We start from the raw sequence: 72,089 nt of genomic DNA, 5'->3' as shown, positions 1-72,089 counted from the left end.
AAGTTCAATTACTTAGTACAGGAATTTTTGGTCCTTTACCAGCCAATTCTGTAGGATTACTTTTAGGCCATAGTAGCTGGACTCTAAAAGGATTAATAGTAAGACCTGGTGTTACTGATCAAGATTATATGGTGAGATTAAAATAATGGTGTCATCTGATAAGGAATTATATATACCTCAAGGAGAAAGAATTGCTCAATTACTTTTACTTCCCTATCTCCCACCTTCAACAACACCTTATGAGAGAGGACAAGGTGGATTTGGAAGTACAGATAAACAAATATGGCTTAATACAAAAATTACATCTGATAGACCTCAATGCAAGATCAGTATTCAAGGCAAGTCTTTTACAGGATTGTTAGATACAGGAGCTGATGTATCTGTAATTGCTCTTAAATATTGGCCAAAAAATTGGCCCAAACAAGAGAAGCATATTCAAGTATCAGGTATTGGTACAGCTTCTCAAGTATGGCAAAGTTCAGCTACCTTGCATTGTCTCGGTCCTGAAAAACAATTAGCTTTGTTAAAACCTTTAATTGTTGATGTAGCAATTAATCTGTGGGGACAAGATTTAATGCAACAATGGCATACTACATTGCCTTTTAATGAGCCTTCATCAGTTCAGTCTTTTTCTTAGGGGTCATTGATAAACGGCTGCCTGCTCCTATACCATTACAGTGAACCACTCAGATGCCTGTTTGGGTGGATCAATGGCCCCTCAATAAAGAAAAATTAGCAGCCCTACACACATTAGTTCAAGAACTTCAGTTAGATAGGTTAGAACTTTCCACAAGTCCATGGAATTCTCCTGTATTTGTTATAAAAAAGAAATCAGGAAATTGGAGACTTTTACAAGATTTAAGACAAATTAACGCAGTTCTTAAACCTATGGAACCTTTGCAACAAGGCCTCGCTTCTCCAACTATGGTTCCAAAAGACTGGAACATGGCTATAATTGATCTTAAAGATTGTTTTTTTAAAATTCCTTTAGCTATAATGGACAGGGAAAAGTTTGCTTTTACTGTCCCTTCTTTAAATTTGCAGGCACCTTCAGAAAGATTCCAATGGAAAGTACTTCCTCAAGGAATGTTAAATAGCCCTACAATTTGTCAAAATTATGTGCATAGAGCTCTTCAGCCTATACATAAAAAATGGCCTTCAGCTTATATCATTCATTATATGGATGATATTCTCATAGCCCTACCTAGGCATTTATCTCTTACCAATATTCTCAATGAGACTGAAACTGAATTAAAACAATGGGGATTGCAAATAGCGCCAGATAAAATACAAATACAATACCCAATGAATTATTTGGAAAATAAAATTCAAGAAAATTCAATAATTCCTCAGAAAATTCAAATTAGGAGAGATCATCTTAAAACTTTAAATGATTTTCAAAAGCTCTTAGGAGATATTAATTGGATCTGACCATTATTAGGAATTCCTACTTGTAAACTACAACATCTTTTTAATATTTTTAAAGGACCCTCAGATCTTAATAGTCCTAGCAACTTAACCTCAAAAGCTGAGGAAGAACTCAAGTGGATAGAACAACACATTCAAAAAGCTCAATTATCAAAAATTGACTTACACAAACCCTTACTTTTATTAATCTACTTTACTCCTCATTCTCCTACAGGATTGCTCTGTCAATGTGATGGTTGGTTAGAATGGATATTTCTGCAGTATCAAACTAAACCCTCCTTACAACCTTACATTGACAAAGTAGCCTCCATTATCCTTAAAGGATGACAGAGACTAAGACAGATGATTGGTCAAGACCCTCACTCTATTATTCTTCCGTTATTTAAACAAAATATTATGCAAGTATTTCAAGAAAATACTCATTGGCAAATTGCACTTTCAGATTATTTAGGAAATATTGACTGCCATTACCCTAAGAATAAGTTATTTTCATTTTTTCAGCGCCATCAATGGGTCCTTCCTCAAAAAACTTCTCCTAATCCATTATTAAATACTGTTACCTGTTTTACAGATGGTACAAAATCTTTTAAAGCAGCCTATATAACTTGTTCTGGTTTATCAAAAACTTTTCAAACATCTTTTACTTCTGGCCAACAAAATGAGTTATATGCTGTATTGCAAGCTTTGCAAGATTTTCCAGGTCCTGTCAATATTGTTACTGACTCTGCTTATGCTGCCTTTTCTGTTCCTCTATTAGAAACTGCAACACTGGGCACCGTACAATCTCCTATTAACACTTTATTTTCTCAATTACAGGTGTGTATCCATCAACGTCTACATCCCTTCTTTATTACTCATATACGATCACATTCTAATTTACCAGGTCCTTTATCATATTATAACAATAAAGTAGACAAGCTTGTTTCTTTAGTTAATTACTCACCAGCTCAACGATATCACTACCTGATTCATGCTCCTTCTTTCACCTTACAGAAGCGTTTTTCTCTTTCTGCATCTGAAGCTCACAATATCTTGAATTCTTGTCCAACCTGTTCTCAAATTAATTATCCTCGTTTGCAAGCAGGAACTGTTCCCAGGGGAGCATCCTAACGCCCTGTGGCAAATGGATGTTACTATTGTTCCTGAATTTGGAACTCAAGCATGTTCATGTTTCCATTGATACTTATTCTTCCACTTCATGGGCAACAGCTTTACCAGGAGAACGATCTCATCATGTTATCACTCATCTTTTACAAGCATTTGCAGTACTAGGCATTCCTGCCAACATAAAAACTGACAACGCTCCAGTTTACCTCTCTTCTACGCTAAAGAGATTTTTTCAGCTGTATAATATTACTCATAAAACAGGCATTCCTTACAATTCTACAGGTCAAGCTCTAATTGAACGTCGTCATCTTACTCTTAACAATTATTTGTTAAAACAAAAAGGGGGATTACTCCCGGATATGATAAAATTAACAGCAAATCAATGCTTAATGCATGCTTTACATGTTTTTAATTTTGATCTTTTCAAAGGTGATGGACGATCAGCTATGGAAATACATTTTTCTGACAATATTTCTTTTCCTGAAATAGCACTTCCTATATGGTGGTCTCCAATAGGTTCTTCACAGTGATATAAAGGTCACATCAAAGTGTGGGGCAAAGGGTTTGTTTGTGTCATTACAGAGGATCAACGCTTGATTTGGCTACCCAGAATTAAGATACGATATGAAGAACTCCCAATATCAACATCCTCAGAAAAAGCTGCTTCAGAGGATGGCCACCAATAAACTTCATTGCTGGAATGAAGCTTCCTGGATAGTGAAGTTTCTACTTTTATTTTTGGTTATCCCTCTCTCCCCACCCACCCTCCCCCAGCCTCCCCCCGCTTTGGTAACTGCTAGTCCCTTTTGGAGTTTGTGACTCAGCTGCTGTTTTCTTCTTTCAGTCTTACTTCATTGTTATACTCCACAAATGAGGGAAATCATTTGTTACTTGTCTTTCTCTGCCTAGCTTATTTCACTGAGCATAATACCCTCTAGCTCCATCCATGTTGTTGCAAATGGAAGGATTTCTTTCTTTCTTATGGCTGAATAGTATTCCATTGTGTATATGTACCACCTCTTCTTTACCTATTCATCTACTAATGGGCACTTAGATTGCTTCCATATCTTGGCTATTGTAAGTGCTGCAATAAACATTGGGGTGCATATGTCTTTTTGAATCTGAGAAGTTGTTTTCTCTGGGTAAATTCCTAGGAGTGGCATTCCTGGGTTAAATGGTATTTTTATTTTTAGTTTTTTGAGGAACCTCCACACTGCTTTCCACAATGGTTGATCTAATTTACATTCCCACCAGCAATGTAGGAGGGTTCCCCTTCCTCTGAATCCTCACCAACATTTGTTGTTCCTTGTCTTATGGATGTTGGCTATCCTGACTGGTGTGAGGTGATATCTCATTGTGGTTTTAATTTGCATTTCTCTGATGATTAGCGTTGTGGAGCATCTTCTCATGTGCCTGTTAGCCATCTGAATTTCTTCTTTGGAGAAGTGTCTGTTCAGATCCTCTGCCCATTTTTTAATCAAGTTATTCACTTTTTGGGTGTTGTGGAGTGTGATTTCTTTATATATTTTGGATGTTAAACTTGTCGGATATGTCATTTACAAATGTTTTCTCCTATACTGTAGGATGCCTTTTGGTTCTGCTGATGGTGTCCTTTGCTGTCCTTTTTTGTTTGATGTACTCCCATTTGTTCATTTTTTTATTTTGTTTCCTTCCCTAAGGAGATGTGTTTAGGAAAAAGTTGCTCATGTTTATATTCAGGAGATTTTTGCCTATGTTTTCTTCTAAGGGTTTCATGGTTTCATGGGTTACATTCAGGTCTTTGATCCATTTCAAGTTTACTTTTGTGTATGGGGTTAGACAATAATCTAGTTTCATTCTCTTTTATGTAGCTGTCCAGTTTTGCCAACACCAGCTGTTGAAGAGGTTGTCATTTCCCCATTGTATATCCATATATCCATTGTATATCATATATAATTGACCATACATTCTTGGGTTTATATCTGGGCTCTCCTGTCTACTGCATTGGTCTATGGGTCTGTTCCTATGCCAGTACCAAATTGTCTTGATTACTGTGGCTGTTCTGTTCCTTCAGTTTTGCTTCAAGTAGAGCTTGAGCTTGAAGTTGGGGAGCATAACCACCCCCATCCACCCCCACTTTATTCTTCCTTCTCAGAATTGCTTTGGCTATTCGGGGTCTTTTGTGGTTCTGTATGAATTTTAGAACTACTTGTTCCAGTTCGTTGAGGAATATTGTTGGTACTTTGATAGGGATTGCATTGAATCTGTAGATTGCTTCAGGCAGGATGGCCATTTTGATAATATTAATTCTTCCTATCCATGAGCATGGGATGTGTTTCCATTTATTGGTTTCTTCTTTAATTTCTCTTGACTGTCTTGTAGTTTTCAGAATATAGGTCTTTCACTTCATTAGGTTTATTCCTAGGTATTTTATTCTTTTTGATGCAATTGTCAATGGAATTGTTTTCCTGATTTCTCTTCCAGCTAGTTCATCATTACTGTATAGAAATGCAACAGATATCTATGTATCGATTTTGTATCCTGCAACTTTGCTGAATTCAGTTATTCTAGTAGTTTTGGGTGGATTCTTTAGGGTTTTTCCTATTTTATTTTTTATTTTGGTATCGTTAATGTACAATTACTTGAACAACATTATGGTTACTAGACTCCCCCTATTATCACGTCCCCCACCACATGCCCCATTACAGTCACTGTCCATCAGCGTAGAAAGATGCTATAGAATCATTACTTGTCTTATCTGTATATACTGCCTTTCCCATGTCCCCTCGCTACATTATATGTGCTAATCATAATGCCCCTTTTTCCTCCTTATCCCTCCCTTCCCACCCATCCACCCCAGTCCCTTTCCCTTTGGTAACTGTTAGTCCATTCTCGGGTTCTGTGAGTCTGCTTCTGTTTTGTTCCTTCAGTTTTGGCTTTGTTCTTATACTCCACAGATGAGTGAAATCATGTGATACTTGTCATTCTCCACCTGGCTTATTTCACTGAGCATAATACCCTCTAGCTCCATCCATGTTGTTGCAAGTGGTAAGATTTGTTTTCTTCTTATGGCTGAATAATATTCCATTGTGTATATGTACCACATCTTCTTTATCCATTCATCTACTGATGGACACTTAGGTTGCTTCCATTTCTTGGCTATTTTAAAGAGTGCTGCAATAAACAGAGGGGTGCATATGTCTTTTCAAACTGGGCTCCTGCATTCTTGGGGTAAATTCCTAGGAGTGGAATTACTGGGTCAAATGGTATTTCTATTTTTAGTTTTTAGAGGAACCTCCACACTGCTTTCCACAATGGTTGAACCAGTTTACATTCCCACCAGCAGTGTAGGAGGGTTCCCCTTTCTCCACATCCTCGCCAGCATTTGTTGTTGTTTATCTTTTGGATGTTGGCCATCCTAACTTGTGTGTGGTGATATCTCATTGTGGTTTTAATTTGCATTTCTCTGATTATTAGCGATGTGGAGCATCTTTTAATGTGCCTGTTTGTCATCTGAATTTCTTCTTTGGAGAAGTGTCTTTTCAGCCCATTTTTTAATTGCCTTATTTGATTTTTGCTTGTTGAGGTGCATGAGCTCTTTATATATTTTGGTGGTCAACCCATTATTGGATGTGTCATTTATGAATTTATACTCCCATACTGTAGGATGTCTTTTTGTTCTACTGATGGTTCCTTTGCTATACAGAAGCTCTTTAGTTTGATATACTCCTACTTGTTCATTTTTCCTTTTGTTTTCCTTGCTCAGAGAAATATGTTCATGAAGAAGTTGCTCATGTTTATGTCCAAGAGATTTTTGCCTATTATTTTTTCTAAGAGTTTTATGGTTTCATGACTTACATTCAGGTCTTTGATCCATTTTGAGTTTACTTTCATGTATGGGGTTAGACAATAATCCAGTTTCATTCTCTTACATGTAGCTGTCCAGTTTTGCCAACACCAGCTGTTGAAAAGGCTCTCATTTCCCCATTGTATATCCATGGCTCCTTCATTGTGTATTAATTGACCATATGTACTTGGGTTTATATCTAGGCTGTCTATTCTGTTCCACTTGTCTATGGGTCTGTTCTTGTGCCAGTACCAAATTGTCTTGATTACTGTGGCTTTGTAGTAGAGTTTGATGTTTATGATTTTTATTTTGAAATCTCTTTCAGAAAGATTGCTGAGTTCAGTTTCACTTGATGTTTCATATTTGTATGTGGTGACCTCTAGTGCCCAGAAGCTCTTCTCTCTGGAGCTGCTCAGCCCCTAGAGCAATGTCAGGGTCACAGGGAGCAGTGCTGGTGCCTGGGTGGAGGAAAGAGCTGTTTCCTGCTTCCCAGCTGCAGTGCCTTTCTCCACTGCCAGAACCAGTGGGTCAAGCACACAGGTTTAAGCCTCTATACTTTGCATTTGTAGCTGCCATATTAGGGACCTCCCTCTGGCTGGCCTGATATCAGGGCAGGAGCTGCCAGTTTGTGAGCCGGGGAAGCCTGGCAGGGAGAGAGGTGCAGCAGTCTGTGTATCATGGTAGGGGTCCTTGCAGCTGTGTAGTCAGCCAGTGGGATGGAGTGCATGAATCTCCTGAAAGTTCCCAACCTGCTAGGCAGAGTGCATCTGGACAATTTTGTCCACCTATCCTTTCCCCTGAGCAGTAAGCTCTGTGCAATTCTTTCCCTTTAGCAGCCCTCTCACTGTTAGGAAGTCTCTGATGCTGCCCACCTTTCTTTTGTCCCAGAGCAGCCAGATGTGGATCCCTGTTTTCCGCAAGTGGCTAGAATCTCAGTCTCTCCAGGTATTCCACCTGTTTTTGCTTTCCAACCCCACTAATCTCCAGAACACCATGCAATGTAGGTTGGTGTTCCCAGAGCAGATCTCCAGGGCTGGGTGTTTGGCAGCCCTAGGCCTCCACTTCCTCCATGCTCCATTTCTCTTCCTCCCACCATTGAGCTGAGGGGGGGAAGGGCTTGGGTCCTGCCAGATCACAGTTTTGGTATGTTACCCTGTTCCATGAGGTCTGTTCTTTCCTCCAAGTGTATGCCATCTGGTGCAGCCTTCTCTCCTGTTGCTCTTTCAGGATCAGTTGTATTAATTATATTTTTGTATATGTGGTTTTGGTAGGAGGCCTCTGTCTCACCTCTCACACTGCCATCTTTAATCTTCTCTCCTATAATCTTATATTGATTTCAAATAGACAGTACAGTGGTTCAGCAGTTACCCATATTATTAAATTATGATCCCTCACTAGTACAGTTACTATCTGTCAACATGAGAAGGTGTTACAGAATCATTGGCTATATTCTCCATGATGTATGACTATCCCTGTGACCAGCTTATACTATGATTAAGAATTTTTGTGCCCCTTTATCCACTGCATGCTCCCTACTCCCCCACCTTAACCCCTCCCACATGATAACCACCAGTCACTTCTCTGTGTCTATGAGTCTACTGCTGTTTTGTTCATTTCATTTTGTTTTGTTTTTAGATTCCACAAATAAGTGAAATCATATGGTATTTGTCTTTCTCCACCTGGCTTATTTCACTGAGCATAATGCCCTCTAGATCCACCCATGTTGTTGCAAAAGCAGGATTTCCTTTTTTATGGGTGAATAGTATTCCATTGTGTACACATACCACTTCTTTTTTATTCATCTATTTGTTGATGGATACTTATGTTGCTTCCATATCTTGGCTATTGTAAATAATGCTGTGATAAAGACAGGGGTGCATATATCTTTTTGAATCAGAGATTTTGTTTTCTTTGGGAAAATTGATATAAGTGGAATTACTGGATCCAGTGGTAGTTCTCTTTTTAGTTTTCTGATGAACCCCCATACTGCTTTTCACAGTGGTTGTACCAATTTACACTCCCACCATCAAAAGTGTAGGAGGGTTCCTATCACTCCACATCCTCGCCAACACCTGTTATTTCTTGTCTTTTGGATAGTGGCCATTCTAATTGATGTGAGGTGACCTCACATTGTAGTTTCAACTTGTATTTCCCTGATGGTTAGTGATGTGGAGCATCTTCTCATGTGCCTGTTGGCCATCTGTATTTCTTCTTTGGACAAATGTCTGTTCAGCTCCGTCACCCATTTTAAATCAGGTTACTTTGTTTCTTTGGTGTTGAGTGTATGAGTTCTTTATATACTTTGGATGTTAACCCCTTATTATGAATCATTTATGAATATATTCTCCCATACTGCAGGTTGCCTTTTTTTCCTGCTGATGGTGTCCTTTGCTGTACAGAAGCTTTTTAGTTTGATGTAGCCCCATTCCCTTTCCTTTATGAATTGCATTTTTGCCTTCATTGGACACACACAATATAATGACAGGCCTCCCTCCTGTAGGAGGCTGTATTAGCATGCTGACAGCTGTCTCTAAATGACTCCTTGACAGTGTTTGGCTATTTCTGTAAACATTATCTCATTTAGGACAAACCAATGGATCCAACAGAATGCATCTTGTGAAGTCCTGGACCCTTAGAGCTACTGGCTTACCTTCCCTTCTGTTTAATCTCAAGAGCAAAAATGAGCTCTGTGGCTTTGACACACTCAGTAAGATCCTTAGACATTCTCTCTCTCTCTCTCTCTGCCTCTCATGTTCCACCCCAAGTGTAGCTCTGTGTCTGTCTGTCTGCCTGTCTCTGACACTCATGCTCTAGGCCATTCCCAATCTTACCCACTTTCTTCTCTTCTTCAGCTGTCCAGGACCTCGAATGAGAATGCATTTCAATCACTGAGCATTCATTAGGTGCTTAGTGGTGCCAGGCCTGCTCTGGAAGGGATGCTGCCTTGTGAACAAACCCAAGCTGCCCATCCCCTAGAGCCCACTTGTTGGAGCATCAAAAAGGAGCCGTGTGGCAGGAGCAGAGTGAGTTGGTGTCCTTCCCAGGTGCATCTGCACACACACACACACACACACATGCCCTAAGGTGAGCATGACAAGAGAAGCACAGCAGAGACTGGGGAAGTGGATAATTTCAGATCTAGAAGGCAGGTAACCAAGAACCAGGAATTAAATGATTTCTTTCTTCCTTCCTTCCTTCCCTCCCTCCCTCCTGCCTTCCTGCCTTCATTCCTTCCTTTCAGAATCTAGCACCTCAAGAAAACAACAGATCTCCAAGGACAGCTCCTCACTTCCTGAAGCAGACACTGTATGTGTTTTATACTTCTTAAAGTAACAATGATGACCCCGTGCTCACTGACATCCCCTAAGGTACTCACACCTGTTAACATATGGCCACTCTATAATCTATAAAAATATGCAGCAGCATTATATGAAATGATGTTTTGTTTCATCAAAAATTCTTAATCAAAAATTCTCCCGGCAAGTACTTTACATTAATTAACTCAATTTGAGTATCACTCAGACAACTTAAAGATAACGATAGATCTTAAAATCACAAACTGAGTTGACACATAATAAGGAAATGCATGTTGGGATCATATATTAGATCTTACCTAAAAACGTTCACCCACAAATTGCAAGTGGACTAATTAAGTCACTATGATCTCTATAATTATACAACTTAATCTCTATTTAAATGGCATCATATGGTCTACTTAACTTAACAGAACATGTAATTTTAAATTTCATAAACTTAAATAGTTACTGGAATTAAAATTTGCTTATTGGACCAGTAAAACCAGTATAAGAAACTTAGGCAGTTCAGTGCCATTAGAATGTGAAGAGGAATTACTTATATGGAGACTTGTATAAACAAGATGATAAAACGAATAGTTTCCATATTATTAGAAAACCTGGGAAGACAACATAAAGTACCTTTCAGATGAAAATTATTAAACCGGTCTGATGAGTACAAGGAGTCATCTTTAGAAGTATATGACATAAACATTTTCCATGCCACCATATGTCGATTATTAAAATTCTTTAGTGTTTAAAAGTATCCAAGATTCACCCTTATTACCAACTTGAATTGTTTTTCTGGTACCTAGCACTGAGACTAGTAATTTGCCTACTGCTAAACCTTTACTTCTCCTCCCCTCCAACCTTGAGTTACAGATTCAGCAAGAAAGGAAGTGCAAAGAAAAACCCCCATCAGTAGCATCCTGGAGATAGAAGCTCTGTGACATCCAAACTTTGGGGAAAGGCACAACCGAATGCACACCACACATCAGGATGCCTGTGACTGCTGGAACTCAGACTGAAGCTGGGACAAGGTCAACATCAGGACAAGACAAGAGTCAGCCACCTACCTGCCAGCGCTGAGGCGGACAAGTCTGTAAAAGTCTGTAAAAAACTTCCCTTCAGTGCATTTCTCACCGACTCAACTCATCCTATCACCACAGGAAAGGATTCTTCACGCTTTTGTCAGGTCAGGACCCTTTCCACCCCTGCAGGGCACAGTGAGCCAGTCAGGAGACAAGGGGGTGGCTGCACTTCCCGAAAAGGTCTCTCCCGAGGTAGGTGTTTCCGGAGCTCAGGCTGACTTGACCCAAGATGACAACTGTCCCTCAAAGCAACCAGAAGGAGTGGGGAGGGCAGCTGGTGCTGGGGCAGGACAGCCTGATCGCGCTCCTGCAAGCACGGGACACGGCTGGACTGCGCTATGGGGCAGAGACAAGAAAAACTGCCCCCAAGCTTCTCTACAGCCTGAGGGGACGGGTGGGTTCCTGAAGGGGCTCAAGAAGGGCCTCCTCCATGGTACAGGAGGCGCTCCCATGGCCTTCAAGGAAAGGCCCCTCGGAGGCTGGTTTTGAGGGACATTGCCAAAGCAAAGGAGCAACAGTGGCCTAAACAACGATCTTGTGATGTCTGCATGTTCCCCTCAAATGGCGACCAATTCATATATTTGAAGAGATGGTGAGAAACAAATGTGGGAACACTGTAACTGGTGCGCTTCGGTTAATAATGGGTTGTGCATCATCTTCCAACTTTTGCCTTCGTTTCAAAGTTTGCTTGTTTGTTTGTAAGGAGTGGCTGGAACTCAAGTTCCTGGTTCTTAGTAGATGAAAACTCTGACAGGGAGACGTTAGGTTTCTGGGCAGAACGGAGAAGGCTTAGAGACCAATGGCTTCACCAGCCGCACTTCACCTGTCACCTCTCCCAGCCTTGGGAGGCTCTGGGCTTGAGGCCAGGACACCAGGTGACTGGCCTGTGTGCCATTCTAGTCCGGCTCTAGCGCTGTGTGCCACGGAGGCACGGACACGCTCTTTCTCTGAACCTGGGTTTCCTCAGGAGTTAGATGAGGACGGGTTTCGTGTCCTTCCTGACCTCCTAGCTGGCTCAAGGGGCTCCCCGGAGAAGGGCACGCGTCTGGGCGCCTTTACAGACCCCGCCGGCTCAGAGTGGAGCCCGAAAGTCTTCCTGCGTGTGTCTTTGGCTGTAGCCCCAGGTGCTGCCTTGGGTCTGTCTTCTTTGGTTCTGTTCTCGCAAACCCAACTGTTCGGCAAGTGTGCTGGGGTGGGGGAAAGCCAAGTGTGATTCAGAGGGAAGAACTTGTTGTTTTTCAGAGCCATAATACTGGGGGCCTGTGGAGAAGATTTGCACGCTGCATGAAAGACGGGGAGATTTCTGGATCTGAAGGTCACCTGTAGCCGACTCGGTGGCGGTGGACCGGTCAGCAGTGTGAGCGAGAGCGAACAAAGGGGGCCAGGCCTGGAGGGCTCAGTGAGCTGTCAGGTAGCAATGGAAGTCCAACCGCTGCTCCTTGTGGATAGAAAACACAGCTCCGCTCCGCAGGGCTCTTGTCGCAGACCCGCTTTCTGTGCTTTAAAGATGAACGTCAGCGTCGGGAAAAGGAGACTGTTTCCACCCGGTTTCGAACTGGGGACCTTTCGCATGTGAGGCGAACGTCATAACCACTACACTACGGAAACAGGACAGGCCTTCTTGCCTAACTGTCGGTCCTGGAAGTCTTAGGTAGTGCCTCAAGGGTTCTGGCCACTTCCGTGTTTAACTGTAAAAGACACTGCAGGCTAAGAATACAGCAGTCCAGTTTGAAAAAGACAGATGCACCCCTATGTTTATCGCAGCACTATTTACAATAGCCAAGAAATGGAAGCAACCTAAGTGTCCATCAGTAGATAAATGGACAAAGGAGATGTGGTACACATACACAATGGAATATTATTTAGCCATAAGAAGAAAACAAATCCTACCATTTGCAAAAGCATGGATGGAGATAGAGGATATTACACTCAGTGAAATAAGCCAGGTGGAGAAAGACAAGTATCAAATGATTTCACTCATCTGTGGAGTGTAAGAACAAAGCAAAAACTGAAGGAACAAAACAGCAGCAGAATCACAGAACCCAAGAATGGACTAACAGTTACCAATGGGAAGGGGACTGGGGAGGTTGGGTGGGAAGGGAGGGATAAGGGGCGGGTGGGGGAAGAAAGAGGCATTAAGATTAGCATGTATAATGTGGGGGAAGGCACGGGGAGAGCTGTACAACACAGAGAAGACAAGTAGTGATTCTACAGCATCTTACTATGCTGATGGACAGTGACTGTAATGGGGTTTGTGGGGGGACTTGGTGAAGGGGGGAGTCTAGTAAACATAATGGTCCTCATGTAATTGTAGGTTAATGATACCAAAAATAATAATAATAATATTGGTAGGCACTGGAGGCACCAGCGATCTCTCGGGAGAAGAGACCGCAACTCCCGAGAAGTCCCTGCTCGCGGAGCCTGCAGGAGCCAGCGGGTTGGGTGCGTCTGAGCCGCAGCGACCCCCTTTGGGGGTGCCGCGGGGGCCCCTTTCCCAGCGGCGGTGGCTGCCGGAGCGCTGCGCCCTCGGCAAATGAAATCCACCTAGGAGCAGTCGAACCCGCGCTACCCGCCCTCCGCTCTGCTTCGATGAGCCTGCCCTGCGCCCTCTCCCCTCGCAGCACCATCTGAGAGTCCATTAAAATCCTGGCCATTTAACGGAGGGGTGGAGAGCAAGCACAATAAACCCACTTTTAGTGGCCCAGAGCTGAAGTGTGGCACAACCATGACTGGGGTGGGAACGGGTCACCTGACCCTCATTTCACGGGCATCTATTCCTACCAGCCTTTATGAATCTGAGACTTGGGTGGGCTGCCTTGGAGTACCTGTCTAGGTCTTTGCTGCCAGATCTGAGCAGGATGGTGGTCACGCCTTGGGTGTGACTGGTTGGGAAAGATTTACGAGGGCTAGAGGGTGGCTCCCCTCTGTCTCGACCCCTCCTCAACACACACACACACAAAAAAAAATCACTCCCTTGGTTTTCTGCTCCGCCGAGCACCGGTTCCCATGGTTCTCTCCCTAATCTTCCTCCCCCTTGCCTGCTGGCTTGCTGTGCATGTAGGAATGTTAACAGATACGGAAGAAGAAAGATATAGATTGCTTTGCCTTTCTTCAGAGCTCAGACTTTTTGGGAGATTAATCCCCTCTGAGCCCTCTGGTGTGAAATAAAGCCTCAACACTCCAAGCCCACCAAGTGCTGCCTGGTTTTTCCATCAGTGATCCAATCCAGGGTTTTTCCAGTATTTTCCATAACATTTGGTTTCCTGACCGGGAAACCCAACCGCGCTGGCCCTTTGTTGCCACCGTTTTGGGGCAATGGCGGGGCGGTGATGGAACCGGAGATCACAATGGAGAAGGCGCTCCCTGCCTGACCATTCCACATTCTCCCACCCGGTCTCCCTGGGCCAGCCCTGTTCCGCTGTTCCTGCCGGACTCAAGGAGACTTGACATGTGAGGACCTGGTTCCCACGTCGAATCCGGTAAGGCCCCGGAGGACCTGACCCAGTCAGTCACACCCGTTGGGGTGGAAGGGGAGCCTGATCACCTCTCCGAGACTTCTTAGAAGTCTCACAGGTCACATTTCAGCGGGAGGGGGGAATGTTTAAACTCTGGTCTGAGTGTGTGAGTGATTGTGCAGGGCGGCTTAAGTCATTCAGTCTGCACTGAATCTGTGATACCACAGCCAGCACTATGGAATCTGCGTGGGCCCTCATCTGCTTTCGCAGTCAGCCTTATACGGGGGCCTTTGTCCAGGCTAGCCAAAGTCTCTGCAAGGAGCATGAACAGACGGATATCTGACTGGTCTCTCTAGAGGAGGCACCCCTCCCTTGTCTGTTGTCGCAGCACCGTCCACAAACACATCATGGGGTCAGGGCACAGTAAACCCACTGTCCTTGACACTATGATCAAGAATTTCAGGAAGGGATTTTCAGAAAACAGAGTAAAATTAACTCCTGGCAGGTTGAAAAACCTGTGTAAATCTGTATTGCCCACCTTTAGTGTAGGGTGGCCTCCAGAAGGAACCCTAGATGTCCCAACAATCCGCTGAGCCTGGTGGGTCATCCCTAGAGATCCAGATCATCCTAATCAGTCCCCATACTTTAATTCTTGGTTAGAAATTGCAAAGACTCTTCCCCCTTGGGTGCAATTCACTTGCAGCAGGCAAGGACAGGGTAGGGTCTTAGTTGCCTCAACAAAGAAACCTGCAAAGAATCAACAGAAGCCTGAGCCTCTGCAAATTTTTACTGGTGACCCAGAGGAAGAGCTAATATTGCTCCCACCTTATGTGCCTCCAAGGCCATCAGCACCCAGCACCCAGTCCCTGGTGCCCTGCCACCCTCAGCCTCCCTGACAACTCCAGAACCAGTGAAGCCACTATCCCCCAAACCAGCAGCCAGACTGCACCCTCAGCCGGGAGCAGATGTCCTTCAGATGCCAGTGCAAGAGATGAAGGGCCTGAAAGACATAATAAGTATGAGACCATCCAGCCCAGCCAGTCCATGTTCTACTATCAACCCTTCTCCACAACTGACATCCCATCAGAAAAGCCAGAAGCCCTGGTTGATCTTATGTAATCCCTCTTCCAAATCCATCAGCCAACCTAAAAAACTGTCAACAGCTTCTCCACATCCTGTTCACAATGGAAGAGAAGAGGCAGCAGGGGTCCTTGGTCAGGGTGCATAGGCTGAAATTGCTGTCCCCGAGGAGCACCCCAAGAGAGACTTCACCACTCCTGAGGCACAGCACCAGATCCACCAATATCAGGAAGCCCTCCTCCAGGGGATCAAAGCTGGGTCCAAAAAGCCTATGAACATGACTAAAGTTTCTTCAGTCACTCAACAACCAGGAGAGTTTCCTGGGGACTATTATGAAAGACTGTGTGAAACTTATCACATCTACACACCTTTCGACCCTGAGTCACCAGGGAGGCAGCAGATGGTAAACACCTCATTTGTAGCCCAAGCTGCCCCAGACATCAGATGAAAGCTCCAAAAGCTTGAGGGCTTCACTGAGATGACTGAAATTGCCAACAAAATATATCTAAATGGAGAAGGTTAGGCTGACAGACAGGCTGAAAGAAAAATAAAGAAAAAAGCAAGTCTCCTGGCAGCTGCTCTGAAAGAGAGAGATGGGCAGAAGGCAGAGAGAAGCCAGCCACCTAGAGGGGGGAAGCCCAGGAACCCCCTAGTCAGGGATCACTGTGTTTACCATAAAAAAGGGGGGGCATTGGAAGAATGAATGCTCCAAATGAGGCAAAGCCCCGAGGCCCAATCACTGCCGGGAGGAGCCCCACAGGGAAAGGCTCACTGGCCTGGCAGGAGCAGACTCAGATTGACCAGGACTGGGCTCTCTTGTACTCGGCCCCCATGAGCCCACACTCAAATTGAAAGTGGGGGGCCAAAACATGATTTTTATAGTTGACACAAGGGCGGAACACTCTGTGGTTACTCTCCCTGTAGCCCCCTTTGGAGAAAAAGACTACAACCATTCTCGGAGCCACAAAGACAGCGGCAGTACCCCTCTCACAAGAGGCGAGGGCAGGCATCCAGGAACACCTGATCAGACTCAGAGAGGCAGGCATTCTAAATGAGTGTCAGTCGCCCTGGAACACCCCGCTTCTACCAGTCAAAAAGCCAGGAGGAGAGTACCTGTCTGTTCCAAGACCTGTGAGCCATTAATAGAGTGACTGTTCCTTTACTGTAGGGGCCGGCCTACATCCGAGGCTGAGTCCCACTATGGCTGAACACCGCCCTTCCACTCTAGTTGACCAATGCCCTAAGATGGCGCACGCTTCCTGGGCGCCACCCTGCCTGGTTTGGTGGCATTAGCATAAGGAAGTTGCTCCTATAGGCTTGCATGATCTTGATCACCATAGGCCAGCTTCCTTTATATAAGGCATAAGCAGGAAAGAGAAGCACTCACTCTCACTCTCCCTCTCACTCACTCTCTCACTCACTCACTCACTCACTCTCCCTCTCTCAATCTCTGTCTCTCTCTCCTCTCATTCTTCCTCTCATTCGCTCCCCCCGGCTGTTGCTTCTTCTCACTCACCTTCTCCCGGCCTTCCGAGCAACAATAAACAACTGAAGTGAACCAGGTCTGTGTACGTATCGCTGTCGTCACCGCCACAAGGGGCGAACGCGGTACTTTACACCCAGTGGTTCCAAACCCATACACCCTCCTCAACCAGATCCCCGAGTCTGCCAAATAGTTCACTTGCCCAGACTTAAAGATGTCTTTCTCCTCCTCTGGCTGGCCCCCCAAAGCCAGCTCTTATTTGCCTTTGAATGGACTGAACTGGATATGGGGCGGCAGATGCAGTTAACATGGACGTGGCTTTCACAAGAGTTCAAGAATTCACACACTCTCTTTGGAGAGGCATTGGTTGCAGACATTGCCAGCTTTTTGAGAGATGCCACATGCTGCGCCCTCCTGCGGTACATAGATGACCTCATCTTTGCCAGTGACACCCAGGAAAATTGTGCAAAAGACACAAAGGCCCTCCTGCAACTCCTGTCAGACTCAGGATACCAAGCCTCATAAAAAAAAGGCACAAATCTGCCAACAGCAAGTCCAGTACTTAGGCTTCCTCCTCACCCAAGGAGAAAGGGCACTGAGGCCAGAGAAGGAAAAGGTCATTAACTCCTTGCCCCAGCCCAGGACGAGGGGGGCATGTGAGAATTCCTTGGAGCCACTGGGTTCTGTAAAAATCTGGATTGCCAGATTCTCAGCAATGACTCAATCCTGGCTCTCATCGGAGTGGTGTCTTTTATTCTAGGCATTAGACTCTCTGCTGTTGCACCCCTGGACTGGACTATTCTTCAAAAAGTTGCCCTTTCTATTGTCTATTGGGTAATCATTAAGTTGTTTTACTATGCTTACCTTTCTCTGCTAGCTGGACTCAAGTCTCAACGTGCCTTTCCAAAGTACCTCTCTGTAATGTTTAATTGCACAAAAGTTACAAAGTGCATGGTGGGCCTGAAGGGAGCTACCTCCTTTCCCCTGTTGAGATCTCCTAGGCAGAACAGGCTGCCCCTTTGCTGATCCCTGCTCTAGTCGGGCTCAGTGTAGCTGAATCAGCTGCAGTAGGCACAGCAGCTCTAATAAACAGAGGAACTTAATCAAGATTTAGAGCAGCTTGAAACCACCATGATTCAGCTGCAAAATCAAATTGATTCCCTGGATGAAGTAGTGTTACAAAATCGTAGAAGACTGGACCTCCTGTTCATGTCACAGGGAGGCTTATGTGTAGCCCTTGGAGAAAATTGTTTTTTTTATGCAAATAAGTCTGGCATAGTTGGAGCTCTCTAGCCAAAGTAAAAGAAAACATCCAGTGTAGGAATAACATGTTAGAAAATAAAAAGTCTTAGTTCCAGGCATGGTTTGAATAGAATCCATGGATAACAACTCTTCTAACTGGCCTTGCTGGGCCAGAGATTCTGCTGTTCCATAGACTATTAGTGGGACCCTGCATATTTAACTGGCTCATTAACTTTATCAGGGAACATGTTTCCTCCATAGAGCTCATGTATATGCAGAACCACTATGACCCTGTCATAAACCACGGAGATGATGCCCCCCAAAACAAAGTGTTTAAAGGGGCATCAGAGGGGGAAGTGATAGGGAAAGATTTATAAGAACAGCAATTTACTAGGGCTAGCAGGTGGCTCCCCTGTTTCGACCCCTCCTCAACACAAACAACAAAAAAACACTCCCTTGGTTTCCTGCTCTGCCGAGCACCGGTTCCCACCGTTCTCTCCCTAAACTCCCTCCCCCCTTGCCTGCTCGCTTACTGTGCACGTAGGAATGTTACAGATACGGAAGCAGAAAGATACATATTGCTCCCTTTGCCTTTGTTCAGAGCTCAGACTTTTTGGAAGATTACTCCGCTCTGAGCCCGCCGGTATGAAATAAAGCCTCAACACCCCAAGACCTCTGAGTGCTGCTTGGTTTTTCCATCAGTGATCCAGTCCAGGATTTTTAGTATTTTCCATAACATGACCACAGCCACCTCCAATACCTAATATATGCAATTAGGTATTTGGAACGAAGTGATGACGGAATACCTAGAAAAATAGATGTTTTAAGTCGTTTTCTCTCACCCTTCCCTGTGAGAGTGTGTAGGGCATCGCTGTGTGACAGGAGCTGGAATGTAATTTAGCACATCCACTTCCCTAATATTTGGCAGTTCCATATAAAGTTAAAATATACCTACACTGTTACCTAATAATATTCTACTTACTTCCCAAGAAAAACGAATGCATACATCCAAAGAGGCTTCTATAAAAAAGTTCATAGCAAACCATGTATACTTGGCAAAAACTGGATAAAACCCAAATGCCCCTCAACAGAAGTGATGTGCAAATCTTTGTGTATTTGCATATCAACAGTCCGCAGTAAAATCAACTAGACTAAGGATGAGGCAATCACATGGATAATGCCCCCAAACAGTATGTTCTGCAAAGACGTCTTTCAAAAACTAATTTTGAACACTGAAAGCATATCTATGTTAATGAACTCGTCTGATACTTCAGTGTGGTTCCATTTGCACTAAGTATCAGAAGAGAAGGGCAACTTCCTACATGGGTGGAAATATTCTATACATTCGTCTGGCTGATAGTTACAAGGGCTTATACATTTATCACATTTCACTGTCTACTGTTTACATTTACATTTTTAAGTACAAAAATAAAGTTAATTCTCTTTCAAAATAGAGAATCTTCAAAAAGAAAAATTGTTTTAACTCTTGATTTTACTGTGGGGGGTATATGCACATCTCTATGCCCCAGTAAAATATTCTGTATTCTATAAAATCTGTGCAAAAGATTCTGATAAATTAGACCTTTTCATATTTCCTAGACAATGCTAGAACTTTGGAACATCTTAAGTCTATTCACTCTCATCCTGATTTTTGAGTTATTGGCCTTAGTTTTACTTCAGCCTGTATCTTAAATCAGAGGCATTATCATTGCTTGGACAATAACGTTTACTTGATTTAACCACACATTTCATCTATCCACTGCTCCTCATTCCTTCCGTCATTTTCCACATTCCTTTGGGATCGTTTAAGCTCCGCCTAAAGAGTTACCTGGCGGGTCTCCTTTAGTTCGGCTCTGCTGCTTATCTCCGAAGGTCTTTACTCACTTTTCCTTGCAAGTTATTGGATCAGAGATTAGTGGTGCGTGGTGGGTGGGAAATTATATTGCTCTAGCCTGTAATAGTGTCCTCTTTTTCAGTGTTTTTGCTGAGAATTCAGCTCCCAGTCCTTGGACTTTCCCCACCTGTGTGCTGCTCTGGGTTTTTTCACTTGCCTTTGGTGTTGGGCAGCTTTGAGCTTGTCCTCACCTGGCTTGAAGCTCCTAGATCTCCTTGCACATGTGGTTTGACAGGTCATCATGTTTTATCCTTAATGGTCCCATGTTGGCCTCCTCCCTGTCTCCGACCCACAGATTAAGGAGGCAACGCGATGAGATATCGAAGACCTTAATGGACAAGCCAGGGGACTCAAGGCGTAACAGTTCAAGAGTGATGCCAAGAAGGCACTCCTCATATTTATTGAGTAAATGAACATCTGAAGAAATCTGAGTAGGGAGTTCAGCACATGATCATTATCTTTCCTTGAGTCCAGCCCAAAGGCGGGACACTCCTTAAGGACTTCGAAACCATGTGAGGGTGGTCACGAGCTGTAGGAGCGTTTTATGGCTTTAATCACTCTGTCCTTGACCAAACATCAGAGGTTGTAGGAGAGACAATCAAGTCACATATCTTCATACATTTGATTTCTATATTACTTGATTAAGCCCATTAATCCCATATTTCCCCCTCATTTTTAAATTAAAGAACACCAAAACAGTAGGTGCAATATAAGCAAGAAGTCCGTTTTTAGATCTTGGCATCAACTTATCTAGGTGAAAGCAGTAGAGAATGCCTCACATAAATGGGGGGACAAGGTTCCAAGCCTCGCCTCAGTTGGCCCCCTTGCCTTCACCTGTTGGCCCCCTGTGACTGTGCCTGTCTTAGGTTGTTCCTCCCATGAGGAATCTTACCCATCTCTGGCTAATCAGCCATCCTCTGGGGCCATACAGGGAGATAGTATATGGGAAAAAGAGGCGTTTGAGGTAGATTGACGCTCTTCTCATATTCCTGCATCTAGCTACAATCATAAAAATCATAAAGTACAAAAGTTCATTGAACAGACTCTCATGAACAATCACTCTTTAGGCATTATTTCTTGAAAAATAGCATAAACATGAATAGGCTTCAATAGACTGGTAATGAAATGACATGCCCACATTATAAGAACAGGAAGACAAATGCATAATAGAAGTAAACCTATTAAGTATTGGCCATATCCAATGAAACCAAGAAAACCAGTGTGATAATCCAGGCATTTGTGAAAACTTATCAATAATATGGTGAATATCAGCCAACTGGCTTTGAATTGTATGTGAAAAACCAGATATATTAAAACAACACATTCCAGGAAATTGTTCACCGCCCAAATGTTCTTTTAGCAACAAATAGTCTATGGTAGCATGATTTTGGAGCATTGCCACTTGAACTTTTCCAAGTTCCTGATTAAGATCTGAGAGTATGGAAGCAATGAGATTCGTAGTTTTGCTGTAGGCGCAAGCCAGTTTAGATATTTCCTTCTGCATCCTTACGAGTCCTGGTACAGGCAATACAAACGCAGCTGTGACTGCAATGGCAATGGAGTCCAACAATTTCAAGTTGTCATTACAATCTGGAGGCAGGGCTTGGGTCACTCTTCGGTGTTTAAATCTAGGTTGATCTATAAGGATGGGAGAATACGTCCTATACCACAAACACCTTGATAATGTGAGGAAAAGGCTTGATAGGTTTTGTTATCACACAAAAACACCCAGCCATTTCAGAGTCTATATCCATATGGCCATTTTACATGGATAGTAGAATTACAGTAAGAAGGTATATTAGTACAATTAATACATATACAACTAGGAACTATAGTGGTGCTAACTGGTAAATTCAATTGAATTTCTTGAATAAGAATCTTGGAGGCTAAAGTAATATTTATTCCAGAAATATTAGTAAACACTGAAAAAGGGAGTCCTATGCCTATCAAATTCTTCTTTAAGATTCCACTAATAGAGGAATCACCTGCTATACAAAAAGATGTCTTGTTAAGCCCTTGATTAGCCAATTGCAACCATATATTGGGTGAAGAATACTCATTCTCTGGGGTTAGTGAAATATCCAAATAAACATAATTACTTTTATATATTTGATCAGGGCTTCCCTTCTGGAATTTTTCACAAGAATAATTGCCAATATCATTCCGGGTTAAAATTGTTTTATAAATATCATAACGGACATTGTCTCTTTTATACTGATCAGTAGCATTATCCCAATCAAGTTTTCCTCTATCTTTCTGTCTATATATTTCATTACCATCCTTTTTCCAAATCACCAAGCCTACAGGAGTTGAACAAGTGGAGATACAATGAAGTACTACTCCCCGGCTGATGTACAGAGGATTGCTAATACTAGCAGTAATAGTACAGGCCTGGGTGTATAGAGATTAGAATCAAAAACTTCATTATCATGTAGGGATCCTCACTCCAGTGACAGAACCAGCTGAGGGACATCACCTGGGACAGCCGTCTCAGATGGCGATGTTGCTGGGGGTTCCTCTTTATAGCATATCTTGATCTGCTTTCAAGGCAGCCAGATCAAGCATTGATCCTCTGTAATGACACAAACAAACCCTTTGCCCCACAACCTAATATGACCTTTATACCATTGTGAAGAACCTATTGGAGACCACCATACAGGAAGTGCTGTTGTTTTAGAAAAAGAAATATTGTCAGAAAAATGCACTTCCATAGCTGATTGTCACCCTTTAAAAGACCAAAATTAAGGACATGTAAAGCATGTATTAATAGTTGATTTGCAGTTAATTTTATCATATCAGGCAGTACTCCCCCTTTTTGTTTTAATAAATAATGCTTAAGAATAAGATGGCGATGTTCAATTAGAGCTTGGCCTGTAGAATTATATGAAATGCCTGCTTTATGAGTGACATTATACAGCTGAAAAAAATTATTTAGCGTAGAGGAGAGGTAAACTGGAGCACTGTCAGTCAGCTTAAGAGAAAAAGCTTAAAACATTTTGTCAGCAACATTTAAAACAAAAAGCTACAAAATCATCTTCTTTGGTTTACTGAGTCCTATGTAACTAATACTTGTTCTGCTGAAAACTAGTTCTTTACTAGCTTAGGAGTAATAAAACAGTGACTTTAAATGACAAAAAACTTACAAATGACAATGGTTAAAGACTTGATGAGATCTTACATAAGATAGTTGACAAAAGAAAATTTGGATTTTCTGTAACAAAACATTCAGTAACAAAGTTTAGCATCATTCCTTTTGACAGTGCTTTCTAGGTAAATATATATCAGATAAATAAGCCAAATTAGCCAAATATTTTTCCCGATAAGGAGAAAAAAATCTTCTGACATATTCCAGGGGCCCTATGGAAAATACCAGAGTTAACTAGAGGTAAAAGCACCTTTTTGAATTTGATTTTGGAGAGTTCTCAAAAGAAAGTTTCTTTGGCATTTGCTTAAATAAGATTATAGGTTGCCATGAAGCGATACTTATCCATTTAACTAGAAAGACAAAATTCTTCAAAGGCAGATACAGAAGTTTACACAGTTGTTAGCAAAGTATCACTTTTAGTCTTTTGATATTAAAATCTCATTTTCTTAAATCCTCAGACAATTCATTGAGACTTAAAGCATGAGAGACTATTTTGATAAAACAATTAGAAAATCTTTTGCAATCTTTCAAAATTAAGAGCAGACTAACAGTTTAAGAAAACTGTCTTTTTAGCTGAAAACAAAATTCTAATTTTGCTGTGTACTTGATATCAAGACTCACTTGCTTTCATTTCACATAGCATGACTATACCACAAGCTTTCTACAACTTTCCTTTTACATTCAGTGTTCTCTCCCTTTAAATAAATAGCTGTACTTTAGAACAATTACCTTCTTTGACCCTCAACAAAACGAATTTCCATTCTTTTTACTTTCTCTTATTAAAACACACATCTTTAGCATACAGAAATATTTTCCTTATTATATTAAGTTGTTTTCATTAGAACTTAAAACCATTTGATACTTTAACTTTCCGTGAACACTGAAAAATAGGCCACTGTAAACTGTTACACTGGCATTCTTCAGATTGATACATCTATGAACATATATTATCATTTTTGGAAATGTGCTTTACAGCACAATTTCTCATTAGGCACAAAATATGTCTATACAACTTAGCAAACTTTAAGAATTTTGGTTACCACAAAAATTCTCAGGCTGTTTGCATATATATACACTGTTATACTGTTGGATTTTTCCCAAAGGAGAGCGCTACCCTAAATCACTCACAGAAGGCGTCTCTTGATGCAATAAGCAAGAGAAATTTATTCAGGAACCAGCTAGCTGGGGTCCAAGTGTCAGCCCGACGCAGCGGGTCTCAACAAGGACCCCGAGCACTCAAAACCAAGGGTTTATATGGCATTTTCAAAACACTTAACTCTTAGTAATTTTCTACAGCTGCACATTATCTTTGCAAGACATACATCCTGGGGTTAAGCGAGAGCAAGATAAGACCACTCCTCAATTGTTAGGGAGGTTCTGCACGACAAGCTTGGTATGTAGGATTTACTGACCAAGGTTAGCTGACTGAAGGCCACAGCTGCCCCCATCCCGGTGTTCATGATTAACTTGTTTTCCAAGGCCTTACTCAGTTCCAGTTTTTTTTCTTTAAGTCACAACTTCAGAAAACTGCTTCTAGGCCTTTAAGATGGCTACTCTTATGCTAACTTATTCTCATTCTTACAATTCCCCACTTCTCTTTTTGGAGCATTCCAATCATGGAATGTTTGTTTCTTCTTGATGTGTGAGCGAGTGATACTGTTGTCTTAGCATTAGTACTTGAACAGCACTTACTCTCTCTCTAACAAAAGATATTAGCCGGTTCAAAACACAGGGACTAAAAGTAAGAAGCAGAACAAGAATGAGCAAGGGTCCGGCTAAAGTGGATATCAGAGTTGTGAGCCATGGGGACTTAGTGAACCAGGACTCAAATAGACCCTGGCCAGCCTCTCGCTCTCTCTTTCTCTGGTCTAGCCTTTCCCTAAGCTTTGACATTGAATCTCTTACTATTCCGGAGTGGTCTGCATAAAAGCAGCATTCTTCTCTTAAAGCTGCACACAGTCCTCCTTCTTTTAGGAACAGCAGATCCAGCCCCCGTCTATTCTGCAAGACGACTTCAGAAAGGGAAGTCAGAGATTCTTCAAGTTTGGTAATGGATTGTTCTATGGTTCTTAAATCGTCATCAATAGCTGCCCTCAGTCCTTCATAGTGTTGGTTCCCCTGGATGATGGCAGCTGTCCCTGTTCCCACTCCTGCTGCAACTCCTATTCCTAATAACATGGCTAGAGTCAACGAGACTAATTCTCTTTTATACCTATGTCTAGGGTCGAACTCGGTTACAAATGAGAGATCATCATGATACATTAGTCTAGGCACTAGTTGGACCATAATACAGAAATCATGGGAGGAATCAAAAGCAGAGGTGGAAACACACGGGGTTAGTCCAGTGTTACAAGCCCACCATCCCTGACGGGGAGGGACTAGATATCTGTTTTCACCTGAGGAAACTATGGGTATGGTTTCATTACACAAACTCTTATGGGTTGAGGGAACTGTTCTTAAACATTTACCTTTCCCAGTTACTTCAGTTAGGGTTAACTTCTTGTGGCTTCCCCAACTACAGACCTCATGGCTAGTTGTATTATTGAAACTGCCTGACAGTCCCAACCCTTCATAATAAGGAGGTCCAGAAGAAAAACATAACCAACAGGATTCGGTAACTTTAGGGTTGGAGACATTCAGAACTAAGAACGCCCCCTCGACGAGGTTGAGGAGGCGCTGTCCGGTACCAATAAAAGGAACCACCTGGTTAGGAGGGGATACGGAGGGCTGGGGGTGAGTAGTCATAATGATGGGATACTGCTTTGGAGTAGGGGTTGGAAGACGCAGCTGATCTCGTAGGACAGTATTAGGTCCTATTGGAGCGGCTGCGAGGGCCTGGACGCTGAGTTGCACTCGTAGAAGGATTCCACTCGGGGGTGTCTGGTGGAGATACAGTCCCCAAGTCAACCCTCCTGTTTCCCATCGGGGGTCTTTCTTTCCCTGTTCTGTAAATTTGAGTCTAAGTAAGTTACAATTGGGGCTGTACTTCACTCGAGTGCATGGTCTAACAAAGGAAAGGTGGATAAGCTGCGGGCTCACATCCCATTTTTTTTCTCCGTCATTGGAAGTGACACAGCTCCATTGTGCACAGTAGAGGGACTCAATTCCTCCACACTTCTGTCTTTCTGCTCCCGTTCGAAACCCTGGGCATGCATAAAATCCATTCCTACTTACAGAGACTCGGCGTTGCTTTTTCCGCCAGTCTCCTCCTCCCATCCCGTCTATGTCAGCTACTTTATCTAAATTAAAATATAAGTCCGGGAACCAAGTGCCCAAAGGGGCAATATGGGTGGTGTGATTATACTCTTCTTGGGTCTGCCCATTTCCTACTTTCCAGGTAAGCAGATAAGGGACATGAGGATTAAGGCTCTGGGGGGTTGGAAACAGCAGGAGCATTAGAATTACTAACAACATAGTTCCTTTTACACAAGCGAAGCTTAAGAGGATTATCAGTCCGAGTTACTCGCCAGTCCGAGTCCGACGGGGGTGCCTTCTTTAGATGTGAAGCGTGTATCCAGGAAGAGACGCCGTCCACTTTCACAGCTGTGGGAGTAGTCAGGAGGACGATGAAAGGTCCCTTCCACCGTGGCTCGAGGTTTCCTGTCCGGTGCCTTCTCACGTAGACGGGGTCTCCCACCTGGAACTGGTGAGGCACTGAGAGGTCCTCTGGCCGATAGGCTTCCTTGATGGAGGCCCACACCTCTTTCTGCACAGCCTCCAAGGCTCGTAACCTTTCAAGCAAAAACTTATTAGTTGCACACTCAGGGAATGTATGAAGATGTGCTGACTGAAGTGGGGCCGGGGCCCCAAACATTATTTCAAAAGGCGTTAGTCCAAAGCAGCCGGGAGTGTTCCTGACTCTAAACAGGGCAAAGGGAAGGAGGACCAACCAATCACATAAGCCAGTCTCTATGGACAATTTAGTCAAGGTCTCTTTTAGAGTTCTGTTCATCCTTTCTACCTGTCCTGAGCTCTGGGGCCTGTATGCACAATGCAATTTCTAATCCGTCCCCAGGATCTTGGCCAATCCCTGACTTACCTGGGCAACAAAGGCAGGGCCGTTGTCGGAGCCGATTACCTTTGGGATCCCAAATCTGGGAAATATCTCTTCAAGGATCTTTTTAGACACCGTCTGGGCTGTCTCAGTTTTTGTGGGGAACGCCTCTGTCCATCCTGAAAATGTGTCTAGGAAAACTAGAAGGTACTTATATCCATACTTAGCAGGCTTAATTTCAGTGAAGTCAACTTCCCAATAAGCTCCTGGGCGATCTCTTCGAAGTCTTTTTCCAGATATTGCTTGATTTTTGCTCACGTTTACTAATTGACAGGGTACACAATTTTTTACAACCTCGTCAGCCAATTTTCCTAATCTAATAACATGATAAGGGGAGTCTCGAACCAAGGTTTTTAGGTTTTTTGCTCCCAGATGTGTCAATTGATGTAATTGCCTTAAGTATTCCTCTGCCTCTCTCTGGGGCAGGACAACTTTCCCTTCTTCAGACTTGTATATCTCTTGGGGCGAGAAATTTTTGAACCCTAATTTGTTTATACAAACGAGATCTTCAGATGTATACTGGAAGCTCTTAATGTGGGTGGCTTCCGGACACACTTGGAGGGGCAAAATGTTCATTCCCTGAGCCGCTTGCTTTGCGGCTTGGTCTGCCCTCCGGTTTCCTCGAGCTATTGGAGAGTCATCTTTCTGATGTCCAGGGCAATGTATTATTGCTACTTCCTTAGGCCTATGGATGGCTTCTAGCAAATCTAAAATCTCTTGTTTGTTTTTAACATCTTTCCCGGCAGAAGTTAACAGCCCTCTCTGTCTATAAATAGCCCCGTGTATATGAGCAGTGGCAAAGGCGTATCTGCTGTCAGTGTAGGCCTTAAGTCTCTTACCTTCTGCCATCCTTAGGGCCTGAGTCAGGGCGATGAGTTCTGCTCGCTGTGCAGAGGTGCCCGTTGGGAGTCCACTGGCCCATATAATCCGGTCATCATCTACTACTGCAGCTCCAGCCATTCTCTTACCATCTATGATGTAACTGCTTCCATCCGTATACCAAGTCAGGAGTCCCGGTCCTCCTAAGGGCTGATCTTGCAAGTCCTGGCGGGTGCCTGTCTCCTCAGCCAGGATTTCCTGGCAGGTATGAAGCACTTCCTTCCCCGAATCAGGAAGCAGAGTGGCCGGGTTTAGAATGGCAGGGGGGGCAAACTCCACACGATCACGATTCAGGAGTAAGGTTTGGTAGTGAGTCATTCTGGCATTCGACATCCATCTCTCGGGTGGCTGCCGAATTACACTCTCCAACGCATGCGGAGCAACCACAGTAAGTTTCTGTCCCAGTGTCAGTTTGTCAGAATCTTTAACTAGGAGGGCCACGGCCGCCACTACTCTCAAACAGGCAGGCCATCCGCTACTTACTGGGTCTAATTTTTTTGACAAATAGGCGACAGGTCTCTTCCAAGGTCCCCATTGCTGGGTCAGCACTCCCCGAGCCACTCCACCCCGTTCATCCACAAAAAGGACGAACGGCTTAGTCACGTCTGGCAAGGCCAGAGCGGGTGCCGACAGGAGGGCCTTCTTGATCTCATCAAAGGCCTGTTGCTGTTCAGGTCCCCAAACAAACGGGGCTGCCCCTTTGGTTAGGGGGTACAGGGGGGCGGCTAAGGTGGCATATCTGGGTATCCATAATCTACAGAACCCTGCTGTTCCCAGAAATTCGCGGACTTGGCGCGGAGTAGTAGGAACCGGGATCTGCGTCACAGTCTGCTTCCGGGCTTCAGTAAGCCACCTTTTCCCTTCTCTCAGGGAATACCCTAAATAAGTCACTTGTTGTTGGCAGATCTGTGCCTTTTTGGCAGATGCTCTATACCCCAGCTTAGCAAGTTCAGTCAAAAGGGCTTCAGTGGCCTCTTGGCAGACTTCTTGTGTAGGGGCGGCTATCAGCAAGTCATCAACATATTGTAACAAGGTTACCTGTGGGTTGGAGGCTCGGTAAAAGGCCAAGTCCTGGTGTAAAGCCTCGTCGAAGAGGGTAGGTGAATTCTTGAATCCTTGTGGCAAGCGAGTCCAGGTCAATTGTCCAGTAGTTCCTGTGGAGGGGTCCTTCCACTCAAAAGCAAACAGCGGTTGGCTACTCTGGTGCAGGCGCAAACAAAAGAAGGCGTCTTTTAAATCTAAGACTGTATACCAAGTGTTTTCTGGGGCCAGGGAGCTTAGCAGGTTATAAGGATTCGGCACAGTGGGATGAATGTCCTGTGTTCTCTTATTAACTTCTCTTAAATCTTGCACTGGTCGATAATCTCCTGTTCCCGCTTTCTTTACAGGCAGCAAGGGAGTGTTCCATGGGGATTTACATTTTACTAATATCCCCTGCTCTATGAGCCTCTGGATATGGGGCCTAATTCCATCTCTGGCTTCTTTACTCATTGGATATTGTCTCACAGTTACTGGTGAGGCTGAGGCTTTCAATTCTATGACCACCGGGGGCTGATTTACAGCAAGCCCCATACCTGCCATCTCTGCCCAGGCCCCTGAAAATTGGTTGAGCCACCTTTGATTAACTCGGGAGGGTTCTGGTTCCTTAAAAAGGCGGTACTCGTCTTCTAATCTTATGGACAGAATACTTAGGCCCAAAGGTTTCTTCTATCAGTCACTCGGGTATCTTCAGCCTGAAAGGATATTTGGGCCCCGACTTTGGTCAAGATGTCTCTTCCTAACAAGGGTGTAGGGCATTCCGGTATAACAAGGAATGAGTGGTTTACTTGTCCCACTCCTAAGTCTACTGTTCTTTGGGTAGTCCATGCATATTGTCTCTGACCCGTGGCCCCGAACACCCAAGACTTTTTACTAGAAAGGGGGCCTCTAGCTTGGGTCAGTACTGAATGTTGAGCACCGGTATCTACCAGAAACTCAACGGGTTGCCCCTCCACCTTCAGAGTTACCCTAGGCTCGGGGAGGGGCTCCGAGCCCCGTCTTCCCTAATCCTCATCTTCCAGCAGAGACAACACCTTCTTCGGAGGTCCCTGCGGTGGTTTCTTAGGGCATTCTTTCACCCAATGCCCCTTCTCCTTGCAGTACGCACACTGATCTTTATCCAAAGGAGGCCGGTTGCCCAGGGACCCTGCCTTACTAGTTCTACCACTAGAGGGCGGGCGTCCCTTACTTTCTACTACTGCGGCCAAGATCTTTGTTAAATTTCTCTCATACTTCCTATCTCTCTTTTCTTCTTTACTTTCCCTTTCCTTTTCTTTCCTTAACTCCTTCTCTTCCTCAGTCTCTCTCTTATGATAAACTTTCTCTGCTTCTTTCACCAAATCCCTCAGCGACAAATCCTGTAAGCCTTCTAGTCTCTGAAGCTTTTTTCTAATGTCGGGTGCCGACTGTCCGATAAAAGCAAGGGCCACTGAAGCACTATGCCCCTCAGAAGTGGGATCAAAGGGAGTATACCGCCTGAAGGCTTCTATCAGGCGCTCTAAGAATACTGCGGGTGCTTCAGTGGCTCCCTGGCTGACCTCTCTTACCTTGGCCAAATTGGTGGGGCGTCTTGCGGCCCCACGGAGACCTGCCACCAGAGCCTGGCGATAGATGGTTAGTCGCTCTCTACCTTCTGGAGAATTAAAGTCCCAGTTGGGTCTAGTCAACGGGAACCCCCTCTCTATGTCATGAGGGAGTTGCGAAGGTCGCCCGTCGGTTCCAGGCACATTCCTTCGTGCCTCCAGGAGAATCCTCTCTCTCTCTTCCATGGTGAAGAGCACCTGCAAAAGCTGCTGACAGTCATCCCAGGTGGGCTGGTGGGAAAACATCAGGGACTCTACCAGACTAGTTAGTTTCTGCGGTTCCTCTGAAAAGGGCGGTGGTTAGCTTTCCAATTATACAAATCAGCAGAGGAGAAGGGCCAGTATTGCAGAGGTTGGAAAGGCGGGTCCCCTTCTTCCCCAAGGATGGGAACTCCATAAGACCGGAGAGGAAAAATACCCGGTGGGTCCAAGGTGGCCCCTCGGCGGCGCCGAGTTCCCTGGGCAGGTCCTGGAGCCGGCCCCACTGCCTCAGCATCAGGGACTGAGGGTGCTGGGGCTGGGGCCACCGGGAGTGCCGGGGCTGGGGGCGCCAGGAGTGCCGGGGCTGGCGGCGCCGGGAGTGCTGGGGCTGGCGGGTAAGGAGGGGGAGGGGGATCATCAACCATAAGCAAATCTTGAGTATCGGGGTAAACTTTGGTAGTTTCTTTTTCCTTTTTCTGAGGTTGAGTCTGGGCAGTTAAAATTCGAGGGCCCATTTTCTTTTGTACCCAGGGCTTTACCCAGGGTGGGGGGTTCTCCACCAACTCTTGCCAGACTACAATGTAGGGTTGCTGATCCGGGTGTCCTCGAGACGAATCCTGGAAGACAACAGCTTTTACTGCTAATAAAGTGGGGAGATCAAAAGTCCCCTCCGAGGGCCACCCAACATTGAAGGTGGGCCTTTCGGAGGTACAGAAAGTCTGCCAAGGTCCCTTTTTCACTTCTACTGACAAGTTATGTGCCCTCGCTCTGACTTCCGTCCAATGATCTAACGTCAGGCTAAGGGGGGTCGTCACTGCCTGTCCCATTGTCAGTATAACAATAATTAGACACGTAAAAGACACAAAAAACAAAGACACACACAAATTAGACACACAGCGGCCGCGTTTAGTTCTCCTCAGAGTCTCAAACAGAAACCGAAAGGAATCAGAGGGTTGATACTCTCGGCGCCCAAAAACCAACCCTATCTCATCAGGTTCACTTTGCCGGAAAAACAGACGGGAGGCTACTAGGCGTCCCTGGCCCCCCAACCTCCCCGAGGCGTCCCCCAGGGTTGCAGCCTGCGGTTCTCCTAGTACGTCTACCGACCGCAGTGCGACCCCTTACGGGACCGGGACGGCTGCCAGACAACGGGTACCCTTTCAGAATTCTGACCGGTCTCACTGAAAAACAGAAAACAGAATACAGACAACCCAAGGCGCCACTAATCTTACCTCTTCCTCCAAGAGCGACTTCGGGAGTGAAGCGGGGTGAGCGCAGATCCCGGACGAGCCCCCAAATGTTGGATTTTTCCCAAAGGAGAGCGCTACCCTAAATCACTCACAGAGGGCATCTCTTGATGCAATAAGCAAGAGGAATTTATTCAGGAACCAGCTAGCTGGGGTCCAAGTGTCAGCCCGACGCAGCGGGTCTCAACAAGGACCCCGAGCACTCAAAACCAAGGGTTTATATGGCATTTTCAAAACACTTAACTCTTAGTAATTTTCTACAGCTGCACATTATCTTTGCAAGACATACATCCTGGGGTTAAGCGAGAGCAAGATAAGACCACTCCTCAATTGTTAGGGAGGTTCTGCACGACAAGCTTTGTATGTAGGATTTACTGACCAAGGTTAGCTGACTGAAGGCCACAGCTGCCCCCATCCTGGTGTTCATGATTAACTTGTTTTCCAAGGCCTTACTCAGTTCCAGTTTTTTTTCTTTAAGTCACAACTTCAGAAAACTGCTTCTAGGCCTTTAAGATGGCTACTCTTATGCTAACTTATTCTCATTCTTACATTACATTCATACAGTATTATTTTTTTATTAAGATGTTTATTTGCTATACTTGTTTACTTGTTTTTAGCAACCATGCTAGATTACTTACAAAACTTTTACCAAACATTAGACAAAGTCAAGCTTTTCTTTAAGCATCTTCTTGAAGTGTTTAACAGGTAACATCAACTTAAATGACTTTAAGTAAACTTTGGCAGCTGATAACTATAAGGACATTTCCGTTTCAGTTAAACTTAAATTAGCACGAAGGCTTAATATTTTTTATTAGATATTCTGGGAGTTTTAGAATGCCCAATTTTCACAAGTGCTTGTCTTTAGATCAATTTTTATTAGTGTAAGAATATAGTAATTTATCCTTCATTTGCCCCATGGTCCCAAGCACATAAGCCGGTGAGAATTATGCCTGGGCTTGCCTGGGGCTTGACTGGGCTTACCCCGCCTTATCTCTAAACATCCTGACACTCCCCCAAGGCAACAGGCCGAGCAGATCCACCACAATAAAAGGCACCATGCTGCTGCTCTCTCTCTCTGTCTGTCTCTCTGTCGCTCTCTTTATCTCTCTGTCCCCCTGCTCTCTCTCTCTCTCTCTCTCTCTCTCTCTCTCTCTCTCTCTCTCTCTCTCTCTCTCTCTCTCTCTCTCTCTTCCTCTCCCCCCTCCCTCTGGGGCAGGCACCTTCTCCTTCAGATAATAAAATCTCTTACGTGGACCCATGTCTCCTGAGTCATTCTGGGTAAGGAGGGTCATGGCGAGATACCCTTTCATTGGTGCCGTGACTTCGTATGAAGTTCTCCCATTGAATTTGCTCTTCCTCCGGGAACCTGAGCTGCTTTGGGAACCCTCACTGCCCGATCCTCCTCCACAGGCTCACCGTCCACTTCCCCACTCACTCATCTTCTCGCCCAACACCGGCCTTCGATTTGGTGAGTTTCCCCTTCATGGTCAACGTAAATGTCCCTTTGGAACCTGGGAAGTGACTGTTGAGTGTCTGGCGCAAGATAAATTTTAGCCGAAATAAGCAGGTGAAGAGAGGCAACAAAGAGTTTATTTGAATGCCACTCTCAGGTGATGTTTCACAGCCTGAAACACAGGGAGGTGGTCAGGGAGGTGGGGGCTTATATGGGATTAGGAAGGGGAGGAGTGGGCCAGCTATCCTAGAGGGTGTGGAGAGGTATGATTGGCTAAAGGTGACATAATAGACAACTAGAAACTTTTTTTCCTTCCAAGAGTGAGGAGACTGACATCCGGGTCTTAGTTGGCACATCAGAAGGATGGAATTCAGGAAGAGCTGTCCCCTTTCCATATAAGGCACAGACCTTGGGGTCTGGTCTGCTCTCCCCCTATGGCATCTCTGTTCTGTTTGCATGTATTTGTTTTTCCTTCCTCCAACCTAACATTCCAGCCTTTTGGTCATAATGGGTGATGACTCGATCTGGCTACTTCTGGCTGACAAGGGGCTTCATGGGGGTTTGAGGCTGGAATTAGGCTGAAGGAGGGGGCTCAGTGGGAAAAGGTGCATAACGGTGAAGTAACATGTGGTTGGTGGTGGCCCGGGTCATCTGGGTTAGCTGCTGTTGGAGGAACCTGGGGACACAAGGGGCAACTAAGAGTAAACTACAAACTGTTATTAAGGGGCCCAGTAGGGGCATTAGCCAGGCCATTATGGGGAACTGGAATTCTGGATCGAGTTTACATCTCAATGACTAGTATTAGGATATAGTACAGATAAGACTGCATTATTCAAACAATACTTTTCTCTAAAATCACCTTTATTTTTACAAGAAGTAGCCAGATTAAGAAAATAATTAATACTTGGCTCTTAGTTGCATAAGTGCAGCAAGAAGAGCAATTGATTACATAGGCTCTTTTAAATGTGCTTTGCTGGAACATTGTAAGTAATTTCAGATTGAACTTTTAAAGGCCTCTCGAGGCCAGAAAGCCAAGTAAGACTTGCCATCAGGTTTGGCCTGCAGTACCTGTAGATTTGTGTGAATTCCTTTCTTCTCTAGGTCTCCAAGACATCTTGAGGTTCCTGCACCTGCCAGGAAGTGACTTTCCTTACTCACCTGGTAAGGCTGCTGGGAACCCTGTAAGCAAGGTACCAGGCCATGTCTTCCAAGGGGCTTTGTTGGCTATATAAAGTCAACCTTAGTTCCTTAAAGCTGCTCATATCTGAGCTTTATGCACGTGTCTCTCAGGTATGACATTCCAGTCAAAGCCGTGGTAGTATTATCTGTGTCTTTAATTGGTCCTCTTACAAGGAAAGCAGGTTCTTATTGAACTTATGCAAATACTGCCGTGAAATATAAAAATACTCATTGAGAGTTTTTAAATTCTAGAGTGATCAGGTAGAGAGAAAGATAAATGTTTCAATTCTGCTTATAAAGGTATGGTCATTTACTAAACTGTTGTCAGCTTAAGAGAAAAAGCTTAAAACACTTTATCAACAACATTTGAAACAAAAAGCCACAAAATTATCTTCCTTAGTTTACTTGTTACTATGTAACTAATACCTGCTCTGTTGAAATCTAGTTTTTTACTAGCTTAAGAGTAATAAAACAGTGACTATGAATAATAAAAGACTTACAAATGACAATGGTTAAAGATCTGATGAGAGCTTACTATAAGACAGTTGACATAAGGAAACTCTGATATTTCTGTAACAAAACATTCAGTAACAAAGTTTAGCATTATTCTTTTTGACAGTGCTTTTTAGGTAATTAAGCAGGTAATTATATATCAGATAAATAAGTTAAATTAGCCAAATACTTTCTCCAATAAGAAAAAGTTCTTCTGACATGTTCCAGAGGCCCTCTGGAAAATATCAGAGTTAACTGGAGGTAAAAGTACCTTTTTGAATTTGATTTTGGAAAGTTGTCAGAAGAAAGTTTCTTTGGCACTTGCTTAAATAGGATTATAGTTTGCCATGAAGCAATACTTATCCAATTAACTAGAATGACATTAAAGTACTTCAAAGGCAAATAAAGAAGGTTACGCAGTTGTTAGCAAAGTTTAACTTTTAGTCCTTTTAATATTAAGATCTCCTTTTCTTAAAGACTCCGACAACTCACTGAGACTTTAAACATAAAAAACTGCTTTGATGAAACAATTAGAAGAACTCTCTGCAATCTTTCAATATTAAGAGCAGACTAACAGTTAAGAAAACTTTGTCTTTTTAACTGAAAACAAAATTCTAATTTTGCTGTGTACTTGATACTGAGACTCATTTGCTTTAATTTTATATAGCATGACCATATTAAATTCTTCTACAAACTTTTTACAACTTTCTTTTATCAAAAGACATATTTTTCTAGCATGCAGAAATATTTTCCTTACTACTTTAAGTAGTTTTGATTAGAACTTAAAATTATTACTTTAACCTTCAGTGAACACTGAAAAATAGGTACTGTAAACTGTTACACTAACATTCTTCAGATTGATACATCTATGAATGTATATTATTATTTTTGGAAATGTGCTTTATAGCACAATTTCTTATTAGGCACAAAATATGTCTATATAATTTAGCAAACTTTAAGAATTTTAGTTACTACAAAAATTCTCAGGCTGTTTGCATATATATATATACAGTTATACATTAATACAATATTATTAAGATATTTATTTGCTAGGCTTGTTTACTTATTTTTAGCAACTATGCTAGATTACTTACAAAACCTTTACTGAATATTAGACAAAGCCAAGCCTTTAACCATTTTATTCTTAAAAGATTTAGAGATAACATTGACTTAAATGACCTTAGGTAAACTTAGGCAGTTGATAACTACAAGCACATGCCCGCCTCAGCCAAAATCAAATTAGCATTAATGCTTAACATTTTAATCAGATTTTCTGGAAGTTTTAGAATGCCCAATTTTCACAAGCGCTTGTTTTTAAATAAAATATTTTTCATCTATGCACTTAGACACACAAATGCATAAACTGAGATACGACTACAGTCAGCAACACACCACACACAAAAACACATACACAGACAGACAAACTGATATAAAGATGAGTCACTGATATCTAATTGCCTTCCCTCTCTTCAGCTTCTAGTCCGTGGCTTCTGGAACCAGATGGCAGGAGGAGCATGTTCTGGTGGGGGAAGAGGGCAGTGAAGGTGGAAGGAGAGGGGGAGGGGTGGTGCAGCCACTGAAAGAGGAGAGCAGGACAACGGCATTGTTGAGAATGTAGGACTTTAAGATGGCAGCAACACGTGTGAAGACAAAGGACTTAAAGATGGTGGTGGAGAGAGGGGGAGGGGATTGCAAGCTGAGGGAGGCGGGCAACTGAGGTTTTCTGGCGGATCTGAAAAGGAAGGACTGAGCATAGTAAGAGGCTGACAATCTTTACCTGCAGATAGGGCCAGGAGAACCTGAGTCTTTGAACACAACATAAAGGTGTGGACGGGAGTGCAAAGTCCAAAAAGCCTGCACATATGGGATTTCACTCTACTCTGCTCCAGTGGCAATAATTAATCAAGGTGGTAAGGAGGCTAAAATTGAAAGTTCCCTCAGGGAGCCATCGAGATTCATTGTTCAAGAGATACTGAGGCCCGGCCTCAGAGCAAAGAAAGACTAGCTTCTATTTGCAAACTTTACAGGACAAATATAGAGTAGCCAAATGAGGAATGAGACACCACAGCAGGGTCTGAGCCTATGCTTTTGAGGGCTGGTTCCCCATGTCTGCACCACTCCCCAACTAATCCCACTGAGAGGAGTGCCCAGTGTCCCAAGCACGCCAAGTCAGGGGAGACGTCCTGGGAGCCTGGGTGAGGGACGTCTACCCCACCACAGGGCCAGGGGCAGTCCAGATGCCTGCAGAGGGTGGGCCACCTGGACGTATGTGCGATTTCTAACATACCAGGTGAAACAGAGTTAGGGAATGAAACAGACCAGGGGAAACTGAGGGACTTACCATAAAATAGTCCATGTAGTGGAGAGCAGGCTGAGGTCCCAGGTCGGGGAAGTAGGGGGCAGAGCCACCAGTGGCCGGTTGGGGCTCCACACTCACACTCCTTCCTGGGTTTTTCAGCACCAAATGTAAGATAAATTTTAGCCTAAATAAGCAGGCGAAGAGAGGCAACAAAGGGCCAGGTAGTTTATTTGAATGCCACTGCCAGGTGATGTTCTGTGGCCTGAAACACAGGCCAAGGAAGTCACACCCAGTCAGGGAGGTGGGGGCTTATAAGGGATTAGGAGTGGGAGGAGTGGGCAAGCTATCCTAGGGGGTGTAGAGAGGTATGATTGGCCAAAGGTGACATAATAGACAACTAGAAACTTTTTTTCCTTCCAAGAGGGAGGAGGCTGACATCCCAGTCTTAGTGGGCACATCAGAAGGATGGGATTCAGGAAGAGCTGTCCCCTTTCCATATAAGGCATGGACCTTGGGGTCTGGTCTGTTCTCCCCCTATGGCATCTCTGTTCTGTTTGCATGTCCTTGTTTTTCCTTCCTCCAACCTAATATCCGGCACCCCCAAGGGCTCCTCTGGGACAGGGGCTGCCCAAACCACGACTTTCAGGGTCATGGTTGATCCCCATAGTTGACCCTTCTCTGCCTCCCCATGGTGATAATCCTCATTCACTGAGGTCCGGTCTCCCTTTATCTAAGTATCTACTTGACTCAAAAACTCCTGGTACCAGGTATCAAGCCTCCCCTGCATTTCTGCCTCGACCCCACAGTTAGAGGTGGTGATGACCCCCTAACTGTGCCTGGTCTTCTCCGCAACCTTCTTAATCACTCAGGGACGCCTCAGCGACTTCTGAATGGTCTCATTCCCACCATGGGCTCTGGCCCCTCTGTTCCCACAGATTCACCGCTAGGGTGCTTACGCAATAATCTTAAAGCCCCTCCACCTCACTCCAGACCTCAAACATGTTCACTACTGTAATGAGAGCTGGCCACAATATCCCTTGGACAATCAGTCTAAATGGACCCCGAATGGCTCTTTGGATCCTAAAATTCTCCATGACTTATACAACTTCTGTGAGCGTATGGGCAAATGGAAAAAAATCCCATATATCCAGGCTTTCTCCTACCTCCAAACCAAGCTCTCTCTGTCTCCCCTGCAACCCTAAACACCTACCACTTGCCTTAAAGTACACAGCCCTAAGCTTTTTTCACATTCCCAAATATCCTCAATTGCCTATAAAACTCCTAGACAATGCACCACCACAGGCTCTCTTGTCCCCTCCTGGCTCATGCCAAGAGCTCTGTCTGTCCTCTCACTGTATTATTACATCTCAATCTGTATATTTGTGTGTCTAAGTTTGTAAAAGAAAAAATATTTTCCTACGTCTGGATGGTATTAATAAAAATTGATTTAAAGACAAGCGCTTGTAAAAATTGGGCATTCTAAAACTTCCAGAAAATTCTAATAGAAGATATTAAGCATTAATGCTAATTTAAGTTAAACTGAATAGACATTCCTTATGGTTATCAGCTGCCTAGGTTTTCCTTCTAGTTAACTCTGATATTTTCCAGAGGAACTCCTGGAACATGTCAGAGGAATTTTTTCTGATTAAAGAAAATATTTGGCTAATTTGGCTTATTTACCTGCTTAATTACCTAGAAGGCACTGTCACAGGGAATGATGCTAAACTTTGTTACTGAATATTTTGTGTTACAGAAATATCCAAATTTCCTTATGACAACTGTCTTACAGTAAGCTCTCATCAGATCTTTAACCATTCTCATTTGTCTTTTGTCATCTATTCTCACTGTTTTATTACTCCTAAACTAGTAAAAAACTAGATTTCAGCAGAACAGGTATTAGTTACATAGGATTAAGTAAACTAAGGAAGATGATTTTGTGGCTTTTTGTTTCAAATGCTCTTGATAAAGTGTTTTAAGCTTTTTCTCTTAAGCTGACAACAGTTTAGTAAATAACTGCCTTTATAAGCAGAATTGAAGCTTTATCTTTCTCTCTACCTGATCCCTCCAGAATTTAAAAACTCTTAGTGACTATTTTTATATTTCATGGCAGTATGTTTATTTGCATAAGTTCAATAACAATCTGCTTTCCTTGTAAGAGGACCAATTAAAAACACTGGTTATATTACCATGGCTTTGACTGGAACGTCATACCTGAGAGACACGTGTATAAACTCAGATATGAATGGACAGCTTTAAGAAACTAAGATTGACTTTATAAAGCCAACAGAGCCCCTTAGAAGAGCTGGCCTGGTACCTTGCTTACAGAGTTCCCAGCAGCCTTACCAGGTGGGTAAGGAAGGTCACTTCCTGGCAGGTGCAGGAACCTCAGGAATGTCTTGGGAACCTCAAGAACGGAGGAATTCACCCAAATCTACAGGTACTGCAGGCACAACCTGATGACAAGTCTGGCTTAGCTGTCTGGCCTCGAGAGGCCTTTAAAAGTTCAATCTGAAATTCCTTACAAAAAGTTCCAGCAAAGCACATTTAAAAGATCCCATGTAATCAATTACTCTTCTTGCTGCACTTATGCAAATAATCAAGCCAACTGTTAATTATTTTATTAATCTGGCTACTCATAATAAAAATGAGAGTGATTTTAGAGAAAAGTATTGTATCAATAATGCAGTCTTATCTATACTAAATCCTAATACTAGTCATTGAGATGTAAACTCGATCCAGAATTCTAGTTTCCCCATGATACCTGACTATGATACTCAATTAGACTCTTCATATTTCTAGTTCTTGTATTCAGCCATGCATTCTTAATCTCATCAAGTCTGTCGTTCCAGAATGGAAAATCCAACTGCAGTTGCTACTTAACCTAATAACAATTTGTTCTATTTGGCTAGAAGCCACAAAACTGCAAATAGCAATAGAAATGAAATCCAGAATAGAAGTGTCAACCTTCCGAGGCCCTCTCAACTGACCAGTGATGGAGACCTAGCTGCACCCTTTACTGCACCCCCTCTCAGCATGAAGAAGCCAGAGTGGTCATCGTCCCCTTTCCCTAGCAGCAGCTAGGTTCTCCATCTGTAGAGGGGGGAATGACATAGGGACCATAGGCTTAGAATAAGGTGAGAGCCTCTGAAGAAAGCAAGGCAGGATATTTGCAGTTAGAACAATGTAAAACCTTTAAAAAGCTAGGAGACCCCCCCTACTAAAACTTTGTTGAACATTAAGCTCTAGAATCATTCTTCAGTGAGATCAGTTAATGTTCCCCAGATAAATAAGAGTAGCACATGTTTTATTATGCTAATCATTTGTAATCGTGTATAAGATTCACTTTAGCATACTAAAAGGCCCATGCCTATGTGCTGTCTTTCCTCCTTCATATCTGATGAGGTAATTTTGCAAACTGAGCAACTTAGCATGCAGACCCAGCTGTAAATGGCATAGTAAAAGGCAGGATTCTTTAGCAAATAGACATACCTCAGCCTACCTTGGGAGCTGAGCAGGCAGCCTTTTGATATGCTCCCAGACCAAGATGCCGGTATCCCAGAGAAAAATCAAGGCAGGAAATTCCTTATGTTAAGTTAATTTTTAATATTCAGAGAACACTTAACAAGTCCTTCCCCAAGGCTTTAGAGATAGTCCCCACCTTTTTGGACAGGCTCTAGCACAAGACCTCAAATCCCTTACTCTCTCGAGCTCCACCCTCCTTCAATATGTAGATGATCTCCTCCTGTGCAATCCCTTCCTATAAACCTCTCAACAGTATACTATTCTCCTTTTAAACTTTCTCTCAGAACACAGCTATCGGGTTTCACCCTCCAAAGTTCAGCTGTCTGCACTCAGGTCACATACATGAGAGTTCAGCTCTCCCTGGCTACAAGGCCATTATCATAGACAGGAAAAAACTTCTCCAAACCATGCCCATTCCAAACAACAAAGACAACATCCCTAACTCCCAAATGACAAGGACCATACACAGTAAACCTTTCCACACCAACTGCAGTTAAACTCCAGGGTCTTCCCCACTTGATACACAACTCCGACCTTAAGCCGTTTGTCTTAGCTTATTCCCCTCCCACCAAATCTCCCACAGGTTCCTACTCCTCCACCCTGATGGGACCTCTTACTCTCCACATTTCACGCTGTTCATCTCCTCTTCCACTCATCACTGAAGAAGTTTCGGCCAGCACAGAGTCCTAAGACCTCCCTTACAACTGCTGTAGAACTGAAGAATCAAAAGTTAGCATAAGCACAGCCATCTTAAAGGCTCAAACACCATTTTCTAACCTAGAAGGAGAAAAATTACTAGAACTTTGAAAAACAAGTTAGTCAGCCAGTGTTAATTGTAGTGACCTTTAGTTAGCCAACCTCAATCAGTTAAGCTTATCTTGCTAGAACCACCCTAAACATTCCGAAAGTGATTTTATCTAATCAGACCCCCAGGATGAGGCGTCAGCCGAAAATTTATGTGTCTATGAAAAAAAAATAACTGTATTGTGACTGTAGAAAATACTGCCCCTTTGAAAATGCTACAAAAACTTCTGGCTTTGTGAGTTCGGGGTCCTCGCTGAGACCCGCTGTGTCGGGCTAATGCATGGACCCCAGCTAGCTGGCCTCTGAATAAATTCCTCTTGCTTGTTGCATCAAGAGACACCTTCCGTGAGTGATTTGGGGCGGCGTCCTCCTCTGGGAGAATCCAACATTTGGGGGCTCGTCCGGGATCGTGCGCTCACCCCGCTTCACTCCCGAAGCCGTTCTTGGAGGAAGAGGTAAGATTAGTGGCGCCTTGAGTTGTCTGTGTTCTGTGTTCTGCTTTTCAGTGAGACCGGTCGGAGTTCTGAAAAGGGTATCCTCTGTCTGGCAGCCGTCCCGGTCCCATAAGGGGTCGCGACTGCGGTTGGTTGACGTACTTGGAGCACCGCAGGCTGCAACCCTGGGGGACGCCCCGGGGAGTTTGGAGGGCCAGGGACGCCTGGTGGCCTCTAACCTGTTTTTCCGCAAAAGTGAACCAGATGAGATAGGGTTGGTTTTTGGGCACCGAGAGTATCAGCCCACTGATTCCTTCCGGTTCTTGGTCAGAAATCTGAGGAAGACAAAAAGCGGCCGCTGTGTGTTTAATCTCTGTGTGTCTCTGTTTTATGTGTCCTTTACGTGTCTAATAATTGTTATACTGGCAATGGGACAGACCGTGACGACCCCCCTTAGCCTGACGTTAGGTCATTGGACAGAAGTGAGAGCAAGGGCGCATGACTTGTCGATAGAAGTTAAAAAAGGGCTGTGGCAGACTTTCTGTACCTCCGAGTGGCCCACTTTTAATGTTGGATGGCCCCCGGAGGGGACTTTTGACCTCTCCACTCTGCTTGCAGTAAAAGCTGTTGTTTTCCAGAATTCAACTCAGGGACATCCGGATCAGCAGCCCTACATTGTGGTCTGGCAAGAATTGGTGGAAAATCCACCGCCCTGGGTAAAGCCCTGGGTGCGAAAGAAAGCGAACTCTCGAGTCTTATCGGCTCAGGCTCAACCTCGGGGAAAAGGGAAAGAGACCACCAAAAATACACCCTGACACTCAAGACTTGCTCATGGTTGATGATCCCCCTCCTTACCCTCCTGCCTCTGCCCCGGCGCCCGAGGCCCCAGCGGCCGAGGCCCCAGTGCCTCTGGCCCCGGCACCTCCGATGCCTCTAGCCTCTGGTACCGAGGCATCGGGGCCAGCGCCGGGACCGGCCCAGGGAACTTGGCGGCGCCGAGGGGCCGCATTGGACCCATCAGGTATTTTTCCCATCAGGTCTTATGGGGCCCCCATTCTCTGGGAGGAAGGAGACCCGCCTTTCCAACCTCTGCAATACTGGCCATTCTCCTCTGCCGATTTATATAATTGGAAAGCTAACCACCCTCCTTTTTCAGAGGAACCACAGAGACTAATGGGACTGATAGAGTCCCTGATGTTCTCTAACTATCCCACTTGGGATGATTGTCAGCAGCTCTTACAGGTACTCTTCACCACAGAAGAAAGAGAAAGGATCCTCCTGGAAGCGCGAAAGAACGTGCCTGGAGCTGACGGATGACCGTCGCAACTCCCTCATGATATAGAAAGGGGGTTCCCACTGACCAGACCCAACTGGGACTTTAATTCTCCAGAAGGTAGGGAGCGACTAACCATCTATCGCCAGGCTCTGGTGGCAGGTCTTCGCGGGGCTGCAAGGCGCCCCACTAATTTGGCCAAGGTAAGAGAGGTTAGTCAGGGAGCCGCTGAGGCACCCGCAGTGTTCTTAGAACGCCTGATGGAAGCCTTCCGGCGGTATACTCCTTTTGACCCCACTTCTGAGGAACACAGTGCTTCAGTGGCTCTTGCCTTTATTGGGCAATCAGCGCCTGATATTAGAAAGAAGCTTCAGAGACTAGAAGGCTTACAGGATTTGTTGTTGAGAGATTTGGTGAAAGAAGCTGAGAAAGTTTATCATAAGAGAGAGACTGAGGAAGAGAAGGAATTAAGGAAGGAAAAGGAAAAAGAAAGTAAAGAGGAAAAGAGGGATAGGAAGCATGAGAGAAATTTAACAAAAATCTTGGCCGCAGTAGTAGAAGGTAAGGGACGCCCGCCCTCTAGTGGTAGAACTAGTAAGGCAGGGCACCTGGACAACAGGCCTCCTTTGGATAAAGATCAATGTGCATACTGCAAAGAGAAAGGACATTGGGTGAAAGAATGCCCTAAAAAGCCACTGCAGAAGCCTCCAGAAAAGGTGTTGTCTCTGCTGGAAGACGAAGATTAGGGAGCACGGGGCTCGGAACCCCTCCCCGAGCCCAGGGTAACTCTGAAAGTGGAGGGGCAACCCGTTGAGTTCCTAGTAGACACCGGTGCTCAACATTCTGTATTAACTAAAGACAAGGGCCCTCTCTCTGGCAAAAAGTCTTGGGTGATTGGAGCTACAGGCCAGAAACAATATGCATGGACCACCCGAAGGGCAGTAGACTTAGGAGTAGGACGAGTAAGTCACTCGTTCCTCATTATACCGGAATGCCCTATGCCCCTGTTAGGAAGGGACATCTTGACCAAAGTAGGAGCCCAAATATCTTTTCAAGCTGAGAAACCTCTGGTGACTAATCAGGAAAATAAGCCTTTGAACTTGAGTATTCTGACCATAAGATTGGAAGACGAATACTGTCTTTTTATGGAACCAGAGCCCTCCCGAATTAGTCAGGAGTGGCTCGACTGATTCCCAGGAGCCTGGGCGGAGACGGCGGGCATGGGACTCGCCAAGAACCAGCCCCCTGTAATCATAGAACTAAAAGCTTCAGCCTTGCCAGTGACTGTGAGGCAATATCCAATAAATAAAGAAGCCAGGGATGGAATTAGGCCACATATCCAGAAGCTTATGGAACAGGGAATATTAGTAAAATGTCAATCCCCATGGAACACCACCTTGCTGCCTGTAAAAAAGGCAGGAACGGGAGATTACCGACCAGTACAAGATTTAAGAGAAGTTAACAAAAGGACACAGGACATTCACCCCACCGTGCCAAATCCCTATAACCTACTAAGCTCCCTGGCCCCAAAAAACATGTGGTATTCAGTTTTAGATCTAAAGGATGCTTTCTTTTGTCTGCGCTTACACCAGAACAGCCAACCGCTGTTTGCCTTTGAGTAGAAAGATCCCACCACAGGAACTACTGGGCAATTGACCTGGACTCGTTTGCCACAAGGATTCAAGAACTTGCCCACCCTCTTCGATGAGGCTTTACATCAGGACTTGGCTTTCTACCAAGCTTCAAACCCACAGGTAACTTTGCTGCAATATGTTGATGACTTATTGATAGCCGCTCCTACCCGGGAGACCTGCCAAGAGGCCACTGAAGCCCTTTTGACTGAACTTGCCAAATTAGGGTATAGAGCATCTGCTAAGAAGGCACAGATCTGCCAACAAGTGATTTATTTGGGATATTCCCTGAGAAAAGGGAAAAGGTGGCTTACTGAAGCCCGGAAGCAGACTGTGATGCAGATTCCTGTCCCCACTACAGCACGCCAGCTTCGCGAGTTTCTGGGGACAGCGGGGTTATGTAGATTGTGGATACCCGGATATGCTTCCTTGGCCACCCCTCTGTACCCCCTTACCAAGGGGACAGCCCCGTTTGTTTGGGGATCTGAGCAACAACAGGCCTTTGATGATATCAAGAAGGCCCTCCTCTCAGCACCCGCTCTAGCATTGCCAGACGTAACTAAGCCATTTGTCCTTTTCGTGGACGAACGGAGCGGAGTAGCTCGAGGAGTGTTGACCCAACAATGGGGACCTTGGAAGAGACCTGTCGCCTATCTGTCAAAAAAATTAGACCCCGTGAGTAGTGGGTGGCCTGCCTGCCTGAGAGTAGTAGCAGCTGTGGCCCTCCTAGTTAAAGATTCTGACAAACTAACACTGGGACAAAAACTCACTGTGGTTGCTTCACATGCGTTGGAGAGCATAATCCGGCAACCACCCGAAAGATGGATGTCAAATGCCAGAATGACTCAATACCAAACCTTACTCCTGAATCGTGATCGTCTGGAATTTGCCCCACCCGCCATCCTAAACCCAGCTACTCTGCTCCCCGATTTGGAAAAAGAAGTACTTCATACCTGCCAGGAAATCCTGGCTGAGGAGGCAGGGACCCGCCAGGACTTACAAGATCAACCTTTAGAAGGACCAGGACTCCTGACTTGGTATACAGACGGGAGCAGTTACATTATGAATGGTTTGAGAATGGCGGGAGCTGCAGTAGTGGATGATAACCGAATCGTGTGGGCCAGTGGACTTCCAACGGGCACTTCTGCATAGCAAGTGAAGCTCGTCGCTCTGACTCAGGCTCTAAAGATGGCAGAAGGTAAGAGACTTAACGTCTATACCGACAGCCGATACGCTTTTGCCACTGCTCACATACACGGGGCTATTTATAGACAGAGAGGGTTATTGACTTCTGCCGGGAGAGATGTTAAAAACAAACAAGAAATTTTAAATTTGTTAGAAGCCATCCATAGACCTAGAGAAGTGGCAATAATACATTGCCCTGGGCATCAAAAAAGTGACTCTCTAATAGCTCAAGGAAACAGAAGGGCGGACCAAGCTGCAAAACAAGCAGCCCAGGGAATGAATATCTTACCCCTCCAAGTGTACCCGGAGGCCACTTGTATTAAGAGCTTCCAGTATACACCCGAAGACCTCGCTTGTATAAACAAATTAGGGTTTAAAAATTCCTCACCCCACGAGATACACAAGTCTGAAAAAGGGAGAGTTGTCCTGCCTAAGAGAGAGGCAGAAGAATACTTAAGGCAATTGCATCAATTGACACATTTGGGAGTAAAAAACCTAAAGACCTTGGTTCAAGACTCCCCTTATCATGTTATTGGATTAGGAAAACTAGCTGACGAGGTTGTAAGAAATTGTGTTCCCTGCCAATTAGTAAATGTGAGTAAAAATCCAGTAACATCCAGGAAAAGACTTCGAGGGGATCGCCCAGGAGCTTACTGGGAAGTTGACTTCACTGATATCAAGCCTGTTAAGTATGGATATAAGTACCTTCTAGTTTTCCTAGACACATTTTCAGGATGGACAGAGGCGTTCCCCACTAAAACTGAGACAGCTCAGATGGTGTCTAAAAAGATCCTTGAAGAAATATTTCACAGGTTTGGAATCCCAAAGGTAATCGGCTCCGACAACGGCCCTGCCTTTGTTGCCCAGGTAAGTCAGGGATTGGTCGAGATTTTGGGGACGGATTGGAAATTGCATTGTGCATACAGGCCCCAGAGCTCAGGACAGGTAGAAAGGATGAATAGAACTCTAAAAGAGACCCTGACTAAATTATCCATAGAGACTGGTTTATATGATTTGTTGGTCCTCCTTCCCTTCGCCTTATTCCGAGTTAGAAACACCCCCAGCCGTTTTAGACTAACACCCTTTGAAATAATGTTTGGAGCCCTGGCTCCACTAAATGCAGCTCACCTCCACGTATCCCCTGAATCTGTGACTAATAAGTTTCTGCTTGAAAGGTTACGGGCTCTGGAAGTTGTGCAGAAAGAAGTGTGGGCCTCTATCCGAGAAGCCTATCGGCCAGAGGACATTTCAGTACCTCACCCATTCCAAGTGGGAGACTCTGTCTACGTAAGGCGACATCGAACGGACAATCTTGAGCCTCGGTGGAAAGGACCCTTCATCGTCCTTTTGACCACACGTACAGCTGTGAAAGTAGATGGCATCTCTTCCTGGACACATGCTTCACATCTGAAGAAAGCGCCTCAACCAGACCCGGACTGGCGAATAATTTGAACTGATAACCCTCTTAAATTTCGCTTGTGTAAAAATGATTGTGTCACTAACAATTCTAATTCTAATGACCCAGTTACTTCCCACCTTCCAGAACCCTAACCCCCATGAACCCAGGTTACTCACATGGCAAATCATTACCCCGGCTTCCCAACAAGTAGTAGTCCAGTTAACAGGACAACACCCTAGGGGAACTTGGTGGCCTACCCTCACTGTAGATTTGTGCACTCTCTTCAAACAAGACCCATGGTATGAAGATAAAGTTGGGGTACCCGGATGTGGAACTCGAGATTATGCAGTGCATTGGGGCTCTGGGACCATGAAAGAGCTCCAGAATACCTGCTTCTATGTATGCCCAGCCCCCTCAGCCGATAGTGCCAAGGCCTCACAGTGTGGTGGGAAGACAGATTTTTTCTGCAAAAATTGGGGTTGTGAACAAACAGGGACATGCCATTGGCTGACAGGAAGTGCAGGGAGATCTCCTCTAGGCCTCATAAAAATCCAGTGGAATACCGCTCGTGCCCAATGCACGACTAATCCCACCTGCAACCCTATTGACATCTCTTTCACAGATGCAGGAAAAAGGGCAACAAACTGGGAAAAAGGGCTTATGTGGGGACTAAGACTCTACCAGAGTGGCTATGATAATGGAGTCTTGTTTATGCTCAGGCTTAAGGTAGAGACTCTTCCGGCTGTCCCAGTAGGACCCAACGCTGTCTTGCGGGATCAACCGCGTCTCCCAGCCCCAGCCCCAAAACAGGGCTTAGCCCCACCTATGGACTCTGCCACCACTCCCTCCACCTCCACTCTTGGCCGAGTAACCTCCTTTCCTGGCACCGGACAACGCCTTCTCAACCTCCTTGAAGGGGCTTTTCAGGTCTTAAATACCACCAACCCTAACACTACTGAATCCTGTTGGTTGTGTTTCTCTTCTGGGCCGCCTTATTATGAAGGATTGGGATTGTTAGGCAGTTTTAACAGGACAACCCGTCACGAGATCTGTAGCTGGGGAAGCCACAAGAAGCTAACTCTGACTGAAGTAACTGGAAGAGGAAAATGTTTAGGTTCAGTCCCTCCCACCCATAAAGCTTTGTGTAATGAAACCATAGCTGTGACCTCCTTAGGTGAAAATGAGTATCTAGTCCCTCCTCCTGAAGGGTGGTGGGCTTGTAACACTGGAGTGACCCCATGTGTCTCTACTTCTGCCTTCAACTCCTCCCGCGATTTCTGTATCATGGTTCAGTTTGTGCCCAGGTTGATGTATCATGATGACCTCTCATTCGTAGCTGAATTTGAACCTAGGCATAGATATAGGAGGGAACCGGTCTCGCTGACCTTAGCTGTGTTGTTAGGGATAGGAGTCGCAGCCGGAGTAGGAACAGGGACAGCTGCTATTATCCAAGGGAACCAACATTATGAGGGACTAAGGACAGCTATTGATGAAGACCTAAAAACCATAGAGCAATCCATTACTAAACTTGAAGAATTTCTGACTTCCCTCTCTGAAGTAGTCTTGCAGAACAGACGAGGGCTGTATCTGCTGTTTCTAAAAGAAGGAGGATTGTGTGCAGCTTTAAAAGAAGAATGCTGCTTTTATGCAGACCATTCCGGAATAGTAATAGATTCAATGTCAAAGCTTAGGGAGAGGCTAGACCAGAGAAAGAGAGAACGAGAAGCCGGCCAAGGGCTATTTGAATCTTGGTTCACTAGGTCCCCATGGTTTACGACCTTGATAACCACTCTGGCTGGGCCCTTACTCATCCTTGTGTTGCTCCTCACTTTAGGACCCTGCATATTGAATCGGCTGATAACTTTTGTTAGAGAAAGAATGAGTGCCGTTCATGTACTAATGTTGAAGCAACAATATTATTCACTCACCCAACAAGAAGATACAAATATTCCATGATTGGAATGCCCTTAAAGAGAAGTGGGGACATGTAGAACCTGAAGAATCAAAAGTTAGCATAAGCACAGCCATCTTAAAGGCTCAAACACCATTTTCTAACCTAGAAGGAGAAAAATTACTAGAACTTTGAAAAACAAGTTAGTCAGCCAGTGTTAATTGTAGTGACCTTTAGTTAGCCAACCTCAATCAGTTAAGCTTATCTTGCTAGAACCACCCTAAACATTCCGAAAGTGATTTTATCTAATCAGACCCCTAGGATGAGGCGTCAGCCGAAAATTTATGTGTCTATGAAAAAAAAATAACTGTATTGTGACTGTAGAAAATACTGCCCCTTTGAAAATGCTATAAAAACTTCTGGCTTTGTGAGTTCGAGGTCCTCGCTGAGACCCGCTGCGTCGGGCTAATGCATGGACCCCAGCTAGCTGGCCTCTGAATAAATTCCTCTTGCTTGTTGCATCAAGAGACACCTTCCGTGAGTGATTTGGGGCGGCGTCCTCCTCTGGAAGAATCCAACACTGCCATGTGTCATGCCTCAGGATTGTTAACCCTGCTCTCAACACTTATTCTCTCACCGGACCTATCTTCCCAACACCAGCCCTTTCTTCTCTTTCAGACTGTCCAAAAGATTGCACCTTCAAGGATTCCCTTTGCCCTACAGGTTGCTTTTCTGCCTACACATATGTCCCCATCAATACTATAATTCAGCCACCCTATGTAAACATAGCAATCAGCCCAAATGCAAAAAATTTCTAACCAAACCTTTAACCAGCTTATATTACAGGATTACCAACCCCTCTCCAAAACGATGATCCTTATTAAACCTGGAACACACCATCGCCACTGCAGACCAAGAGCTCATCTGAGGACCGCCCCCCATCAATACAAAAATGAACTTCATCGCCCCTAATCAGCAGGAAGCAGTTACTAAAGACTAACCTTCACCCCTTCCCAAATCCTCTACCACTTATAAAACAGAAAAGGGAGGAATGTAAGAATATAATAATTTATCCTCCATTTGCCCCATGGTCTCAAGCACATAAGCCGGTGAGAATTATGCCTGGGCTTGCCTGGGGTTTGAGTGGGCTTACCCCGCCTTATCTCTAAACATCCCGACCCTCCCCCAAGGCAACAGGCCTAGCGGATCCACCACAATAAAAGGCACCATGCTGCTGCGCTCTCTCTCGCGCGCTCTCTCTCTCTGTCCCGCTGCCCCCTCTCTCTCTTTATCTCTCTCTGTCCCCCTGCTCTCTCTCCCCCCTCCCTCTGGGGCAGGCACCTTCTCCTTCAGATAATAAAATCTCTTGCGTGGGCCCATGTCTCCTGAGTCATTCTGGGTAAGGAGGGTCATGGTGAGATACGCTTTCAATTAGTACCATCCGGAGGTAGGAAAATATTTTTAATTTACACACTTAGACACACAAACATACAGACTGAGATGTAATGACTACAGTTAGCAACACTTTTCATATAAAAACATATACACAGACAAACTGATATAAAGATTTGAGTTACTGACATTTAACTGCTTTCTTTCTTTTCAGCTTACTTGATTAAAAGTACTTCAGTTTTCAGGAATAAAGAATAAACTCTAAGGGCGAGCAGTTTACATAAGTGGGTTAACGTTTAGATGGCCCGAGACTAACAGGGCTGATGAAGGCTCTGAACTGATAAGGACTGTGTGTGTCCAGGGGGCTGGAAATGAAATGCAAGCACAATTCTAGCTCCAGTCATTTAAAGCCAGGCTGTATTTCAGAAGATAAATTTCTTCTATCTCAGGGAGTCTAGTTTAAGACTTCTCGATTTTCAAAGATAATGATGAACTTAAGTAGAATAGATTTTCACTAAAAGAATTTTAGAAAACTAGTTCCATATTGCAGTAGTTCACGGGACTTGTAACTATTTTCTTTCCTTTAGGCAAAATATATTTCGTTGCATAACATTATATTGCATACTTCTTTCAGGGGCCAAGCATCTCTAATCAGAGTTTGTACTGGGGCCAGGTTTATGTGAAGAAGATAAGACACTTCTTTTTTAGAATTTAGGGATCAAATTGCTCTCGGTTCATTTTCTTAGTTTTTTCTGCCCGAGCTCTAGTCATTCTTAGAGAGGCCCCTGCCTGTCTGATATGTGCAGGGACTGTGTGTCTTTTCGCTGCTAACTAGAGTCTTGATCTGAGTCACAGGCTTGTTTTGCTTCCCTGGGGCTGCAGGCAAGGAAATGCCTAGTTCCAGGACGACTGCCTCTAAGGAAAGAAGTTAATAGAATAGAGCTATTTACATGTTGGTCTGAGGGTTCAGCTTGATTACAGGCTCTATTTATATTACATGGGAAAAGTAGGGCAGGCCTAAGAGGACTGCTTTGAAGGGGGAGCAAGGTAAATTAATAAGAGTAAAGGTTTGTGTAAGTCAGTTTTTGATAATTGAGCCTTCTGAGTGTGTTGTTCTACCTACTTGAATCCTTCTTCAGCTTTTAAGGTTGAGTCTCTAGGACTATTAAGATCTGAGGGTCTTTCCAAAGTATTGAAGAGACATTGCAATTTATAAGTAGGAATACTTAGTAACGGTTGGATCCAATTGATACCTCTTAATAATTTTTTTAAATCATGTAAAGTTTTAAGATGATCTCTCATCTGAATTTTCTGAGGGATTATTGAATTTACTTGAATTCTATTCCCCAAGTAATTCATTGGGTATTATATTTGTATTTTATCAGGAGTTATTTATAAGCCCCATTGTTTTAATTCAACTTAGGTCTCATTGAAAATAGTAGTAAGAAATAGATGTTTATGTAGAGTTATGTGAATATCATTCATATTATGAATGATATAAGCTGAGGGCCATTTCTCATGTATAGGCTGAAGGGCTCTGTGCACATAATTTGGCAAATTGTAGGGTTCTTTAGCATTCCTTGAGGAAGCACTTTCTATTGAAATCTTTCTGAAGGGGCCCTGTAAGTTTAAAGAAGGGACAGTAAAAGCAAATTTTCCCCTATGTGTTATGGCAAAAGGAATTGTAAAAAAGCAATCTTTTAAGTCAATGATAGCCATATTCCAGTCTTTTGGAATCAGAGCTGGAAAAGGGAGGCCTTGTAAAGGTCCCATAGATTAAGAACCGCATTAATTTGCCTTAAGTCATGTAAGAGTCTCTAATTTCCTGACTTCTTTTTTATAACAAATACAGGGGGATTCCACGGGCTTGTGGAAAATTCTAATCTATCTAGCTGAAGCTGTTCTTTAACTTGTGTAAGCATGCCACTTTTTCTTTATTAAGGGGCTACTGATCCACCCAAACAGGCACAGGGATAGTGTTTCCCTGTCTGTGAGCCTCTTTGAAATCTCTTAATGCATTACTCCCATCAGCTTGTCTGAGGGTTCCCTGTGGAGACAACTGAAAAAATACTTTTTAATATAAAACTTATGAAGTTGAGCAAAGTTACTTTTACAAGTTTTCACTCCTAGTGTTTTCAGGAGGACATGGAGTAATTTTAAGTAATCCTCCGATTTATCTGCTTTAGTTTCATGTTGGCCCATTATAGTGTCCCTGACATCTCGATCCTGTCCCTATGTACGCTTTCCCAGGAGTCTTACCAGATCAACTATCTTCAGAGCTTCCCCACTCTAAGTTTCAAGGGTTGCCTGGAGCAGAGGTTCCCCTCTCTGAGTTTTGACCATCTTTCAGGTCCCTGTTTGGGTGCCACTCGGCCTCCTCCCTGTCTCTGACCTGCAGATTAAGGAGGCAACGCGATGAGATATTGAAGACCTGAATGGACAAGCCAGGGGACTCAAGGCGTAACAGCTCAAGAGTGATGCCAAGAAGGCACTCCTCATATTTATTGAGTAAGTGAACATCTGAAGAAATCTGAGTAGGGGGTTCAGCACATGATCATTATTTATCCTTGAGTCCAGCCCAAGGGCGGGACACTCCTTAAGGACACCGAAACCATGTGAGGGTGGTCACGAGCTGTAGGAGCTTTTTATGGCTTCAATCACTCTGTCCTTGACCAAACATCAGAGATTGTAGGAGAGACAATCAAGTCACATATCTTCATACATTTGATTTCTATATTACTTGATTTATATATTAAGCCCATTAGTCCCACAGTCCCACCTACCTTTCAATATTATTTCTGCCCCATTTTCCAGCTCCTCCAACCTCTGAGACTTCAATTACATGCATGTCAGGCCTCTGTGACATGACCTGTTGGGAGCCACACAAAGGCAACAAGATGGCCACTGAAACAACAAGACGGCCACAGTTCATGAAGTTCCTGCTTCACTTCCTGGAGCTTAGCCGCAAGCCCGCGCGCGCCAACAAGGAAAACCCGCGCGCGCCAAGAGACACTCTCCTTCCTTATTGTCACCCCATTACCTTATATAGCCATCTCTGCTGCGCAGCCAATCCCCTGATAACAAGTATCCCACAGCCCGCTCTGCCCCTGAACATTAGTATATATGTACCCCCGTCTTGCAATAAAATTTGAAGGCTTGATCAGAATACTGTCTTGCCTTCGCTCTTCTCTCGCCCCCATTTTCTTCCAGGTCAGATCCCCTTCGTCTCCACAAATAACTAGGTCCCGCTGGACGGGACAAGTGGCGCCCAACGTGGGGCTCGAAGTGCGGATCTTTCGCAGGCGGACCCCCGAGAAAGAGATCGTCTGCAGACCCCTTACTAATGAAATAATAGGAGACGCCTTTCGCCGCTCACGGAAGCCGTCGTCCCTGGTGAGTACCGGCCGCCTTACAAGAAAATGGGAACTAAATTAAGTAAAGAAGCGGTCTTCATAAGAGACCTAAAAAGTTCACTTAGGGAGAGAGGAGTTCGAGTTAAAAAGAAAGACTTGGTAAAGTTTTTTATTTTTGTTGATGAAGTCTGTCCGTGGTTTATCATTAATGGCCCCGAAATTCATCCTAAAAAATGGCAGAAAGTAGGTAGAGATTTAAATGATTACCTTATCAAAAACGGCCCTGACTCTGTTCCTGTTTCAGTATTTTCCTATTGGGGTCTTATCAGAGATATTGTTGAAAATACTGACCCTGATAAACGTCAACTCTTGTCAGTAGCAGAATATTGCCTCCGCCCCCTATCTCGGGCGGCCTCAAAATCGTCCCTTTCGAATGATCCCCCTGCCCCAAAATCAGCTAAGTCCCCCTCCCCTAGTCCGACACCATCTTTGCTCAGTGCCCTCCATGATACCCCTCCCAAATGTCGCATTTATCCGCCCCTCCCTCGAGATTCGGACTTTGTCGATACACAAAAGGTTTTTCCAGTCGTGACTAAGAGCCAAAATGGCGAGCCTTTAGATCCGGGAGACGCGGCTGAACTAGAAGACGAAGCGGCCAAGTATCACAACCCAGATTGGCCTCTTGCCGCCCCGTCGCTTAACCCCCCTTCTTACACACCCCCAGTTTTGAAAAGAGCCTCTTACACTCCCTCTATTCAGCCTCCCAATGTTTGCGCCCCGGCCTTTTTGCCCCCGTCGGCCCCTCCGCTACCCCCTCCGGCTCCCGGTCCTGTTAGCCCCCCTACCAGCACTGAAGACCTAATAGCACAGATAGTAGAACAAAGAATAACTTGCCATCTCCAAAAATTAGTTGTCTCCCAACCAGTTCGTCCCGCATTATATTCGCAAAAGGGCCTCTCTAAGAAACCGCTTACAGCCACAAAACCTAAAAAACAACCTACAGAACTGCTCTTTCCTGTTCTTACCCGGGCCTCCGCCCGCTCTGGCCCCACCTCCACAACACATAGCCCGGAGGAGGGCGATCTTGAAAGCGACGGCGAAGACGCCCCTGCTGCTCAGGAAATAGAAAGTGAGGGAGAGGAGCAGGCTGAGCCAGAGCCGGCCGAGCCTGCTGATGGCCCTAGAGAATTTCACAAAATCCATTTCAAAAGCTTAAAAGAGCTGAACGCGGCCGTTAAAGCTTATGGCCCCAATGCCCCTTTTACCCTTTCTGTTCTTGATTCGCTGTCTCGAGGAGGACATTTACTCCCAGGTGAATGGCTGCGTATAGTCCAGGCTGTGCTTACCCGTGGTCAGTTTTTAACTTGGAAGGCAGATTTTGCTGACCGCTGTCAGACCATCGCTGCTGCCAATGTAAAAGACCCTCATTCCCCAACAGCGTCCTGGACTTTTGATAAGCTTACAGGACAGGGCAGATATATCTCTGAAACCAGGCAGCAGCGCCTTCCCCTTGGTCTTTTATCTCAAGTGAAAGATGCCGCTTTGGGCGCTTGGATATCACTTCCTGCTTCCGGGACTGCTAACACTCCTCTAACTAAGATCACTCAAAGCTCGCAAGAAGACTATAGCGAATTTGTTAGCAGACTGTTAGAGGCCGCCGAAAGGACCCTTGGTTCCGCGGCTGCCAATGATAAGATTGTAAAACAGCTAGCCTATGAAAACGCCAATTCGGCATGTCGAGCCGTCCTCCGCGGTAAGACTCGAGACAAAACTCTTGATGAAATGCTGAGAATGTGTAGAGATGTCGATCCTTTTACATCCAAAGTCCAAGCCCTTTTAGCTGTAGGTGCCGCTGTTCAAACTCCCCCGGTTTCTTATCCTCCTTCCTTCCCCAGGGGCGCACCGCCTATGCGTAACTGCTTTAAATGTGGACAGCCAGGCCATTTCGCTCGCCAATGCCCTACCACAGCTCCTCCTCCTAGAGTTGGGTCAGTCCCCGGTATTTGCCCTCGCTGCCATAAGGGGCGGCACTGGGCCAAAGAGTGCCGTAACAATCCAACAAATCCTTTTTACAGTACCACAAATCCTTTCACCCCCCCTTTTCAGGGAAACGGGCTGAGGGGCCAGCCCCGGGCCCCCCAGCCAATTCCATTTCAGCCGGCCTCGGGGAACAGCCTAGCTGTAGCACTCCCGCCCTCTATCGGGCCACACCCGGGAGTGCAGGACTTGACCTCTGTGCCTCCTCCTCAACAATATTAACGCCTGAGGAGGGAATTACAATTATTTCCACAGGAATTTATGGCCCACCTCCCAAAGATACTTATTTTCTAATTTTAGGGCGAGCTTCCACCACAATAAACGGCCTTATTGTCCACCCTTCCTTAGTTGACAATGACTATACTGGAGAAATAAAAATTCTTGCTAGTGCCCCCCAGTGCCCTGTCAGCATTATGAAAGGTCAGCGTCTTGCGCAGGCGCTCCCCCTCCCTTTAAGTACATCTCACCCTGCTATTCATAAGCAGCGAGGCTCCTCTACCCCAGGTTCTTCAGACTTATATTGGATCCAAGCTATTACTAAAGAACGCCCCACTCTTAAACTTAAGATCCAAGGAAAAGTATTTGAAGGAATTTTAGATTCGGGGGCCGACTCTACGGTCATATCTCAGGCTTCATGGCCCTCCAGCTGGCCCTTACACGCTTCCTTGACCCATCTACAAGGAATTGGGCAGTCAAGAAACACCTTACAGAGCTCACAGTTATTAAACTGGGAAGATGAAGAAGGAAATACCGGATTCATTCAACCCTTCGTAGTTCCTGGGTTGCCGGTAAATCTTTGGGGAAGAGATATCCTTTCTCAAATGAAGGTCATCATGTGTAGCCCTAATGAAGTTGTAACACAGCAGATGCTTTCACAGGGTTACCTCCCTGGTCAGGGGTTAGGCAAACTAAAACAGGGAGATCCCAACCCGATACTGGCCACGCCTAAGATAGACCGCTCAGGTTTAGGGTTTGAAAAACATTTTTCGTAAGGGCCGTTGCTCCTCCTGCACTCCAGGCAGACAAGATTACTTGGAAAAGTGATGTTCCTGTCTGGATCGATCAATGGCCCCTTACCACTACAAAATTAAATGCAGCCATAGAGTTAGTGCAGGAACAGCTGGCTGCTGGACATATTGAACCTTCTACATCCCCTTGGAACACCCCAATCTTTGTAATCCAAAAGAAATCAGGCAAGTGGAGGCTCCTACAAGACCTCAGGGCGGTTAATAAGACTATGGTCTCTATGGGCGCATTACAACCGGGAATTCCCTCTCCAATAGCCATCCCTAAAGGGTATGTCAAATTAGTAATTGATCTAAAGGATTGCTTTTTCTCCATACCTTTGCATCCTGATGATTGCAAACGTTTTGCCTTTAGTATACCCATTACCAATTGTGTAGGGCCTTCTCCCCGGTTTCAGTGGAGAGTTCTCCCACAAGGAATGGCCAACAGCCCCACTCTTTGCCAAAAGTTTGTAGCCCAGACTATAGACCCCTTTAGGTTGCTCTTCCCCACTTTGTATATTATCCATTATATGGATGATATTCTTCTTGCCGGTCCTGACCAGCAACAGCTCTATGCGGTCAGTCAACAGCTAGTCACTGCCCTCCGAGATCGAGGACTACAAATTTCCCCAGAAAAAGTCCAGGTCCACCCCCCCCAACTTTTTTTAGGCTTTGAATTATTTTCTAATAAAATCCTCACTCAGAAAATTCAGTTAAAGAGAAGCTCCTTAAACACTCTTAATGATTTTCAGCGTCTGCTAGGAGACATCAACTGGCTCAGGCCTTATTTAAAGCTGACCACCGGAGAGTTAAAGCCCTTGTTTGATGTCCTACGCGGAGACCCTGATCCTTCCTCCCCCCGCTCGCTTTCATCAGAAGCACAAAAGGCATTAACCATTGTAGAGCGGGCTATTTCTGAACAGACCATTAGCTACTTCTCCCCACATCTAAGTTTGTGGCTGCTCATTTTCCCTACCCCCTTCTCCCCTACAGGAGTCCTTTGGCAAAACCATCCACTATTTTGGGTTCATTTGCCAGCCTCCCCCCCTAGAGTCTTAGCTACCTATCCTCAATTAGTTGCTGCCCTCTTACGTTTAGGCCGAGAGGCAGCTCTCAAGTTGTTTGGGAGAGACCCTGAAGTTATAACCCTCCCATACAATACATCTCAATTACAATGGCTTATTCAACATGATGATGATTGGGCAATTAGCTGCACCTCCTTCCAGGGGACAATAGACAATCATTACCCTACAGACAGATTAGTCCAGTTCCTTCAAAAGACCCCGGTTGTCTTTCCCAAGAGGACTAAAACCACGCCAATTGCTGGGGCCGTGATAGTGTTCTCTGATGGGTCCTCCTCCGGTATAGCCGCTTTCAGTATTAATGGGCAAGTTACTCGAATACAGACAGACCTCTCTTCTGCACAACTTGTTGAACTAACTGCAATAATCAAAGTTTTTGAGCTTTTAATAGATGCCCCCTTTAACCTTTACACTGACAGTGCCTATGTAGCAACCTCTGTTCCCCTATTAGAGACAGTGCCTTACATACGTCCCTCTACAAATGCTTCCCCCCTATTCGCAAAATTGCAAAAATTAATTCTAAACCGCGATGCCCCTTTTTTCATCGGGCACATACGCGCTCACACTGGCCTTCCAGGGCCGCTTGCCAAAGGCAATGACAGAGTTGATCTGGCGACTCAATTAGTAGCCTCTGTCACGTCAGACTCACCCTTGGCTGCAGCCCAACGGGCTCATGAACTACATCATCTCAATGCTCATACTCTTAGACTCAAATTTTCAATCACCCGAGAACAGGCCCGCCAAATAGTTCGGCAATGTCAAGGATGTCTAACTCTCCTCCCAGAGCCTCATAACGGAATCAACCCCCGGGGGTTAGTTCCAGGAGAGATATGGCAAATGGATGTCACTCATTACCCTCCCTTTGGTAAATTAAAATATATCCATGTGTCTATTGACACATGTAGTGGTTTCCTATGTGCATCCTTGCAAACGGGAGAGGCAACTAAAAATGTTATTACCCATGTTCTCTCATGCCTGGCATATCTACCACCACCTAAAATCTTAAAAACTGACAATGGGCCTGGATACACCAGCTCTAGCTTTAAACAGTTCTGTGCGCAGTTAAGTATTAAGCACATAACAGGAATCCCCTATAATCCCCAAGGCCAAGGCATTGTTGAAAGAGCCCACTTAACCCTTAAAAACATGTTATTCAAACTTCAGTCGGGGGGAGAAGTACTCTATCCGAAAACAGGTAATGCAAAGACACTCCTAAATCATGCATTGTTTGTTCTTAATTTCCTTACTTATGACTCCGCGGGTAAAACCGCTGCTGATCGCCTTTGGCATCCCTCCACGGCAGATAATTATGCACAGGCTATGTGGAGAGATCCGATGACCAACACATGGCACGGGCCTGACCCTGTGCTCATATGGGGGAAAGGACATGCTTGCATATATGATGCTAAGGCACAAAATGCCCGATGGCTCCCAGACAGACTCATTAAACTTCTAGACACAAATAAAAGCAAAAACAATAATTCTAGTCCAGGGCATATTAACCCCTGAGAAGCCTTCCCTTTCTGTTTAATTTCAGGAGGCAAGGTCAAAGGACCTCTCAGTGTCTCACCAGTTCCAAGCAAGAGACCTAGTCTCTGTGAAGAAAGCGCCTCAACCAGAACCGGACTGGCAAATAATTTGAACTGATAACCCTCTTAAAATTCGCTTGTGTAAAAATGATTGTGTCACTAACAATTCTAATGACCCAGTTACTTCCCACCTTCCAGAACCCTAACCCCCATGAACCTAAGATGCTCACATGGCAAATCATCACCCCGGCTTCCCAACAAGTAGTAGTCCATTTAACAGGACAACACCCTAGGGGAACTTGGTGGCCTAACCTCACTGTGGACCTGTGCTCTCTCTTCAAACAAGACCCTTGGCACGAAGGTAGAATAGGGATACCAGGATGCGGTTCCCATAATTCCATGCAAGAACTCCAAAACACCTGCTTCTATGTATGTCCAGGCCCCCAAGCTGGCAGTGCCAAGATCTCACAGTGTGGTGGGTGGACAGATTTTTTCTGTAGATATTGGGGTTGTGAACAAACAGGGACATGTCATTGGCTGACAAAAGGTGCAAAGAGATCTCCTCAAAGCCTCATAAATATCCAGCGGAAGCCCTCGCAGAATAATACTTGTACCCAATACCCGATCTGCAACCCTATTGACATCTCTTTCACAGATGCAGGAAAAAAGACAACAAACTGGGAAAACGGGCTTATGTGGGGACTGAGACTCTACCAGAGTGGCTATGATAATGGAGTCTTGTTTATGCTCAAGCTTAAAGTAGAGCCTCTTCCGGCTGTCCCAGTAGGACCCAACGCTGTCTTGCGAGACCAGCCGCGTCTCCCAGCCCCGCCCGCGCCGACCCTAGCCCCACCTGCAGACGCTGCCACCCCTTCCTTCGCCTCCACTCTTAACCGACCCACCTTCCTTCCTAGCACCGGACAGCGCCTTCTCAACCTCCTTGAAGGAGCTTTCCGAGTTCTAAATACCACCAACCCAAATTCTACCAAATCCTGTTGGTTATGCTTTTCCTCTTCACCTCCTTACTATGAAGGACTAGGATTGTTAGGCAATTTTAACAATACGACCAGCCACGAAGCCTGTAGCTGGGGCATGCAAAAGTTAACCCTGACTGAGGTAACTGGAAAAGCTACATGTTTAGGAACAATTCCCTCAACCCATAAGAGTCTGTGTAATTACACCATACCCATAGTTACCTCGAGTGAATCTAGATATCTAGTCCCTCCCCGTCAAGGATGGTGGGCTTGTAACACTGGACTAACACCGTGTGTTTCCACCTCTGTTTTCAATTTCTCCCATGATTTCTGTGTTATGGTTCAACTAGTGCCGAGGCTTATATATCATGATGATCCCTCATTTGTCACTGAGTTCGACCCTAAAAATAGGTACAAGAGAGAATTAGTCTCGTTGACCCTAGCCACATTAGTGGGAGTAGGAATTGCAGCAGGAGTAGGAACAGGGACAGCTGCCATCATCCAGGGGAACCAAAACTATGAAGGGCTGAGAACCGCCATTGACGACGATCTAAAAACCATAGAACAATCTATTACCAAACTTGAAGAATCTCTGACTTCCCTTTCTGAAGTCGTCTTGCAGAATAGACGGGGGCTAGATCTACTGCTCCTAAAAGATGGAGGACTGTGTGCAGCTTTAAGAGAAGAATGCTGTTTTTATGCAGACCACTCCGGAATAATAAGAGATTCAATGTCAAAGCTTAGAGAAAGGCTAGACCAGAGAAAGAGAGAGCGAGAAGCTAGCCAAAGTCCCTTTGAGTCCTGGTTCACTAAGTCCCCATGGCTCACAACTCTGATCCCCACCATCCTTGGACCCTTAGCAGGACTCCTCCTTTTAGTGTCTTTTGGCCCTTGGGCCTTAAGAAAACTAACAGCCTTTATTCGAGAGCAGGTTGACCAGCTCGTCAAGCCAGCAGTTGCTGTTCATTATCACAGACTTACAGCCTGTGATGAAGAGTCTGATACCGAGCCAACCAACGCTCCCGGTCTCCAGTTCTCTACTTTACAAACGCCTCAACCATGGTACCATCGATTCTGGCACCGTAATTAATGTGGCCCATATGCTGGTCGGCCAGAACCAAGCATACCCCTAACTGTGAGGGTATGGGCATCGAGATGAGTGCGAGACAAAGTACCGCAAGGGAGGGTTCTTCCTAGAACCTCTCTGGTCCTCCCTGAGAATATGCCTGGTTTGCATAGAGGTTGGTATCCATATGTACATAAAGCCTTAATATCAGCTAGCAATTTGGCTTTCAGCTCTGCCTCTCCTCCCTAAAAGATACCGAGAGCATATAGGTAGACATTCGCAAGATGTTACCTTACTGGAGGAGCCAGGCCTCTATTCCCTCACTCGATTAAGGCCCACCTTTCTGAAATAAATAGAAAGGGAGGAGATGTTGGGAGCCACACAAAGGCAACAAGATGGCCACTGAAACAACAAGACGGCCACAGTTCATGAAGTTCCTGCTTCACTTCCTGGAGCTTAGCCGCAAGCCCGCGCGCGCCAACAAGGAAAACCCGCGCGCGCCAAGAGACACTCTCCTTCCTTATTGTCACCCCATTACCTTATATAGCCATCTCTGCTGCGCAGCCAATCCCCTGATAACAAGTATCCCACAGCCCGCTCTGCCCCTGAACATTAGTATATATGTACCCCCGTCTTGCAATAAAATTTGAAGGCTTGATCAGAATACTGTCTTGCCTTCGCTCTTCTCTCGCCCCCATTTTCTTCCAGGTCAGATCCCCTTCGTCTCCACAAATAACTAGGTCCCGCTGGACGGGACAATGACCCATATCTTCCTTGTGAGACAGGGACCATGGGATTAGGCAGAGTAGGGTGAGAGCCTCTGGAGAAAAAGCAGAGCAAGATAATTACAGTCAGAACAATGTAGGAATGGGCGAAGAGGTCCCTACTGAAACTCTGTGATAAGCATTACGCAAAGTCAGAGTCACATCAATTCTCTAGGGTAAAGATACCAGACTAGGAATATAGACAGCTTCAGTGAGATCAGTTAAAGGTCAAAAGGCCAGGAGCAACATGGCCTGGAATGTTTGAGTGTTCTGCAAGGGTATCTCAGCATAAACCATGACTTCACTGCCCACCTGCCACGTAGTTTGCTTGTACCAGCGGATTAACCCCTTGTTTGTATGAGCAATTAATAACAGCTGGTGTAGGGCAACCAAGGGTACCCGAACTCTGTATTTTGGTTCACGTCCTCCCTCAAGTTTACCTCTATAACAGGGAAGCTAGTAGGGAACACATGGGCTTAGTATATTCCCTTAGAACAAAAAGAGCAGCCCCATCTTAGTACCAGCAGCAACTTAGCCTGAAATGTTTGAGTGTTCTGCAGATAAAGAAAAGTGTATCAGCATAAGGTAAAATTTACCTGAGCCTGCTAAAAGGCCCAGCTTATTTTAACCATACCTATGTGCTATATACCCTTCTCTGATCCTAACCAAGTAATCTGCAACCTAGGAAAAAGATTAATTTAGTAAGCAAGCAAAACTATAAACAGCACAGGAAGTTAAGAAGTAAGATTCCTAACTTACTTCAGCAAACAGGCAACATCCCAGCCCACCTTGGGGGCAGGGTAGGTGGTCTTAACTGACATGCTCCCAGAGGGAAACTGCTATCTTAAGAAAGAATATAGAACTGAAAATCTCCTCTGTTACTCATCAAGAATGAGCATTCTGGGACCACTCAACAAGTCTCTGTAAGATAAATTCTAGCCAAAATAAGTAGGTGACGAGAGGCAACAAAGGGCCAGGTAGTTTATTTGAGCACAATTCCCAGGCGATGTTCCCTGGTCTATGGAAATGGAGGCTGGGGAAGTCATGCCCAGGAGGGGAGGTGGGGAGTTTTTAAGAGAACAGGGAAGGGAGGGGGAAGTGGGTGGTGCTAGGGGTATGTGGGGAATTTTTTATTGGCTAGGGTCAGGTGATGGACAGCCAGAGGTCTCCTCCTTCCAGATGGGGGTGTCTGTATCAGGGGTTTGTCAGCATGTCATGGGACTGGAATCCAGGAAGAGCTGTTCATTCCTTCCCCTTATGGCACAGAGCTACTTGGTGCTATCTCTGCTCCGCCTGCACTGTCCTCGCCCTTCCCTCCAGTGCCTCCAGCCTTACATTCCAGCCTTTTAGTCATAATGGGCAAGGACTCAATCTGGCTACTTCTGGCTGACAAGGGACATCATGGGGGGGGTTCCTTGCATGTAGTTACATTGCTCTGACTGCAAATATCCCTCCTGCCCCCTCCAGAGGCTCTCACCTTATTCTGTCTAAGCCTATGGTCCCTGTCTCATTCTCCCCTCTACAGATAGAGACCCTAGCTGCTGCTAGAGAAAGGGGGCAATGACTGTTCTGGCTGCTTCATGCTGAGAGGGGGTGCAGTAAGGGGTGCAGCTAGGTCTCCATCAGTGGACGGTTGAGAGGGCCTCGGAAGATGGGCACTTCTATTCTAAGTTCCATTTTTATTATTATTTGCAGTTTTGTGGCTTCTAGGCAAGATAGAACAAATTATGTTATTAAGTTAAGAAGCAATACTTGGAGTTGGGTTTTCTATTCTGGAAGGACAAACTTGATGAGATTAAGAATGCATGGTTGAATATGAGAACTAGAAATAGTAAAACTTTAATTGAAATGATAGGAGAAAACTAAAACCTCTGGGAAATCATAGCCAGATATTTTGAAGAAGCTATAATTCTGGATCTAGTTTATGTCTCAATGACTAGTACTAGGACTTAGTATGGACAAGGCTGCATTATTGAAACATACTTTTCTCTAGAATCAACCTCATTTTTATTAGAAGTAATAGATTATGAAAATAATTAACAGTTGGCTTTATTATTTGCATAAGTGCATCAAGAAGAGCAATTGATTACATAGGCTCTTTCAAATGTGCTTTGCTGGAACTTTTTGTAAGGAATTTAAGATTGAACTTTTAAAGGCCTCTCAAGGCCATAAAGTCAAGTAAGACTTGCCATCAGGTTTTGCCTGCAGTACCTGTATATTTGGGTGAATTCCTCTCCTCTCGAGGTTCCCAGGACATCCTGGAGTTCCTGCACCTGCCAGGAAGTGACCTTCCTTACTCACCTGGCAAGGCTGCTGGGAACTCTGTAAGCAAGGTACCAGGCCAGTTCTTCTAAGGGGCTTTGTTGGCTTTATAAAGTCAATCTTAGTTCCTTAAAGCTGTCTGTTCATATCTGAGTTTACACATGCATCTCTCAGGTATGATGTTCCAGTCAAAGCCTTGGTAATATAACCAGTGTTTTTAATTGGTCCTCTTACAAGGTAAGTAGATTCTTATTGAACTTGTGCAAATAAACATACTGCCATGAAATAGAAAAATAGTCACTGAGAGTTTTTAAATTCTGGAGGGGTCAGGTAGAGAGAAAGATAAAGCTTCAATTCTGCTTATAAAGGCACTTATTTACTAAACTGTTGTCAGCTTAAGAGAAAAAGCTTAAAACACTTTATCAACATTTGAAACAAAAAACTACAAAATCATCTTCCTTAGTTTACTTAATCTAATGTAGCTAATACCTGTTCTGCTTAAATCTAGTTTTTTACTAGTTTAGGAGTAATAAAACAGTGAGTAGAGATGACAATAGACATACAAATGACAATGGTTAAAGATCTGATGAGAGCTTACTGTAAGACAGTTGTCATAAGGAAATTTGGATATTTCTGTAACACAAAACATTCAGTAACAAAGTTTAGCATCATCCCTTTTGACAGTGCTTTCTGGGTAAATATACATCAGATAAATAAGCTAAATTAGCCAAATATTTTTCCTGATGAGGAGAAAAAAATCTTCTGACATGTTGTAGGGGCCTTCTGGAAAATATCAGAGTTAACTAGAGGTAAAAGCACTTTTTAAAATTTGATTTTGGAAAGTTGTCAAAAGAAAGTTTCTTTGGCATTCGCTTAAATAGGATTATAGGTTGCTATGAAGAAATACTTTTCCATTTAACCAGAATGACAGTAAAAGATTTTAAAGGGAAATACAGAAGGTTACACAGTTATTAGCAAAGTTTAACATTTAGTCTTTTGATATTAGAATTCTATTTTCTTTAATATTTAGACAATTCATTGAGATTTTAAGCATGAGAGACTATTTTGATAAAACAATTAGAAAGCCTTTTGCCATCTTTTAACATTAAGAGCAGACTAACAGTTTAAGAAAACTTTGTCTTTTTAACTGAAAACAAAATTCTAATTTTGCTGTGTACTTGATATCAAGACTCACTTGCTTTCATTTCACATAGCATGACTATACCACAAGCTTTCTACAACTTTCTCTTTACATTCAGTGTTCTCTCCCTTTAAATAAATAGCTGTACTTTAGAACAATTACCTTCTTTTACTTTCAACAAAATGAATTTCTATTTTTTATACTTTCTCTTATTAAAACACACATCTTTAGCATAAAGAAATCTTTTCCTTATTATATTAAGTTGTTTTCATTAGAACTTAAAACCATTTGATACTTTAACTTTCAGTGAACACTGAAAAATAGGCCACTGTAAACTGTTACACTAGCATTCTTCAGATTGATACATCTATGAACATATATTATCACTTTTGGAAATGAGCTTTACAGCACATTTTTCATTAGGCACAAAATATGTTTATATAACTTAGCAAACTTTAAGAATTTTGGTTATCACAAAAATTCTCAGGCTGTTTGCATATATATAAACTGTCATATATTAATACAGTATTATTAAGATGTTTATTTTGTGACACTTTACTTATTTTTAGCAAAAATGCTAGATTACTCACAAAACTTTTACTAAACATTAGACAAAATCAAGCTTTTCTTTAAGCATCTTCTTGAAGTGTTTAACAGATAACATCAACTTAAATGACTTTAAGTAAATTTTGGCAGCTGATAACTATAAGGACATGTCTGTTTCAGTTAAACTTAAATTAGTATTAAGACTTAATATTTTTTATTAGATTTTCTGGAAGTTTTAGAATGCCCAATTTTCACAAGCGCTTGTTTTTAAATCAATTTTTATTAGTACCATCCTTAGGTAGGAAAATATTTTTCATTTACACACTTAGACACACAAACATACAAATTGAGACATAATGACTACAGTTAGCAACACTTTTCATATAAAGACATATACACAGACAAACTGATATAAAGATTTAAGTTACTGATATTTAATTGCTTTCTTTCTTTTTAGCTTCTTGTCTGTGGCTTCCAGAACCAGAGGGCAGGAGGAGCGTGTTCCAGTGGGGGAATAGGGCATTGAAGGCAGAAGGAGAAGGGGAGGGTGTGGTGCAGCCACTGGAAGAGAAGAGGAGCAGGAAGATGGCATGGTTGAGAATGTAGGACTTTAAGATGGCAGCAATATGGGGGAGGACAAGGAACTTAAAGATGGTGGTGGAGAGGGGTGGGGGTAGAGAGCTGAGAGAGGTGGGAGACTAAGGCCCTCTGGCAGATCTGAAAAGGAAGAAGGACTGGGAAGAGTAAGAGGCTGACAGTCTTTAACTGGAGATCGGGCCAGGAGAACCTGGGTCATTGAACACTTAACATAAAGGTCTGGGTGGGAGTACAAAATCTAAAAAGCCTGCACATTTGGGATTTCACCCTAGTCTCCACTCCAGTGGCAATAATTATTCAAGTCAGTGAGGAGGCCAAAATCAAAAGTTCCCTGAGGGAACTTTTGATTGTTCAAGGGATACTGAGGCCCGGCCTCAAAGTAAAGAAAGACTAGGTTTGGTTTGTGAACTTTCCAGGACAAATATAGAGTAGCCAAATTAGAAATGAGACATGGCAACAGTGTCTGAGCCTCTGCCTTTGAGGGCTGGTTCCCCATGTCTGCACCACTTCCCAACTAATCCCACTGAGAGGAGCGCCCAGTGTCTCAAGCATGCCAAGTCAGGGGAGATGGCCTGGGAGCCTGGGTGAGGGATGTCTCCCACAACGCAGGGCCAGGGGTGGGTATACTGGATGCCTGCAGTGGATGGGCTGGATGCCCAAACCTGGATGTAGCTACGATTTCAGACAGACCAGGAAGGGAAACAGACCGGGGGAATCTAAGGGACTCATCAGAAAATAGTCCACACAGCGGAGAGCAGGCTGAGGTCCTGAGTCGGGAAAGGAGGGGACAGGGCCGCCTGTGGCTGGTCGGAGCCCCACACTCACGTTCCTGCCTGGGTTTCAGCACCAAGTGTAAGATAAAGTCTAGCTGAAATAAGCAGGCAACGAGAGGCAACAAAGGGCCAGGTAGTTTATTTGAGCGCAATTCCCATGTGATGTTCCCAGGTCTACGGAAATGGAGGCTGGGGAAGTCGCACCCAGGAGGGGAGGCGGGGAGTTTTTAAGAGAACAGGGAAGGGAGGGGGAGGGGGCTACACTAGGGGTATGTGGGGAAATTTTTATTGGCTCAGGGTCAGGTGATGGACAGCCAGAGGTCTCCTCCTTCTGGATGGAGGGGTTCTGCATCTGGGGTTTGTCGGCACATCATGGGACTGGAATCCAGGAAGAGCTGTTCATTCCTTCCTTCCCCATATGGCACAGAGCTACTTGGCACTGTCTCTGCTCCACCTGCACTGTCCTCATCCTTCCCTCCAGTGCCTCCACCCCTTACAGTCTGCACCCCTAACCCTTTACCCTCATTCCTGAAAATCCTCAACCATTCATAAAACCCCTAGACAGTGAGCCAACCACAGACTCTCTTGTCCCCTCCTGGCATGAGCAGGGAGCTCTGTCCTCTCAATTTATTTCTAAATAAAAGTCTGTACCTTGCTTTCCTACATTGGGTGTTTGTGAAGCTCATTCTTGGGCTTCGTGAACAAGAACCCCAGCATCACTTGCAACACTTTCTTATTAATTTTTTCTTCATTTAAGCTTTCTGTGCCTCAGTCTGGAGAGTTGCTTTCTACCTACATATTGTCAAATTAATAATTTCTTTCCAAGTGGGTTGTCTTGCAAATGTCTTGCCACTCAGCCCCAGGCAAGTTTGCTATGGATTCAGTGTGACCAAAGAAAATGACAACAAAACATTCTTGAGGTGAAAGGGTTATACACAATTTTATTTCCAGGTGGCAGGTCAGTCACTAAAATCCCGTTCACTCAGAGCGAGTCTGCATGCAGCAAGCCAGTCTCTACCTCTGGGCCCCTCTGTCCACACAGCCATCCCACACAGCCGTCCTCCAGGCTTCTCAGCACAGTTGTCCCACACAGCCATCCTCCAGGCATCTCTGCAGAGTCATCCCACACAGCTGTCCTCTGGGCCTCTGTCCTCAGTGCTGCCATCACTCCAGCCTCTTCTCTGCTCTCCTGCAGCCTTGCAGCCCTGCCACCGTGTCATGCACAGAGCACTGGGCAGAGTTCTTTATATAGATTCAACAGCCATGTATTGCCCACAGGTGTGCAGTGAGCTAGTCAACCAGAGCCATGTGACAATCCTGGCCACAGGAACTCTCATTTTATCTGCAAGGGTCCAAACTTCTATTAAACTGATCTATTGACTTTTAAAATACTATAACATATTTAATTTCAGGGATTTCCACATGAGTTTTTAAATAGATTCTCTTTCTCTGGTGAACATTTTATCTTGTCACCTATTTTCTGAACAGCTGAAACATACTGCTGTAAGTTCCTATCTGGGAACTTCAATATCTCAATCACCTGGGAATCTGTTTCTATAGTTTGCTTTTATTTCTCTTATTTCTGGTTGTAAGATAAATTCCAATAAATTCTAACCAAAATAAGCAGGCGAAGAGAGGCAAGAAAGGATCAGGTAGTTTATTTGAGTGCAACTCCCAGGTGATGTTCCATGGTCTGGCTATCACAGGCCAGGGAAGTCACACCCAGTAAGAGAGGTGGGAGCTTATAAGGGGTTAAGAGTGAGAGGAGTGGACAACTTAATCTTTTGTAACTAATACCTGTTCTGCTGAAATCTAGTTTCTTACTAGTTTAGCAGTAATAAACAGTGAGTATAGATGACAAAAGATATGCAAATGACAATGGTTAAATATCTGATGAGAGCTTACTGTAAGACAGTTGTCGTAAGGAAATTTGGATATTTCTGTAACACAAAACATTCAGTAACAAAGTTTAGCATCATTCTTTTTGACAGTGCTTTTTAGGTAAATATATCTCAGATAAATAAGCCAAATTAGCTAAATATTTTCTCCATTGAAGAAATGTTCCTCTGACATGTTCCAGGGGCCCTCTGGAAAATATCAGAGTTAACTAGAGGTAAAAGTACCTTTCTGAATTTGATTTTGAGAAGTTGTCTGAAGAAAGTTTCTTTGGCAGTTGCTTAAATAGGATTATAGGTTGCTATGAAGCAATACTTATCTATTTAACTAGAATGACAACAAAGTACTTTAAAGGCAAATAAAGAAGGTCACACAGTTGTTAGCAAAGTTTAGCTTTTAGTCTTTTTAATATTAAGATTTCATTTTCTTAAACACTCTGACACCTTAATGAGACTTTAAGCATGAGAAACTGCTTTGATTAAACAATTAGAGAACTTTTTGCAATATTTCAACATTAAGAGCAAACTAACAGTTAAGAAAATTTTGTCTTTTTAACTGGAACCAAAATTCTAATTTTGCTGTGTACTTGATATTGATATTTATTTGCTTCAATTTTATATAGCATGACTATATTAAATTCTTCTACAAACTTTCTACAACCTTCTTTTTCATTTAGATTTCTCTCTTAATAAACAGCTGTACTTTAGAACAATTACTTTCTTTTATCAAAAGGCACATTCTTTAGCATGCAGAAATGTTTTCCTTATTTAAGTAGTTTTAATTAGAACTTAAAACCATTAGGTACCTTAATTTTTAGTGAGCACTGACAAGTAGGCTATTATAAACTGTTACACTAGCATTCTTTGGATTGACAAATTTATGAACATTTTATAATTTCTGTTAAACATGAGCTTTACAACACAATATCTCACTAAGCACAAAGCATAACTTTTTAACTTAGCAAAACGTTAAGGTTTTAGGTTACCACAAAGATTTCTAGGCTGTAGACAGGTATACACACTGTAACACACAATTAAAAAGGTGTTCACTTGCCACACTTATTTAGTTCACTCATTCATAACAACTATGCTAGATTACTTACAAGACCTTTACTGAATATTAGACAAAGCCAAGCCTTTAAGCATTTTATTCTTAAAAGATTTGGCAGATAACATCAACTTAAATGACCTTAGGTAAACTTAGGCAGCTGATAACCACAAGGACATGCCTGCCTCAGCCAAACCCAAATTAGCATTAATGCTTAACATTTTTTAGCAGATTTTCTGGAAGTTTTAGAATGTCCAATTTTCACAAGTGCTTGTTTTTAAATCAATTTTTATTAATACTATCTGGAGGTAGGAAAATATTTTTCATCCATACACCTAGACACACAAACATACAAACTGAGATACAACATGCATACACAGACAGACAAACTGATATAAAGACTTGAGTCACTGATATCCAATTGCTTTCCCTCTCCTCAGCTTCTTGTCTGTGGCTTCTGGAACTAGAGGGTGGGAAGAGCATGTTCTGGTGGGGGAAGAGGGCAGTGAAGGAGGAAGGAGAGAGGGAGGAGGTGGTGCAGCCACTGGAAGAGGAGAGCAGGACAACGGCATGGGTGAGAATGTAGGACTTTAAGAAGGTGGCGACACGTCTGAAGACAAAGGACTTAAAGATGGTGGTGGAGAGAGGGGGAGTGGATTGTGAGCTGAAGGAGGCGGGCAACTGAGGTCTTCTGGTGGATCTGAAAAGGAAGAAGGACTGAGCAGAGTAAGAAGCTGACAATCTTTAACTAGAGATCGGGCTAGGAGAACCTGAGTCATTGAACACTTAACATAAAGGTCTGGGCGGGTTTGCAAAGCCCAAAAACCCTGCACATATGGGATTTCACTCTACTCTCCACTCCAGCAGCAATAATTAATCAAGTTGCTGAGGAGGCTGAAATTGAAAGTTTCCTCAGGGGGCCAGTGAGATTGACTGTCCGAGGGATACTGAGGCCCAGCCTCAGAGCAAAGAAAGACTAGCTTCTATTTGCAAACTTCCCGGGACAAATATAGAG

General features: G+C 44.2%; 1 protein-coding gene, 1 long non-coding RNA gene and 1 other non-coding gene across 3 annotated transcripts; 1 reads left to right on the top strand and 2 right to left on the bottom strand.

The window, feature by feature from the left end:
- Positions 1-12,280: 12,280 nt before the first annotated feature.
- On the bottom strand, positions 12,281-12,353 carry TRNAV-CAC (transfer RNA valine (anticodon CAC)). Its single transcript has one exon. It is a non-coding gene; the product is annotated as a tRNA-Val (tRNA).
- A 13,764-nt stretch (positions 12,354-26,117) lies between these two features.
- On the bottom strand, positions 26,118-31,217 carry LOC118930111 (uncharacterized). Its single transcript, XM_057499475.1, has 5 exons — positions 31,017-31,217; positions 30,563-30,634; positions 27,938-29,177; positions 27,084-27,361; positions 26,118-26,775 (listed from the first exon to the last, which is right to left on the bottom strand). The coding sequence occupies exons 1-5, from the start codon at positions 31,215-31,217 to the stop codon at positions 26,494-26,496; spliced, it is 2,073 nt and encodes a 690-aa protein (XP_057355458.1). The 3' UTR covers positions 26,118-26,493.
- Positions 31,218-33,209: 1,992 nt separating this feature from the next.
- Positions 33,210-40,588, top strand: LOC130683416 (uncharacterized). Its single transcript, XR_008997119.1, has 3 exons — positions 33,210-33,324; positions 33,457-33,514; positions 40,379-40,588. It is a non-coding gene; the product is annotated as an uncharacterized LOC130683416 (long non-coding RNA).
- Positions 40,589-72,089: the final 31,501 nt, after the last annotated feature.

The sequence above is a fragment of the Manis pentadactyla genome, chromosome 4 (assembly GCF_030020395.1).
Source record: "Manis pentadactyla isolate mManPen7 chromosome 4, mManPen7.hap1, whole genome shotgun sequence".
Taxonomy (NCBI): Eukaryota; Metazoa; Chordata; class Mammalia; order Pholidota; family Manidae; genus Manis; species Manis pentadactyla.
This window is presented reverse-complemented; position numbering and strand designations above follow the sequence as displayed.

Coding starts and splice junctions, on each gene's coding strand:
- LOC118930111 (XM_057499475.1), bottom strand. CDS start 31,217: ATGATCCCCCTCCCCCTCCTTACCCGCCAGCCCCAGCACTCCCGGCGC. Junction 30,635..31,016: donor GGCCACCTTGGACCCACCGG/GTATTTTTCCTC, acceptor GGTAGAGAGCGA/CTAACCATCTATCGCCAGGC. Junction 29,178..30,562: donor GCCCCACCAATTTGGCCAAG/GTAAGAGAGGTC, acceptor CGCCTGCACCAG/AGTAGCCAACCGCTGTTTGC.